Below are 61487 nucleotides of genomic sequence, written 5' to 3' on the forward strand. Positions count from 1 at the left end.
GCGTAATGCCATCATGTCAATATAGACCAAAATCTCTGAGGAATGTTTCCAACACCTTGTTGAATCTATGCCACGAAGAATGAAGGCAAAAGGGGGTCCAACCAGTACTAGCAAGGTGTACCTAATAAAGTGTCCGGTGAGTGTATATGTCGCATACTTTCTTTTTAATGATGTTTTAAATTTTATGAATGAAGTTCTTGTATATCTTTATGTATATGTCCTCTGTAGGACATTTATGCCCCGTACACACGGTCGGACATTGATCGGACATTCCGACAACAAAATCCATGGATTTTTTCCGACGGATGTTGGCTCAAACTTGTCTTGCATACACACGGTCACACAAAGTTGTCGGAAAATCCGATCATTCTGAACGCGGTGACGTAAAACACGTACGTCGGGACTATAAACGGGGCAGTAGCCAATAGCTTTCATCTATTTATTTATTCTGAGCATGCGTGGCACTTTGTCCGTCGGATTTGTGTACACACGATCGGAATTTCCGACAACGGATTTTGTTGTCAGAAAATTTTATATCCTGCTCTCAAACTTTGTGTGTCGGAAATTCCTATGGAAAATGTGTGATGGAGCCTACACACGGTCGGAATTTCCGACCACAAGCTCCGATCACACATTTTCCATCGGAAAATCCGACCGTGTGTACAGGGCATACAGTCCCGTTGTTTTTTCCCTCTCTTATTACCCGTCTTTGGGATGGAAGAAACCTTTCTTGTTGTCAGTGATGGTGCCGTGGTTGGGATTCGAACCAACAACCCTTCTAGGTGGAAGCGCTAACCACTTAGCTACTGTGCTACCCAATTATTAGAAAAAAATATTATTTGGAACTATTATATGATATGATAATACATATAAAACAAGTCCATAAAAAAAAAAAATCTCCAAAAGGAAATGCTTAATATGTAATTCCACATTTTTTAACCACTTCAGCCCTGGAAGGATTTACCCCCTTAACCACTTCCCTACCCGCCCATAGTCATATGACGTCCACAGATGGGATCTCCCATCCTGGGTGGACGTCATATGACGTCCTGGGATTCCCGGGCGTCTAGGGGGCGCGCGCCCGCCGCGTTCCTCGGGACCCGGTGCGTGTGCCCGGCGGCCGCGATGTCCGCCGGGCACCCGCGATTGCCCGTTAACCGGGCCGGCATGTGGATCTGTGTGTGTAAACACACAGATCCACAGCCTGTCAGCTCTGAGGAGAGTGATCTGTGTTCCCAGAACGGAGGAACACTGATCGGTCTCCTCCCCTTGAGCGTCCCCTCCCCCTTCAGTTAGTAATCACTCCCTAGGAAACATATTAACCCCTCCCCGCCCCCTAGTGGTTAACCCCTTCACTGCCTGTCAGATTTACACAGTAATCAATGCAATTTTATAGCATTGATCGCTGTATAAATGTGATTGGTCCCAAAAATGTGTCAAAAGTGTCCGATGTGTCCGCCATAATGTCGCAGTCACCAAAAAAAATCGTGATCGCCGCTAAAAAAATAAAAATTTTTTTTTTTTTTTTTAAATGCCATAAATCTATCCCATATTTTGTAGACGCTATAACTTTTGCGCAAACCAATCAATATACGCTTATTGCGATTTTTTTAACCAAAAATATGTAGAAGAATACGTATCGGCCAAAACTGAGGAAAAAATGTGTTTTTAAAAAAAAAAATTGGGATATTTATTATAGCAAAAAGTAAAAAATATTGTGTTTTTTTCAAAATTGTCGCTCTTCCTTTGTTTATAGCGCAAAAAATAAAAACCGCAGAGGCGATCAAATACCACCGAAAAAAAGCTCCATTTGTGGTGAAAAAAGGACGTCAATTTTTTTTGGGTACAACGTCGCACGACCGCGCAATTGACGTTTAAAGTGCGACAGCGCTGAAAACTAAAAATTGGCCTGGGAAGGAAGGGGGTGAAATTGCCTGGTATTGAACCAGTTAATGACCAGGACATTTTTTTGTAATACGGCACTGTGTCGCTTTAAATTGGCATCCTTTTTTTTCTCCACAAATAGAGCTCTCTTTTGGTGGTATTTGATCACCTCTGTGGTTTTTATTTTTTGCACTATAAACAAAAAAAGACCGAAAATTTTGAAGAAAAAAACAATATTTTTAACTTTCTACTATAATAAATATCCCAAAAAAATATATAAGAAAACTAATTTCTTCGTCAGTTTAGGCCAATATGTATTCTCCTACATATTTTTGGTAAAAAAATTGCAATAAGCGTATATTGATTGGTTTGCACAAAAGTTATAGCATCTACAAAATAGGGGATAGTTTTATGGACTTTTATTTTGTTTGTTTTTATTGGTAATGGCGGCGATCTGCGATTTTTAGCGGGACAGCGACATTGCGGCAGACAGATCTGACACCAAGTGACGCTTTTTGGGAACCAGTGACATTATTACATTGATCAGTGCTAAAAAAAATGCACTGATCAATGTATAAATAACACTGGAAGGGAAGGGGTTAACACTAGGGGGCGATCAAGGGGTTAACTGTGTTCCCTGGGTGTGTTCTAACTGTGTGGGGGGATGGGCTCACTGGGACAACACAGAGATCGCTGTTCCTGATCACTAGGAACAGCAGATCTCCATGTCCCCTGTCAGAATGGGAATCTGCCTTGTTTACATAGGCAGATCCCCGCTCTGCCTCTCTGTGGAGTGATCACGGGTCGCCAGCAGTCATCGAGTCCACCGGAACCCGCGCGCATGCTCCCGCGGTGCGCATCGGGGGCACGTGCACCCAAAGTATCTATTTTATGAAAACGACATACAGGTACGTCGTTTTGCGCAATAGAGCCGACCTGCCACAGTATATGTACTGTTGCTGGTCGGCAAGTGGTTAAAGAAGAAACACTTCTCTTTGGGTGATCAATTGCAGAGCTTTTAACAAACTTTGTAGCAGATTCAACGTTTTGCTGCTCTGAAGAAATAGCTGTTTGTTTCACTGTGTCCTGTGCAGCCTGATTCTGAATGGGAGGGTCCATTATAATCAGCTGGTACGCTCTCATTGTCCTAATGAGAAAAGTTGCAGGGTCTGCATCCCTTTAAAAGTATTTAACCCGTGGGGAGTACTGCACCAAAATTCCCTTGCATCTTAGTGCAGTGGCAGTGAGCCAAACAGGAAATAACATTTCTTGGGACGTTCCGTACGGAACGTCTCCAGGTTGCCATATTGTATTGAATTTTACAGAAAATGACAGCGCTGCAATTTGAAATGGAAGGTAATATTTAATAATATTAAAATGATTGCAAAGCTTTTTTTTTTTTTTTTAGTAAAATAATAAACATGGTATACTTAACTGCTCTATGCAATGGTATTACACAGAGCGGCTCCAGATCCTCCTCTCCTCTGGTCCCCCGCCAGTTCTCTGGACTCCCCCACTTCTTGGTGTGCCACCAAAGGAAGCTGCTTCTTATGGGTGGGGGTGCACCTGCAGGCTCGCTCCTGAGCCAGACCACATATAGCACAAATCAGACCCAATCAGAGCCATCTTTAAGGCAGGGCAAAAGGGGCAGCTACCCTGGGCCCTGTCATTGTTGTGGGGCCCAAAGCAGCTGCCTCATACTTGCCAACTATCCTGGTTTAAATTCCCTTGTCCTTTGAAGTTTTAGTCCTGTGCTGTGTCCCAATATCAGTGTGAAGTGCTGCTACTAATGCTGCCCAGCTCTGCCCTTTTGTTGTGTACAGATGACTCACTTGCAGACCCTGTGTTTACATGTAAATAACCAGAATTCATATATAAATAGCGGCTGCATTCATAAGCAAATAGCTGTGGCCGGCGGCATTGATATGTAAATAAAGGCGGCATTCATATGTATATCATGCCCCCCTGCAGCGAGGAGATGATGTGCTGTAACCTCTAGCAACCAATCAGTGAGCAGTATTACTGTACAGTAATCTCTAGCAACCAGTTAACAAGCAGAAATCATTTGCTGTAACCTCTAGCAACTAATCAGTGAGCCGTAATGTGTGCTGTAACCTCTTGCAACCAGTCAGTAAGTAGTAATGATATGCTGTAACTGCTGGCAACCAATCGCAATTGCTACCTGATCTGATACAGTAAACTGATTTTAAGTCTAGCTGCTATTTATTGTATGTCTCAGAGCAGGTGGAGAGTGAAATTGCATGGGGGGAAGGGGGTGCCCAAGAAAATTTTTGCCCATGGTCCAATCAATATTAAAGACAGTCCTGGACCCAATGGCTCCTGCCTCTCTGAACAGCGTGAGCTGCAGACAGACACAGTACTGGATAGAGATCGGGTTCAGGTAAGTATGTGGGGGAGGTGAAAAAACACCTGGCAGTCACTGACCCCCCCATTTCATTTACCTGGACCCCTGTATTCAGTCGGCGGGGACGCGCTGGCTCCTTCTCCATGGGGTCCCAGCTCTTGATTGGATAGATTGATAGCAGCGCAGCCATTGGCTCCCTCTGCCATCAATCAAATCCAATGACGTGGGCGCTGGGGGGGCGGGGCCGAGTCCGGCATTCTGTGTCAATAGACCCCCCCCGGGAGAGCGTTTCTCCGAAGGGGGTTATCAGATGTGGGAAGGAGCCGAGAGAGCCGCCCGGGGACCCCAGAAGACAAGGTTCGGGGCCACTCTGTGCAAATCGAGCTGCACAGTGGAGGTAAGTATGATATGTTTGTTATTTAAAAAAGAAAAATAATAATTACCCTTAGGCCCCTTTCACACGAGGCGGGCTCCGTTTCTACGGAGCCCGCCTCGGTCCGCCGGCTCAGCGGGAGATCTGTCCGTTGATCTCCGCTGAGCCGGCGGATGACAGGTCCCTCTCTGCTCACTGAGCGGGGAGGGGCTTGTCAGGCGCCGCTGCCGCCTATGGAGGGATCAGACGAAAACGGACAGCGTGTCCGTTTTCGTCAGATCTCACCCGATCCGATCCGCCAGCGACGGATCTGGACGTAGAGCCATACGTCTGCTTTTAGCGGATCGGACGGGGTCGGATGTCAGCGGACATGTCTCCGCTGACATCCGACGCTCCATAGACTAACATGGAGCGCCCGTTCAGGTCCGCCGTCAAAACTGACAGGCGGACCTGAACGGTCCGATCGTGTGAAAGGGGCCTTACAATCACTTTAAGGTAAAACATTATCAGCATTCAGAGCCACTATAACCACTTCAGCCCCGGAAGGATTTACCCCCTTCCTAACCAGAGCATTTTTTGCGATACGGCACTGCGTCGCTTTAGCTGACAATTGCACGGTCGTGCGACGTTGCTCCCAAACAAAATTTACATCCTTTTTTTCCCACAAATAGAGCTTTCTTTTTGTGGTATTTGATCACCTCTGCGGTTTTTATTTTTTGCGCTATAAACAAAAAAAGAGCGACAATTTTGAAAAAAGCAATATTTTTTACTTTTTGCTATAATAAATATCCCCAAAAAATATATAAAAAGACAAATTTCTTCCTCAGTTTAGGCTAATACGTATTCTTCTACATAGTTTTGGTAAAAAAAAAATCGCAGGAAGTGTTTATTGATTGGTTTGCACAAAAGTTATAGCATCTACAAAAGAGGGGATAGATTTATGGCATTTTTATTATTAAGTTGTTTTCTTTTACTAGTAATGGCGGCGATCTGCGATTTTTATCGGGACTGTGACATTATGGCGGACAGATTGGACACTTTTGACACAATTTTGGGACCATTTACATTTATACAGCGATCAGAGCTACAAATAGCCACTGATTACTGTGTAAATGACACTGTCAGGGAAAGGGTTAAACACTAGGGGGGCGATCAAGGGGCTAAGTGTGTTCCCTCAGTGTGTTCTAACTGTGGGGGGGGGGGTGGGCTCACTAGATCATGACAGAGATCACTGCTCCCGATGACATGGAGCAGTGATCTCTGTCTTGTCACTAGGCAGAACAGGGTAATGCCTTGTTTACATAGGCATCTCCCTGTTCTGCCTCTTCTCGCCGCAATCGCGGGCCGCCGGGGAGTTCGCAGGACCCGCGGGCATGCTAGGCAGCAAATTCAAAGGGACGTACAGGTACACCCTTTTGCCTGCCCGTGCCATTCTGCCGACGTAAATCGGCGTGCGGTGGTCGGCAAGCGGTTAAATTACAACATGGCTTGTGTAGTAATTGTATATGCAATTTTTTTACCCACAAAAGTGGAGTTATCCTTTAAATCTAAGAAAGCCTACGTTAAAGAGGGTATTAAAAATACTCTTAAGGCTTGTGCTGTCTGTGAAAAGCGATCCGTGGTGGATCACTTGTTCACAGAGCGGCAAGGGACAGCTGACAGTAGTTCAGGTGGTGATACTTCCCCCTCCTAAATGCCTTTTTTTTTTGTTGGACAGACAAATAGGCATTTTCAAGTAAACACCTTGGCTCACGGTTGCAATTATTTGAATAGGTGACGCTCAGCAGCAGTATTGCCTGCCAAACACAACAGAGGGAATAATTTTTGCTGGCCACTGCATGTGTATACCCCTGTTTGGCTACCTTTTTTTTTTTTTAAATAACAAACATATCATACTTACCTCCACTGTGCAGCTCATTTTGCACAGAGTGGCCCCGAACATCCTCTTCTGGGGTCCTCCGGTGGCTCTCTCGGCTCCTCCCCGCATGGGATAACCCCCTAGGAGTAGCACTCTCCAGTGGGGGTTACCTTGCGGCCGCACTCCCAAGTCCATCATTCGGCATCCATAGCCGCCGAATGTATGACTTGGCCCGCCCCCCGGCACCCGCATCATTGGATTTGATTGACAGCATTGGGAGCCAATGGCTGCGCTGCTATCAATCTATCCATTCAAGAGCCGAGAACCCCGGGCAGAGGGACAGCGCGTCGACGTCGGGTCAAGTTCCAGGGCTCAGGTAAGTAAAACGGGGGGGGGGGGGGGGGGCGAAGGGCCTACTGTCTTTTTATACACTGGCACTAAGGCACTTATCCTCTTCCCTTTTTTATTTGTGTGTATGTCTTTTGCACTTTTTACACAGCACGTTTGCACTTTAATCACCCTGACTAGTAGGATGTAGGTCTTCAGACATGCCCTGAAAGTCTTGGGGGGGAAGGCACATGGCCTTTTGATCAGGTTCTCCCATTCCGATGGGGTCTCCCTTTCCTGGGTTTCTCTCTCCTCATTGACTCACACAGCACCCAGTGAGCCAATGAAGAGAGAATGGGGGGCGGGGCCAGGCATGCTCTGTGTGTGAATAGACACACAGAGCGCAGCTCGGGAGCAAAATTGCTCGAGTGCCCCCATAGCAAGAGGCTTGCCATGGGGACACTCGGCGGGGGGAGGAGCCAGCACCGCCGGCAGGGGACCCAAATAGAAGAGCAGGTAAGTATAAAATGTTTGTTATTTTTTTAAATTCTTTCCTTTATAATCTCTTTTATGTAACCAGTGTAGCCCCTGAATTTGACCTGACATCAGCCATTTATAATTACCTGTACAGCAGTACTTGGACCCAAAAAAGGAGGGTCCGGACTTGGGGCCAATTAGGCGTCCTACATTTATGGAGGAGAAGAGAACAAGAGGCATGACATCATCAGTAGACAGCCTTCTCTACCAATCACAGGCTGGGGCAGGGAGAAAACCTAGCTATGCTGCGTGATTGCTGCATAGAAGATTTAGGTCACCCGTGTGACAAAAATACAAATCCTTTAACAGGCAAGCTGCTGCCATATACACTATATTGCCAAAAGTATTGGGACACCTGCCTTTACACGCACATGAACTTTAATGGCATCCCAGTCTTATGCCCCGTACACACAGTCGGATTTTCCGACGGAAAATGTGCGATCGGAGTGTGTTGTCGGAAATTCCGACCGTGTGTGGGCTCCATCTGACTTTTTCCATCGGATTTTCCGACACACAAAGTTTGAGAGCAGGCTATAAAATTTTCCGACAACAAAATCCGTTGTCGGAATTTCCGATCGTGTGTACACAAATCTGACACACAAAGTGCCACGCATGCTCAGAATAAATAAAGAGATGAAAGCTATTGGCTACTGCCCCGTTTATAGTCCCGACGTACGTGTTTTACGTCACCGCGTTCAGAATGATCGGATTTTCCGACAACTTTGTGTGACCATGTGTATGCAAGACAAGTTTGAGCCAACATCCGTCGGAAAAAATCCATGGATTTTGTTGTCGGAATGTCCGAACAAAGTCCGACCATGTGTACGGGGCATAAGTCTGTAGGGTTCAATATTGAGTTGGCCCACCCTTTGCAGCTATAACAGCTTCAACTCTTCTGGGAAGGCTGTCCAACAGGTTTAGGAGTGTGTCTATGGGAATGTTTGACCATTCTTCCAGAATTTGTGAGGTCTAATTCATCCCAAAGGTGTTCTATTGGGTTGAGGTCATGACTCTGTGCAGGCCAGTCAAATTCCTCCACCCCAAACTCACTCATCCATGTCTTTATGGACCTTGCTTTGTGCACTGGTGCGCAAGTTATGTTGGAACAGGAAGGGGCCATCCCCAAACTGTTCCCACAAAGTTGGGAGCATGAAATTGTCCAAAATATCTTGGTATGCTGACGCCTTAAGAGTTCCCTTCACTGGAACTAAGGGGCCAAGCCCAACCCCTGAAAAACAACCCCACACCATAATCCCCCCTCCACCAAATGATTGGACCAGTGCACAAAGCAAGGTCCATAAAGACATGGATGAGCGAGTTTGGGGCGGAGGAACTTGTCTGGCCTGCACACCTGACCTCAACCTAACAGAACACCTTTGGGGTTAATTAGAGCGGAGACTGCAAGTCAGGCCTTCTTGTCCACATCAGTGCCTGACCTCACAAATGCGCTTCTGGAAGAATGGTCAAACATTCCCATAGACACACCCCTAAACCTTGTGGACAGCCTGCCCAGAAGAGTTGAAGCTGTTATAGCTGCAAAGGGTGGGCCAACTCAATATTGAACCCTACAGACGAAGACTGGGATGCCATTAAAGTTAATACGCGTGTAAAGGCAGGTGTCCCAATACTTTTGGCATATAGTGTATGTATTCCAACAGGGTCTGACGTTCAGCTTTAAACTAGCATATGTGTTACAGCATGGTGTTTGCCTTACTCATTGACAACACAGCACATAAACAAATTGCAATAGGTGCTCCGTTCCCCGAAAACTCTCAACTCCATACTTCAAATTATTTTCCAGCGAGAGGAAATTTGACAAATTACCACCCAGACAACCCTGTCAGTGTCCGTTTCCTTTGGAAAATGAATGAAAACACCTCTCCTCCAGCGCCCCCCCCCCCCCCCTTTTTTTTCCCCCCGTCCCAACGTTCTTTTTTTGCTTCGTTACATTTTTTTTATGTATTATTTTTACTTAATGGCCCCTATCTAAGCTTTCCTAAACCTGGCAGTGTCTACCCCCTTGCTACCCCAAGAGGGGAGGCGGCGAGGGCCAAGCCAAACTCCTACGTTAACCAGGGAGCCCTTAAACTAAACGGCGAGAAAAGAAACAAAATAAACATCTCGAGCAGACCACGAAACTAATCTGCAAACACTAAATAAATGTTAGCGTTGGGGGAATTTATTGTGCAAAAGTGCAGTCAAACAAAAAATATATACATTTTATAGACTTGTAGCTTTTAGTGCTTCCAGATTCAGAAATGTTTTGGATGATTTTTTTTTCAGGGGGGGAGTCGAGTCAAACCGAATGCACATCCAAACACACATGAATCCGATTATATAGTCAAGTCTTAAAGTAACTGCGGTCTTCTGCTTTCCGACGGCAGACCGCATCCAACGCTAATTGAACATGTTAATCAAATGTTCGGTTATTAGATTTCATAAGTCTAACTTCAGGAGGTCACTGTAGGCCCATGTCATGTCTGTAGGAACACACGTGATGTATATGATTAGGTCCGTACAAACATATGGCGCTCGCATTCCACGGCTATCATCTGGATCCAAAGGAACAGGCTGGCTATATTTAAACACTTTCCCTCTGTAACTCTACACCGCGGCCTTGTATATGCATTCCAAATCTTTAATTTCATCAGTATAGGCTGTAATACAAACAAGACTGCCATTAAACATTTATTATGGACAGCAAATTAACGCAACGGGGCTGCGGAGCATAAAAAAAAAAAACGTGTGCGATGGGGCCACCTAGTGGCTTGGAGAAAACATGAAACATTGTTTCGAAGTGCATGGATGGACCTGAGTTTTTTTTTTAGTTTTTGGATACACTAGATAAGGGGACTATAAACTTTTTAACCACTTCAGCCCCGGAAGATTTTACCCCCTTCCTGACCAGAGCACTTTTTGCGATTCGGCACTGCGCCGCTTTAACTAACAATTGCGCGGTCGTGCGATGTTGCACCCAAACAAAATTGATGGCCTTTTTTCCCCCACAAATAGAGCTTTCTTTTGGTGGTATTTGATCACCTCTGCGGTTTTTATTTTTTGCGCTATAAACAAAAAAAGAGCGTCAATTTTGAAAAAACAAAACAATATTTTTTACTTTTTGCTATAATAAATATCCCCAAAAAATATATAAAAAACTATTTTTATCCTCAGTTTAGACCGATATGTATTCTTCTACATATTTTTGGTAAAAAAAAATTCACAATAAACGTATATTGATTGGTTTGCGCAAAAGTTATAGCCTCTACAAAATAGGGGATAGTTTTATGGCATTTTTATTATTATTTTTTTTTCTATTAGTAATGGTGGCAATCTGCGATTTTTATGGTGACTGCGACATTATGGCGGACACATCGGACACTTTTGACACTATTTTGGGACCGTTGTCATTTATACAGCGATCATTGCTATAAAAATGCATTGATTACTGTGTAAATGACACTGGCAGGGAAGGGGTTAAACACTAGGGGGCGATCAAAGGGTAAAGTGTGTCCTAGGGCAGTGATGGCGAACCTTGGCACCCCAGATGTTTTGGAACTACATTTCCCATGATGCCCAACTACACTCCAGAGTGCATGAGCATCATGGGAAATGTAGTTCCAAAACATCTGGGGTGCCAAGGTTCACCATCACTGTCCTAGGGAGTGATTCTAACTGTGGGGGGGTGGGCTACCTAGGACATGACAGCGATCACTGCTCCCGATGACAGGGAGCGGTGATCTCCGTCATGTCACTAGGCAGAACGGGGAAAATGGAAAATTTATATCAAATACTTACCGTAATTTTCCTTTCCTGATGGACTCCATGGCAGCCTACGTATGGGTTAATCCCGCCTCTCATACCTCATAGGACCCCACTCCCATAAATCTTTGCTTCTAGCCATAGACCGTGTTCCGTAATATAGCCTACTCCAGCAAATGGGAGGGAACTCCTGCTGCCATGGAGTCCATCAGGAAAGGAAAATTACGGTAAGTATTTGATATAAATTTTCCATTTTCCTGACAGACTCCATGGCAGCCTACGTATGGGAAATGACTAGCCATACACTCCCGGGTGGGAAATTGCTGGTTCAAAGAAAAAAAGGTTTATTTGGCACCGTCAACAGACAAGACATGCAAACCAAAATTAACCGAAGACAAAGAAGCCGGTTCTACACAATAGTGTGTCATAAAAGTGTTGATCGACGACCAAGAGGCCGCCTTGCAGATTACTTCCGGGGATACATGACGGGAAGCTGCCCATGACGTAGAAACGCTCCTAGTAGAATGAGCGGTCACCGCTTCTGGAGGAGCCAGACCCTTGGCTGCATAAGCCCCTTGTATAGCCTGAACGATCCAAGCTGCAATGACTCTGGAGGAAGCACGCAAACCCTTGTTCTTTCCTTGAAAATAAACAAACAAATGATCGGATCTTCGGAAAGAGGCAGTGACTTCAAGGTATTGCCTTAAAACTTCTCCCACATCCAAAGGGTGAATGCTAGAGTCCTCAGTTGCCCGGAAAATTGGAAGAACAATCTCCTGATTCTCATGAAAAACCGATGTTACCTTAGGATTTGATCCGAGCATAGGAATCAGGACTACCCGGTCAGGGAAGAAGGTAAGGAATGGTCCTTTACATCCTAGGGAACTGATTTCGGAGACCCTTTTGGCTGATGTTATAGCCACTAGGAATACAGCTTTAAGAGAGAGATCTTTAATAGCTGCTTGATCCACACGTATTTCCTTTTCCGAAAAGAAATTTAGGACAAGGGGAAGATCCCACTTGGAAAACCTCGGCTTTCTTTGAGGCCTGAGTCTTATCGCTCCTCTGAAGAATTGCCTTGTAAGGGGATGTCTGGCCCAGGATATACCTGTGAAGGCAGAGATTGCGGAAACCTGAACCCGTAGAGAACTTACTGATAAGGATAGATCCAGGCCTGTCTGTAAGAAACCAAGAATATCCTGAATCCTTGGGTCAGTACAGGAACCATCAGTGGTGGAAATGTAATCCGCAAATTTTGACCAAATTCTTTGGTAAACTCTATTGGTACCTGGTCTTCTGGCATTCAGTAGAGTCGAAATAGCCGCACTTGGACATCCTAGGGCTTCCAACCTTCCCCTCTCAAGAACCAAGCCGTCAGATGGAGCTGGGACGGACATGGGTGAAGAGAAGTTCCTTGTAATAGGAGATCTGATCTGGCTGGGAGAGGAATTGGATTCCGGTAGCTGAGTTGTAGTAAGAGGGGGAACCACGGTCTGTTGGGCCAAAATGGAACAACTGCCACTATTTCGACCTCTTCCCACCTGAGCCTCGATAGGAAGCGAAGAATGACCGGAACTGGTGGAAAGGCATAAGCCCTGTGGAATCTCCACTGGTCCGTCAGAGCATCCACTCCGAAAGCCTGGGGACACGACATCTCGTGTAGTACTTCTCCATTTTGTGGTTGCAAGGGGACGCAAACAAGTCCACTTCTGGTGACACTCCCAGAGACAGGATCCAATTGAAAACTTCCGTGTGGAGAGACCACTCGTTGTTGTCCAGGACAAACCTCGAGAGGAAGTCCGCCTGGACATTTTGGACTCCTGGAAGATAGACAGCTGTCAGATTTGATAGGTTCGTCTGAGCCAAAGACATGATAGGACTCACTTCCTTCAGTAGGGAGAGACTGCGTGTGCCCCCTTGTCTCTTGATATAAGAGACCGCTGTCGTGTTGTCTAGCCTCAGGAGGACTGAGGCCCCTGATGTTAAGTGGAGAAAGGCTCGAAGTGCACAGAGGGCAGCTCGGAGTTCCAGGACATTTGAAACTACGCCCCGGGATGGGAAATCCCACTGACCCTGGGCTATCTCCGTCAGACAGAGAGCGCCCCAGCCTCTGCTGCTGGCATCCGTTGTCACCGTGATCCAGGAAACGGGTGCTATGGAATGGCAATTGAGGAGATTCCTCCGCTGCAGCCACCAGGGGAGACTCTCCCGCATGGACGGGGTTATCCGAACCAGATGGTCTCGAGAACCCGGATCCCACTGCTGTAGAAAACCCTTCTGAAAAGGGCGCATCCTCCATTGAGCCCATTTCACCATGGGGGCTGTTGCTACCATGGTGCCGATTATCCTGAGACACTGAGAAGCTCTGAGCAGGGAAGATGACATTGCCAGGTGAATTCTGTCCCGAATCAAAGGGATTTTCTCCAGAGGCAGAGAGATGGTACTCTTCAACGTGTTGAACTGGGCTCCGAGGAATATCAGAGACTGTGTCGGATCTAGATGACTTTTTTCCCTGTTCAACAGCCAACCGAACTCCGTCAGAGTCTCGGTGTGACACTAGTTGATCCCTGTTCTGCGAAAGCAAGAGAAGGTCGTCCAGGTAGTGGTGTAAACGGATACCCTTGACTCTGATCAATGCCACGACAGCCAGTAAGAGCTTCGAAAACACTCGAGGCGATGTTGTAAGCCCGAATGGGAGACATGTAAATTGGAGGTGTCTCTGACCCACTGCAAAACGTAGGTACTTCTGGAAGTCCCTCGTAATCGGTACGTGAAAGTAGGCATCTTTCAGGTCTATGGAGACTAGCCAATCGCCTGGCTGTATTATCTGACGAATTGTTAGCAGTGTCTCCATCTTGAATTTTTCCTTCTTGATGAAGGAGTTCAGGTATGTCAGGTCGATGACTGGCCTCCAGGAACCACTCTTTTTGAGGACCATGAAAAGGGGGGAATACACCCCTTGAAATTTCTCTTCCGAAGACACCGGGACGGCAGCCCCTTGAGCTATCAGAGAATCCGTGTACGACAGAAGAATTTGTTTCTTTTCTTCCTGGTGAGGAAGGACTGTGGGAACAAACCGGTGTAAAGGTGGATTGGAGAACACCCACGAATGGCCTGATGAGACTGTTTTGACCGTCCAGTAGTCCCTGATCGAGGCTGCCCAGACGTGCTGAAAAAGGAGTAACCGAGCCCCAACTTGCTCCGCCTGGACAGGCTTCATATCAAAAGGACTTAGAAGCCTCCCGTCCACCAGAAGAGGATGTCTTTGAGGACTTCTGGCCAGAGGGTTGATTTCTCTTCCAGTTTCTCCTGAAATCACGGGCCGGTCTATAGCGGTGGACATCTCTAGCGCGTTCTTGGTCTTGCCTGGGTTGGGGTCTCCTCTGACCCAAAAGGCGATGATCCTGGGGTAAGAACCCTGACCTACCCCCTGTAGCATGGGTAATGGCGGAATCAAGTTTGTTCCCAAAGAGGGAGGAACCCTCAAAGGGAATTCTACACCAAGCCTGTTTAGAGGCAGGATCCGCAACCCACGGGCGCAGCCACAAAGCACGCTTGGCTGTGACTGAGGAAAGCATGACGCGTGCCACTAGGTGGATAATATCCAGGGATGCTTCCCCCAGGAAGACTGACGCCAGTTTTAGTTCATGGATTGGTGAACTCTTGACCAAATCTTCGGACACACTCGCTAATGCCGCATCCACATCATCCGACCAGGACTCCATAGCTTTCGACAGAGCTGCGAGAGCCAAGGCTGGTTTACACGCCATACCTGCCGTAATATAGATGCGTTTCAGATCAGTGTCGATCTTCCTTTCCAGACCATCCTTAAATGAAACGGTATCCTCTAGAGGGAGGGTGACATGCCTCACCAACCTCATCAAAGCAGCATCAATGAGCGGAGCTGACTCCAGATGCTTTACCTCTTCACTCTTAAACGGATACATCTTGGCCACTTTGGAGATTAGTGAGTTCTTCCTCTCAACTTTACTCCACTCATCTGAAATGATTTCGCCAAGCTCTCCCAAGAAGGGAAAATTCGGTTGATCCTTTTTGAGATGTTTAAAGTATTTCCTCTGTTTAGAGGGTGCTTCAACTGGCTCTTCCCATCTCAATGCGTCTTTAACCGCCTTGACCAACCGTGGCACCAGGGAGAAATCAAAACCCACACCAGGATCATTCAGATCAGTCTCGCTTTCGGAGGATCCGCTTAAGGAGGGACTGCGCCTAGAGGGACCAGGAGCCCCAAGGTCGACTCCGCCAGGAGCTAGCACTGGAGCAGAGGGAGAGATAGCTGAACGATTGGGATCCGATCTGATCAGGGATTCCTGAACCACCTTTCGGACCATAGCTTCCACCTGCTGGTCTCTGGCTCCTCTTTCTTTTGCGGCTCGGGCATAACATAGCTCACAGAGGGATTTACCTTCTGGGACCTGAGCTTTACATCCCCAGCAAGCCCTTTTATCAGAGCGGCTAGAATGGCGGTGGGAGTGACGCCCAGATGTAGACGTGGGCTCTTCACTATGGCGCCTAGAAGCTGATCTAGAACGCCTTGAACTTGATGACTGTTTTTGATGATGCGTTCTGGAACGATCGGTATCTTCACGTGCTGAGGGTCTATGATCAGACCTAGGAGGGCTGTGGAAAATAAAAGGAAATAAACAGGATCCAGAAAGAAACAAACCCAAAACAATCAAGCAGAAGGAATAAACAATTCCTACCTGCAGCGCAAGGGTTGGCCACTGGGGGGCGGTGACACGTCCATAGCAGAAAACCAGGTATCTGAAATGAACAATTCCTTGTCAAACACAGGGATCAGAGAGAGAGAGAGGCTTGGACAGCCAGCAGCGAAGTCTCCTACCTTGCCAGGGAATAAGCACTGCACCGGGAAGCCGCCGTTTTCACCCACAGACAACCCAAGTAATAGCTGTATTCTGACAGCTATTTAAACTCGGCGCCGCCGATGACGTCACCGCGCCCCCAGCGTCGACAAGCGGGGCTCGTGCGCATGCGCGACCGCCGCCATTTTCCCGGAACTGCGCATGCGCGAACCAAGCCTCGCTTTCAGACGAGGCTCGCAATGTGCAGGGACCCGGAAGACGCGGCGGAGTGGGACGCAAATGCGTTCCAGCCGCCATAGAGGCCAGAAAGAGAGATACAGGAACAAACAAAACACACAAAAACAGCTGCCATATATGGAATGAAACAAAGAAATATACGATACCACCGCACGATCCTGGTCCAGTCTGATTTGGGGATGATTATCCACTGCACGGCCGGGCTTTCAGTAAGGGGGGGCCTCCTGCTAATAGCAAGGACGTTTGGCCCAGTTGCCGCTTGCCTGCCAATGGCAAGGCTAGTAAGCTCTTCATGGCATCGCAAAGCTGCCCGTATCCACCCTGCTAATAGCTGGGACTGCTGGACTCCAGAACCGCCATCAGAACCACCGTGCAACCAGAACCGGACCGTAGAAAACTTCATAAGGTAAGATACACCTTGGTCCGAGGAGGAGGACAAAAAAGGAACACGGTCTATGGCTAGAAGCAAAGATTTATGGGAGTGGGGTCCTATGAGGTATGAGAGGCGGGATTAACCCATACGTAGGCTGCCATGGAGTCTGTCAGGAAATGCCTTGTTTACATAGGCATCTCCCCATTCTTCTGCTCCGTGACATGATCGCGGGCACCCCGCGGACATCAAGTCCGCTGGACCCTCGGTCATGGTCACGAGCATGCGGCGCGTGCGTGCGCCCACAATGCCACATCTTAAAGGGGACGTACCTGTATGCCCATTTGCCCAGCCGTGCCATTGTGCGGACGTATATCATCGTCCGCTGATCGGCAAGGGGGTAAACAAAGGGCCAGTTTACTGTCCTTCAGACTTTATGGGGGGGGGGGCAAAACTGTGGCCAGCGATAGTGGAAAATGTCCTGGCATTAGTGGAAGTAAACAATGCTCCATCATTATGTAGCGCACCCCACGTAGGAGCCGCCGGTGAACTGGGATCCCCCACCCTGCACAACCAGGAACACCGAGTTTTGACAGGCACTCCGAGTCAAGAAACAGTCCAGTGCTTGTTTTTGTATTTTTATTGAGGGATAAAACTTGGATAGGGAGTAGGGGTATTATGGGATGCCCACTTGACTTTTAAACATCTTCAGGGACAACTCGTAGTATATACAATCCTATATACAGCTCCTTTTCTTCTTTCAGCACTTCACTTGCTTGCAGAATCACCAGTGGTGTCACTTTTTATAAATCTGTAGCACTGGCCCACTACAGGTAGGAACTTGCAGCCCCTATAATTGTAGGATGTAGAGTGAGTGACACCACTAACAAATTTACTGCATATCCTCCTGTGGTCACTGGTCCCCGCACCACCTCTTCAGGCCCTGCCAGCCCTCCTGGCTGCAGTAGCCTCTTTCACTAGCTCTCCTAGCTACTTCACCACAGTCCTCCTGACTGATATTCCCCAGTCCTCCAGACTGACTCTCAGGAGATACCCCGGACGTGCTGACTCTCTCTCCTGCTGTCCTCGCACCTGATCCCGTGCATCCAGGCAAGGATTCCTCTGTGTGTTGTAGAGGGTCCCTCCAGTACCTGAGCCCTAGGCCCAAGGTCACCCCCCCCCCAGACTAGGGGGCACCCTCAAGGGCCACCAACAGTCTCCTCAGAACCATCTTCCACCCGTTCGCCTCTGCTGGCATGACCCAAGAGTATTTAAGAGGTGCCCACCCCCTGACAGCCCATTTGGCTTGGGGCCCTTCTCAATACTCCAAGCAGCTCCTCCTAGACTCCTCTACTTCTGGAAGGTTCTCCAAGGTTCCAGAGAGCAGAGGGAGTTACCAGAGGTGCTGCTTAATGAGTCATCTAGCCTCCCTGAGTCACTCAGCCCTGACCCAGATTCAGCCCAGATCTGGCTCTCAGCCAGGCCAATTTACCTGCACTAATAACTATGTACACTAGCACAGTGGTCCCCAACATTTTTGGCACCGGGGCCTGGCTGCGTGCGCGCGGGAGGTAAGCGATTTTTCGCGGGCAATTTATCGAGGCAATAGCTGGTGTTCTGGTGTTGGCGCTTCAATCATCACAGCACCATGGTTGGTATGGTGTCAGAATAATTGAAGCGTATTATTTCTTATATTACATTGTAAAATAAATCAAATAGGTCAACTCACCATAATGCAGAATCAGTGGGAGCCTCAAGTGTGTCACTTACCACGTCGCCTGCCACCAGATGCAGCTTGTCACTTTCCACGTTGCCTGCCACCAGATGCAGCTTGTCACTTTCCACGTCGCCTGCCACCAGATGAGGAATGCCACTTGCCACGCCACCTGCCAGTGCCACCAGATGTGGATTGTCACTGCATTGGTGGCACTGGTTCATTTAGCACAGAGGCAGGCCCCCAAAAAAGGGCCACAGTTTGGAAATCACTGCATTTAAAAATGATTAGAACCCCTGTTAACATTTATTGCTTTCTTCACTCACTCTATCTGTCCGGCTGACCATTGTCACTGGGACCTAAAGTGATGGGAAATCCAAAATGTTATTATTGTCACCAAAACAACCAAAGTGAAGGGAAACCTTCCAATGGGGACACTGGTTTTAATGACAACTGTAAATTTCTGTCACTTTGGAGAGATTTCCTCCCAACTCCAGTTGCATCTCCAGAACTGGAATTAATGGAAATCACCCCAGTGGGCAGGAGATACGGTTCTTTAGCATCCAAGGCAAAAAGGCCGACGTGTGCTCCTTCCCCTCCGTGAACTACTTCAGCAGCATAGGTTGCAGATCCAGCCCTGTTTTTGCCACCTCCTGCTGAGGAACCCAAAGCCGTCGCTTACTGCAAAGCATGCAGGGAATCCAGGAAGTTGTGGAAAGAGACGGCCAGCAGACAGGCAGAGGGCACAACATGAATGGAGATTTTTCCAGTAAACTTACATTGGATTTGTATTGTTATTACAATGTAATGTTACAAAATTAAAGTGTATGCTGTAACCATAGATTTCCTTTACTGTCTGTTCACACTGAATGTGGCTTTGAAATCACGCTACTTCAGCGCAATTTCAAAGCCACCAGTCAGTGCGACTTCATGTACAGATGTCTATGCAAGTCGCACATAAAATTGGCAAAAATAGTGCAGGAACCCAGATTTGCACTCATCTGAGCGGTTTCATAGGCACAAATTCGGGTGCGACTTGTCATGTGATTTTAAATTGTCAAATCGCATGACAAGTCGCACCGGTGTGAAGGAGGGGCTTAAAGCTGAACTTTGGGGAAAGTAAAAATCCACCCTTGCAGTTTGCGGCACCTGTACTGCAAGGGCTAAATGCAGTGGCGGCTGGTGGTATATTTTTCGGAGAGGGGGGGGGCAAACAATCCACCCCCAGTCGGTCAGGTCCCAGGCACCCTCCCCCCCTGGTCGGTCCGACGGCCAGCCCCGCACTTACCCCATCTAGGTCACGGGCAGCACTTCCTCCAATGGCGGCTTCACCCTGCGTCTCCTCCTTCTGGGCTTCACGGCGGCTTCCACTGCGTCTCCTCCCTCCTCCTCCTTCGGCGGCCTATAGGATCGCTTCTCCTCTCGGCCAATCAGGTGACGGGTCTCCGGACCTGCTTCCTGATTGGCCGGGAGGAGAATTAGGAAGACAATGGTGAATATTAATTGCGTCCAACACCCTGCATCTAGATTAGGGTCTGGAGGCATAGATTAGGGGGGCAGTGCCCCTGTGCCCCATTTGGACGGGCCGCAATGCTTGTTTCGGTCTTGTGTTGGAAAAGCACTTTTACCTACCTGATCCTTCCCTCCTGCTCCAGACTGCTACATCGATCCCTGCAGCCTCTTCCCCTCTATGCTGTAGAGGTCGGATGCCTTCTGCCACCATCAAGTACAATGCAGAGCCCGCAGCCCTGCATTAGATGTGAGGATGCCAAGGAACAGGCCACTGATGGTGCATGATGGAGAAGAGGAGAGCGCCATCTGCTGGGGGAGCGTGTAAGCAAAGCTGCTTTTCCAGCCCCCTAGACCTAAATTTAATCCCTGCAGTAGTGGTGGTGGTGGTGTGGGGGGGGGGGGTTGGAGGATTAGGGAATCCAATGGGGGGGGATGTGGCGGATTAGGGAATCCAACGGGCAGGGGGGAAACACGCTGCAAGGGAAAAATTTTACTTTCCATGGAGTTCAGCTTTAAAGTAGACCTGTTGTGAAATTACCATTGCTGTTGTCCCCCACCAGAAAATGCTAGTTGCCTGGCTTTTTTGCAGGCCCTTTTGTTTAGTGCTTTGCGTCTGTATCTGGAACAAGAATGCAGATAAGGAGCTTTGATATCAACTTCCTGGAATACTTTTTTTTTGGGGTCATTGACTCAGAACCAAAGCTGCAGATAACATTTACTGTATTACAGATTATTTTATATCACAAAAAAAAAAAAATACTGGTTCTATAAATGTTATTTTCCATGACAGGTCTGAGTTCAATCAGACAGAAGGCAAAGGATGAAAACTACAAGAATGCAACCAGAGAACTAGGGGGCCCCCTACTGGATTGTGGAGTAAAGTACAGTATTTATTGGAATGGAATAATTTTGGAGCAGATTACAGCAAGCATTTTATTTTTTTCTTTTGAAAAATCTGTGGGGGGGAAAAAAAAATCTGTAGATAAATAAATAAAGTAGCTAAACCAGAGGTTGATCTAGGTTAGCCACATCAGCCCCCCGCAAGGATTTAACCCCTTAATGACCAGGCCATTTTTTGCGATACGGCACTGAGTTGCTTTAACTGAAAATTGCGCGGTCGTGCGACTTTTGTACCCAAACAAAATTGATGTCCTTTTTTTCCCCACAAATAGAGCTTTCTTTTGGAGGTATTTGATCACCTCTGTGGGTTTTATTTTGTTCTATAAACAAAAAAAGAGCTACAATTTTGAAAAAAAAAAACAACAATATTTTTTACTTTCTGCTATAATACATATCCAAAAAAAAAAAAATGTAAAAAAAAAAAATGTATTCATCAGTTTAGCCCAATTCTTCTACATATTTTTGGTAAAAAAAATCCCAATAAGCGTATATTGATTGGTTTGCGCAAAAGTTATTGTGTCTACAAAATAGGGGATAGATTTAAGGCATTTTTATTTATTTATTCATTTTTTTTCTAGTAATGGCGGCGATCAGTGATCTTTAGCGGGACTGCGACATTGCGGAGGACAGATCGGAGACCTAACTGACATTTTTGACACTTTTTTATGAACCAGTGACATTATTACAGTGATCAGTGCTAAAAATATGCACTGTATTGTACTAATGACACTGGCAGGGAAGTGGTTAACATCAGGGGGGATCAAAGGGTTAAATGTGTTCCCTGTTTGTGTGTTCTAACTGTATGGGGAACTGTGTGACTGGGGAAACACACAGATCCGTCTTCTTGCTTAGCAGAAAGACAGATCTCAGTGTCATCCCCTGACAGAACAGAAATTTGCCTTGTTTGCTTCGGCAGATCCCCGTTCTGTCACTGCGGGGAACAATCGTGGGCAGCCGGCGGACATCGAGTCCACTGGACCCGCTGATTGGCTCCCCACCGCTGGCCAATAGGAGCTCACATGAAAGCTATTGCACGAATCACCGTACCAGTTACTCCGATTTGCGCAGCCGAGCCACCTTGCCGCAGCACATCTTCGGTGGGTGGTCGGCAAGTGGTTGGCGTCAGTGTGTTTTAGGCTAGGTTCACACCTGTGTGTGTGTGTGTGTGTCAGGAACGCGCACAAAATTGCACACTTTCCCCATCTGCACAGACACACACTGCCCTTTAGATGATGCACAGCAGTGCCATTAATTGTTAATAACACCCTCCATGCATCTGCTGACCATGTGGTTTAGTGAGGTGCGTTTTTGGAAAAGGATCAGAGACTTCTTTTCTTCACTTCTTGTGTGTTCTCTACACATGCATAGCTCCCAACTGTTCCTGATTTCGAGGGACTGTCCCTGATTTGGAGCAACGTCCCTCTGTCCCTCATTCCTCCTCATTTGTCCCTCATTTTGGTCTGATATATATAATTGCATATAAAATGCACTTTTTATCTTTCAAAAAGTGTTTCCCAGTGCTAAACCTTTCATCCAAATTCTAAATTCCTGCATTTGTAAATTTTAAAAGACAATATAAAGGAAAAGTAGAGGTAAAAAAAAGCCCTTGTGGATTTAATGAACCTTTTTTTTGGTTATTTCTCCTTTAAGGGGGTGTGACAAGGGGCGTGTCCTATGCCTACCTATGTTTGCTGGTAGGTGTCCCTCATTCCCATCTCAAAATGTTGGGAGGTATGCACATGACACACCTGTACGTGTGAACCTAGCCTTGGGTAGGATTAAAAAAAAAAAAAGTTATTTTTTATTTAGTATCAGAGCCCATTAGGTCAGTCATAGACAGATCTAAATTTTGAGTGGGCAGGCTGGTTGTGCTAAGTTTGGTGCCTATGATCACCCATCAGTCTGATATACCAGCTGCAGGTCTTTCAACAAAATATTGAAGTAAAGTCCTCTGGTTGATTTGCCCAAATCAAAGATGGTGGTCCCTGTGCTCACTGGTCACATGATGTTGACATCCCCCCCCCCCCCATGTATGCTAATGACAGGCAGATGGAATGTTACAGAGCTGGGATTAATGTCACCCCCCTGCATCTGCCATGTGGTTCAGTTCGGTGCATTTTTGGATGTGATGGCACCCCAGATGTTTTGGAACTACACTTCCCATGATGCTCAACCACACTGCAGAATGCATGGGCATCATGGGAAATGTAGTTCCAAAACATCTGGGGTGCCAAGGTTCACTATCACTGAATCAGGGACTTAACTTCTCGTGTGTTCTCTACATGTGATGTACGGGAAAGCTTGGAAAATGCACAGAAGCACGCATGGCCTTGGTCGCACCTGTAGGTGTAAACTCAGTCTTTGGTAGGATTTTAAAAAAAAAAGTTTTTTATTTAGTGTCAGCACCCATTAGGCTGGCCATAGGCAGATCCAAATTTTGATCTGTCTATAGGCAGGCTGGTTATGCTGATGTTGATTCTTTAATTGGCTTCAGTTCAACCAACCTTTCAAGTTTTTTTTTTTGCCCAATCACTGCTGGCGGCTATAGTGCACCTAATGCACTAAAATCAATGTCCTAAAGTAGAACTATATAAAAAATAAATAAATAAAATAAAGTAGAACTATAAGCAAAGCTTTTTCTTTTTTCTTTTGGATAGAGTAAGGGAGGGTTATAGCCCCTGTCCGTTTATTTTTTACCATCCCTGTCCCATTGAGGAGATTTCCCTTCACTTCCTGTCCCATAGCCAAAACAGGAAGTGGGAGGAAATCCCTCTAAAGTGGGAAATCCCTGGTGGTCATCAGATCTTGTGTCCCTACTGGAAGATTTCCCCTCAACTCCTGTTCTGGTGACATCCCATGTTGTAAAGTGCTGCACAAACTGTTGGCGCTATATAAATCCTGTATAATAATAATAATAAAAAACAAAAATTGAGATTTTTTTTTTATCTTGATTCTTGGTGATAATGGTCAAGAAGAGAGGGGTGAACCTTCATTAACGGGGGGAACACACTGCATTAAAACCTTACAGGTGATTGAATCCCTCTCCACTCTACCCAAATCTAAAAAAAAAAAAAGTTGCCTTCAGGTATACTTTGAGCAGAGAGGGTGAGGGGTCGGCTGTCAGGGGAGAAATGTCTGCCGTGATATTTTTATATTCATGGTATGGGGTACTGAATCATTTCAGTGTTATTACTATACTTTTAGGCTCGGTTCCCACCTATGCAGTTTGCATTTGGAAATTTCTGCAGTGATTTTTTTTGCTGTGCATTTTGCATTTTTGTACACACGATTTCACTGCTATTTTGCTGTGATTTGCGATTTTATGGGTTTTTTTATTGGCCAATTTGTTGTTGGGTAGATAAAAAAATGCAAATCGCTGCAAAATCGAAGCAAAAACGCACTACATGCTTTTCTGCAGCTTCTCCATTAAAGTCTATTGAATCAAAAAAGCAAAAACAGCACAGTTTTGCGTTTTTAAAAAGAACCCTTTTCAAAAACACAGCGGCTGAAAAAAGCATAGATGTGAACCTGTCTCAATGGGGCTTTGGGACAGGTTCACATCTATGCTTTTTTCAGCCGCTGTGTACACTCCGCTATCGGTTCGCATGAATGGGTTGCGATTTTCATGCGGTGCAGAATCTGCTCTGAATTCGCACCGCATCTAGTCTGAACCGGGCCTAAGGCTCGCTTCACACCTATGCATTGTTTGGTGCATTTTGTAGAAAAGCACTACAGTTAATTCCACATGGTTTCGTATGGGAGCGAATTCCCAGCGAGCTTGCTGCGGATTCTGCACTGCATCAAAATTGCAATCCATTCAACCGACAGTGGAGTGCATACCTCCCAACTTTTTGAGATGGGAATGAGGGACACCTATCAGCAAAAGCATGCAGGCGTAGGACACACCCCTTGCCACACCCCCTTAAAGGAGAATTGTACACAAAAAGCAAGATTGGTTAAACCCACAAGTGCTTTTTTTTTTTCCACTACTATTCTTTATATTGGCTTTTGGAATTTACAAATGCAGCAATTTAGAAATCAGATGAAAGGTTAAGGGTCGGTTCACACTGAGGCAGCATGACTTGCAGCGCGACTGCCTCAGGCGACCCAGGACACGACTCAGCTGCGACTTGCAAAACGACTTCTGTATAGAAGTCAATGCAAGTCACCCCCAAAGTCGTACAGGAACCTTTTTCTAAGTCGAAGCGACTTGCGTCGCTCCGATTAGAACGGTTCCATTGCACAGAACGACAAGTCGTCCCAGTGTGAACTGAGGCTTAGAGCTGGAAAACACTTTTTGACAGATAAAAAGATTTTTATATACAACTATATAGATCAGACCAAAATGAGGGACAAATAAGGAAGAAAGAGGGACAGAGGGGGCATTGCTCCAAATCAGGGACAGTTGAGAGGTATGGCGGAGTGTATGTTAAGTTAACGACACCCCAAAATCAGTTTGGAAAACGCAGTTTGGTTTGCAGAATCGGATCGCACCCATGCGATCCGATTCTGCTGCAGACAAAAAAAAAGGGTCCTGCAGGAGTCTGGTGCGGTGCGATGAGGTGTGATTTGAGCCATACAGAATGAAGGGCTCAAATCGCACTGCTGCAGAATTGCATGTGATTTGAACTGGGATTGCGGTGCGATTTCTGTTAAAATAGCATGTGGTTTCCGTACCGCACCAGTGAGTACCGGGCCTTAAAGTTTAAGTAACAATCAACTATTGAATTTTTATACATGTGACATGTAGTAGATGTCTTTTGGCACTGACATTGTAGTGTTCAGATTACAAGGGATGTGGTGCCTATGATCCCCTATCTCTCCGATATAATACCAGCTGCAGCTCTTTCAACATAATATTCAAGTAAAGCCCTCAGGTCAATTTGCCCACATCAAAGATGGTGGTTCCTGTGCTCACCAGTCACATGATGCTGACACACCCCCCAGTATGGTAATGATAGGCAGAAGGAATGTTACAGAGCTGGGATCCGTCCGCCGTATATGAAGGTGATGTAGTCTGTCCTTGTATCCTATCACTATACAGATCACACTGGGGATAGATGAGGATTTTGTTGTAGATTTTAGAGTCTTCTGGATTTTTGTGGAACAACAAGAACCAGCATGACCTAGAACCTGGACCTTGTGGGTTTATATGCACCAGCATTAGCTATTCACCTTTGGACTGAATTGCAGCTGCAGAAACTTAACATGCACAGCATGAGGTCTATATATGGGGGCTGCCATTGCTGATCCTCTGGTTTCCATACTCTGCCAGTCCTCCACCTGGAAGTATACAGATCAGGGGTGTCAGACTTCCTTATCTCTGAGCATGTCTGGGTCGGTGACACAGTGCTGAAGCCAGAGGATCAACATAACAGCCAGTTGCGTCCTCTTACCCCATACCTCCTAACTTTCTGAAATGGGAACGAGGGACACTTATTATCAAACGTATGTAGTCGTAGGACACACCCCCTTGTCACGTCCCCCTTAAAGGAGAATTATACAAAAAAAACGATTCAAGTGCTTTTTTTTTTACCACTACTATTCCTTTATATTGGCTTTTGGTATTTACAAATGCAGCAATTTAGAAAATTGATGAAAGGTTTAGCACTGAGAAACACTATTTAGAAGATAAAAAGTGCATTTTATATACAATATATAGATCATTCCAAAATGAGGTACAGAGGGACATTGTTCCAATTTAGGGACAGTCCCTCGAAATCCGGGACAGTTGGGAGCCTTTCCTTATATCCTGATCTACATCTACTGTCAGCCAATGATCGTCATTTATTTTTGTGTTTCAGAGGGCGCCTGGCATGGCGTCGGTGGGGAGATTGATGCGCGCCATTCGGGTCCAGGAATTCGGGAAGCCAGAAGTGCTGAAACTTTTCAAGGATGTTCCTGTGCCGTCACCAAGCAAGGACCAGGTACACACATCTTACCTCTGCATTTCCACCCATGCAGTCGCTGCTGTCTGACTTTGACATGCGATTGTGTCTGTGACAACGCTGTGTGTACATTCACGTCTATGGGCTGCCCGCACAGAGCTGCAAGGTGAGTGCACACTAGGGATGGCCTCAGGCATTTTCGAATCCTAGTCCCAACCCTCCTGAGTAATCCCATGCCTCCCAACTTTCTGAGATGGTAATGAGGGACACCTATCAGCAAAAGTATGCAGGCATAGGACACACCCCTTGCTACGCCCCCTTAAAGGAGAATTGCACAAAAAAACGAGATTAGTTAAGCCCAAGTGCTTTTTTTTACCACTACTATTCCTTTATATTGGCTTTTGGAATTTACAAATGCAACAATTTAGAAATCGGATGAAAGGTTTAGCACTGGGGAACACTTTTTGATATATAAAAAGTGCATTTTATATACAACTATAGAGATCAGACCAAAATGAGGGACAAATGAGGAGGAATGAGGGACAGAGGGACATTGCTCCAAATCAAGGACTGTCCCTCAAAATCAGGGACAGTTGGGACCTATGTAATCCTGCCAGAAAACCATCACTGCAAACCGCCAATCATAGGCAGCGAGGCATTTCCCGACCCACACATACACATACCTCCCAACTTTCCCTGATTTGGAGGGACTGTCCCTGATTTGGAGCAATGTCCCTCTGTTCCTCTTTCCTCCTCATTTGTCCCTCATTTTGGTCTGATCTATATAGATGTATATAAAATGCACTATTTATCTATCAAAAAGTGTTTTGCACCTAAACCTTTCATCGAATTTCTAAATTGCTGCATTTGTAAATTTTAAAAGCCAATATAAAGGAACAGTAGTGGTAAAAAATAAAAATAAAAGCACCAGTGGGTTTTACCAATCATTTATTTGTGCAACTCCCCTTTAATGGGGGTGTGACAGGGGGCGTGTCCTATGCCTGCATACGTTTGCTAATAGGTGTCCCTCATTCCCATCTCACAGAGTTGGGAGGTATGTATAGACACACCCTGACTAGGCTGCTCATGATTGGCGGTGTGCAGTGACGGCTTCCTGGCGGGATTGTTCAAGTGGGTTGGGACTAGGATCTGAACACGCCTGAGTCCATCCCTAGTGCACACGCATCTGCCAGCGGTCCTGCACGTAGGATGGGCTTAGACCCGGTTCCATAGGTGTGTGCACCCCAAAGCTCAAACACACACATTTCTCTGCAGCCTCAGCTGCACTGGACAGTGCATAAATGGGAAGTGCTCTGTGCTGAGCGGCTTCCTATTCTTTCACAAATTGAAGCGTAGTAAACAAAGATTACTATGCTTCAGTTGTTAATGGACACAGTGAGTGAGCGTGTTCATTTAGGAAAGAAAGGGGATGGTAAATGACATATTTACTAGGCCTTCCCCTGCTCTGGATCCTGAAACATCCACCACAGCGGACAGGGAAGAGGAGGGAAGCCAGCAGCACTGCTGGATAGGGGGGACCAACACGGGGGGACCCTGGTAGTAGGGGGGATCTGCACCGGACATAGTGATTAGGGTGTGCCCAGGCACACCCGGCACACCCCCTGCTTTCAATGGAGCCACTTCACATATGTGCGGGTCCTGGCCAGTGCGTTTTTTTTTTTTTTTGGGTCTGGTTCAGGTAAAAATTGGCACCTGAATCACACCTGAACTGGTGAACAGAACCACAGTAGACTCCCGCACTGAAACCATGGCTGAATATACGTGAATGGAGCCCACCTGAATGAACCCTTCAAAAAAAAATCGCAATTTGGAAGCTTACAGTTTGAGAATGTATTGAATTCCTTCAAGTTTAAAATAATTTATTCCAAAAAAGTTGGGACGCTGTGCAAAATCTACTTAAAAACAGAATGCAACGATTAGCAAATCTCAAACGCATATTTTATTCACAATAGGAAATGTATCAATTGTTTAAACTGAGAAAAATTAAAATTTTTAAGAAAAAAAATAAGGTCATTTTGATATTGATGGCAACAACATGTCTCAAAAAAGTTGGAACAGGGCAACAAAATAGGCCAAAGTAAGTTATACTAACAAGAAAGAGCTGGAAGAATATTTTGCAACTAATTAGGTTAATTGGCAACAGGTCAGTATTATGTTTGGGTATAAAAAAAGAGCATCTTAGAGAGTCAGACGGGGTTATTTACTAAAGGCAAATCCACTTTGCACTACAAGTGCACTTGGAAGTGCAGTCGCTTTAGATCTGAGGGGTAGATCTGAAATGAGGGGAAGCTCTGCTGATTTTATCATACAATCATGTACAAGCTAAAATGCTGTTTTTTATTTTCCTTGCATGTCCCCCTCAGATTTACAGAGACTGCACTTCCAAGTGCACTTGTAGTGCAAAGTGGATTTGCCTTTAGTAAATAACCCCCTGAGTGTCTCAGAAGTAAAGATGGGCAGAGGTTCACCAATCTTTTAAAAAAACGTTGAACAATTTTTACACCATGCTAAACATGGCCCTGTCCCAAATTAATTTTAAAATTGGTCAATTATTTTCCCCAGTTGTCTTCCAGGACAGCCCTTGAGAGATGGAGTCCCTCCCATCGACCCAGGAAACACATTGCCAAACAGTTCAAAAGGCGGTCCCTCAGGTCCCTGGTCAGTCATTTGTGTTTCCTCCGTCGGAGGAACATGTTGCCAGGAACTAGGAGAAGGACTCTATCTCTCAGGGGCTGCCTGAGGCTAGCGGAGCCGCACAGAGGGACCGGGTCCTATCCAGCGGCTCCAATTTAGCCCTACCTTAAATGCTTGGGGCTCGGGTCAGGGGCGGATCCAGAGTCTAGTCTCGGGAGGGGCACTGCCAGAAAATATATTTTTTTGGGGTACATTTATCGGGGAAATGGCTGGTGTTGGCGCTTCAATCATCACGGCACCATGGTTGTTATGGTGTCAGGATGATTGAAGCGCATTATTACTATTATTACATTGTTATAAAAAATTAAATAGTTTAACTCACCATAATGCAGAATCAGTGGGAGCCCCGAGTGTGTCACTTGCCACGTCACCTGTCACTAGATGCAGATTGTCACTTGCCACGTCGCCTGTCACCAGATGCAGATTGTCACTTGCCACGTCGCCTGCCACGTTGCGGATTGTCACTTGCCATGTCACTTGCCACGTCGCCTGCCACATGTTGCGGATTGTCACTTGCCACGTCACCTGTCACCAGATGCAGATTGTCACTTGCCACGTCGCCTGTCACCAGATGCAGATTGTCACTTGCCACGTCGCCTGTCACCAGATGCAGATTGTCACTTGCCACGTTGCGGATTGTCACTTGCCATGTCACTTGCCACGTCGCCTGCCACATGTTGCGGATTGTCACTTGCCACGTCGCCTGTCACTTGCCACCTGCTAAGGTGGTCTCTTGTGTCCCAGAGACAGGCAGCAGAGAGATGATGTAATCTCTCTGCTGCCGCAGCTGCCTGCATGGAGGGGGGGAAGTTGAACTGCAGGGATGCAGGGCGGGCGCCGGGCGGTGAGAGATGATGTCATCTCTCTGCTCCCCCGCCCGCCGGCTCCCTGATTGGCCAGCAGGCAGCAGCCCGCCCACAAACACATTGAGCAGCGGCTCTCTCTCGCCTATGGAGCCGCCCGGCGGCTCCCTCACTTACGGAGTCGCCCAGCGGCTCCCTCAGTCACGGAGCCGCCCAGCGGCTCCCTCAGTCACCGAGCCGCCCAGCGGCTCTCTCAGTCACGGAGCCGCCCAGCGGCTCCCTCAGTCACCGAGCCGCCCAGCGGCTCTCTCAGTCACGGAGCCGCCCGGCTCCTCTTTCACTCACGGAGCCGCCCGGCGGCTCTCTCACACACCCTGCTCTCACAGTCACCTGCATTTCTCGGAGGGGGCAATTGCCCCGTTGCCCCCCCCCCTGGATCCGCCCCTGGCTCAGGTACCATCCAGCTGACAGGAGCAGACCCGTTACCCCCCTCTTTCCAGTGCCGAGGTGTGCCAGAGGCAGGTTGGTGCAGGTTCCCCCCAGGAGCAGTGCAGATGGATTCTTCCATCACAGCTCCTTGCTGCAATAGCGGTGGGGGTCGGAGACGCCGAGCGTCATTTCCGGTGGAACCGCGTCATCCTGTGTGCCGAGACTTCCGGTTCCGGGTCTCTAGAGGCACAAGGAGGAGGGGAAAGCCCGCGCTGGGCCTACAAATCCCAACCAGCGTCCAGCTATACCGGACTAGCGGCGGGATCCGGAGCTTGTGAGGGGGACCATGGAGGCTACTTCCCAGGACACTCCGGTGGATGCAGGCACCAGCCAAACCCAGGTAGGCTGCTGGGCAAGCCCTTACTGTGTTTTTTTTCTGGGGTTTTGTTGTAAGGCTGGGATTTGTAGTACCCCTTGGTGGTGGTTACCTCACAGTCCCGGGTGTATGCAGTGGTGGTTGCAGCACAGGTGTTTTTAATGAGAGTAAAAAGGTTCTCTGATGCTAAGATAGTTTATTCTTTATTTCAGGGTAAGGAAGCTCCAAGGGAAGACAAGTCAGGCCGCAAAAAATGCCCTAATTGTGGAAATAAGTTGTCCTCAGGCTTTAACAAAGCCTTATGCAGACGGTGTATTGCAGGCTTACTTAAAACAGAGGCAGACTCTCCCTTGGCAAAATTCCTTGGCTCCTTTAAAGATGAAATGGCATCAACCTTTAAATCTCTCCGGGAGTCAGGGAGCATAGCCCCGTGTTAGTTAGCCCTGAATCCTCTGACGCAGACTCAGATCAGGATGAGGATCAGGCTGTAGCTAACAAAGCAGCAAAATACAAGCTGTCTCTGGAGGATGTAGACGAGCTGTTGAGCGCTATTTATGATACGCTGGAAATTGATGAGGAAGAAACTCAATTGACCAGACATGATAAAATGTATGAGGCTCTGGGGAAAAAGAAAGCTAGGGTATTTCCTATACATAATGTGCTTTCTGACCTTGTCAGCAAGGAGTGGGCCGAGCCGGACAAAAAAGTCTTCTTTCCTAATTCCCTCAAAAGAAGATTCCCCTTTGATGAGAGCCCAGAGGCGGTCTGGAATAAAAATCCTAAACTAGACGCCCCCCTGTCCAAGGTCTCAAAACAGTCTGACCTTGCTTTTGAGGATATGGGTCATTTAAAGGACCCAATGGACAGGAAAACAGACATAGTCTTAAAGAGGGCCTGGGATGCTTCTATGGCAGGCCTAAAACCAGCTCTAGACACTTCTTGTGTTGCTAGGAATCTGGAGTTCTGGTTGTCTCAACTAGAAGAACACTTAAAGGCAGGCACGCCTAGGGGGGAGCTTTCGAAAACCTTCCCTATGCTTTTCAAGGCGACAAGTTTCATCTCTGACGCCTCCACTGATTCCGTAAGATTTACGGCTAAAACTGCGGCGCTGTCTGTCGCAGCAAGGAGGTCAGTATGGATGAAAACTTGGGGGGGAGACACGGCGTCCAAAACACGCCTGTGCAGTGTCCTCTTTACAGGAGATCTAGTCTTCGGGCCTGAATTAGATACCGCCTTAGAAAGAACGGCAGATAAAAAGAAAACCTTTCCCATTAAAAAGAAAAATTTTCAAAGAACATTTTTTCGTCCCTCTAAGGAACCCTCCAAGTCAGAGAAGGAGTTCAAGCCCAAAAAGCACTGGACAGGACAAAAAGGGAAAGGGGGCATACTTTTTAATCTCCCCAATTCAAACCCCAAACCCCAGTGACATCAGGGTTCCCGTGGGAGGAAGGTTAGTGAATTTTCTCCCACAGTGGGAAAAGATAACCTCAAACGAGTTTGTCTTAAACATTATAAAAAGAGGGTATGCGCTGGAGTTTGACAGCGATCCACCCTCAAACTTTCTTGTGACAAGGCTTCCGAGACACTCAGAGAAGGCCAAGGCCTTACCTCTGTTAATAGGGGAAATGGTGGATCAAGAGGTATTGACACCAGTCCCTATTCAGGAACAGGGGGACGGTTTTTACTCGCACATTTTTGTGGTAAAAAAGCCGTCTGGGAAGTTCAGACTAATCATGAACCTCCGACCTCTGAACCGCTCCATCTGATACAAAAAATTCCGGATGGAGTCCATCTACTCGATAAGGAATCTTCTCCAAAAAGAGGTGTTCATGGCTACCCTGGATTTAAGGGACGCCTATCTGCATATCCCGATAAGGAAGGAATGCCAGAAATTTCTTCGGATGGCGATCCAGATAGACACCAAGATTTATCATTTCCAGTGCAGAGCACTTGCCTTCGGACTGTCATCCTCCCCGAGAATCTTTACCAAGGTTCTCGGGGAGGCATTAGTTCAGTCAGTCACGATTATTCCATATCTAGACGACTTACTCCTCACGGCCCATTCGGAGAAGCAACTTCGTCGGGACCTAGAGTTGACACAGCTCAGCCTGAGGCAGTTGGGGTGGATAGTCAGTCTGGAAAAGTCCAAGACTACCCCAACACAGGAAATTTTGTACTTGGGGTACAAGATCCTGTCAGTAGAGCAGAGGATAGTCCTGCCGGAAGAGAAGATATTGAATCTGCGCCAGAGAATGTCTTTTCTTCAGAGCAGTGCCAAGTGTACAGTGAGGGAGGTGATGTCGGTCTTAGGACTGATGACAGCAGCCATTCCAGCTGTACAATGGGCCAGGTTCCACCAAAGAGACCTTCAGAGGTTTCTGTTGGAACAATTAAAAGACATCTGGGATCTGGAAGAAGAGATTTCAATCCCCACCAGAGTAAAGCGCTCCCTCTGGTGGTGGAAAGAGTCAGAGAATTTGAACAAAGGGGTTCTCTGGATCTCTCCCGTCACATCCATACTAACTACGGATGCGAGCAGCTGGGGCTGGGGAGCCCACCTCATCTCAGACTGGGCACAAGGCAGGTGGACGACAGAGGAGAATCTCCTCTCGTCCAATTGGAAGGAGCTAACAGCTGTCCTCAGGGCTCTGTTATTCTTTCAGAATACAATACAAGGTCATCATCTACAGGTCCGTTCAGACAATATGATGGCTGTAGCTTATATAAACAAGCAAGGGGGCACCAGAAGTCATCGACTAATGCTGGTGGCCAGTCGCATGTTTCAATGGGCAAAATCCAATCTGGCATCCATCTCTGCAGTTCACCTGAAAGGGGAGCTCAACAACACTGCCATTTCTTGAGTCGACAACGAGTGTCGAATCAAGAATGGTCTCTACACCTGGAAGTGTTCAACTACATAGTAGCTTACTGGGGAAAACCAGTAGTGGACCTGTTTGCAAACAAGGAGAATGCAAAAGTTCCAAATTTTTGCTCACTACACCCAGGAGATCAGCCCTGGGCAGTAGACGCCTTACAGACCCCATGGACCTTCAGCTTAGTGTATGCGTTTCCTCCGCTTCACCTCATCCCGAGGGTTTTAGCGAAGTTTCTAGTAGAGGAAACGTGTTTAATCTTAGTGGCACCGTTTTGGCCCAAGAGACCATGGTTCACAACGTTGCTACGGTTGACAGACCAACCTCCTCTGAGGCTTCCCTGCAGACCAGACCTTCTGTCGCAGGGACCTCTCTTTCATCCAGAAGTATCCATGCTGAAGCTCTCAGCGTGGTTACTGAGGAGGAAATATTGAGGAGCAAGGGCCTGACTGATAGAGTGATTCAGACTCTGCTACAGAGTAGAAAACCTGTCACTCAAGCCATTTACAGGAAGGTATGGAGAAAATTTAACAGCTGGTTGAACAGCCGAGGTGAGTTAAACATGGATACAGCAAATATCCTACAGTTTCTCCAGGAGGGGATAGACAAAGAGCTAACTCCTAGTACTATTAAGGTCCAGATAGCGGCCTTAAGTGTGTACTTGGAGAAAAGGTTGCAAGAAGATCCTTTCATTGCTAGGTTCTGTAAAGCAATCTCCAGACGCAAACCAGTTAGAGTTAACATCGCCCCATCCTGGGATCTATCAGTCGTTCTAAAGGCATTTTTGGGGTCACCTTTTGAACCTATCTCAGAGGCCTCTCTAAGACTGGTCACTTTCAAGACAGTACTACTTGTGGCAATCACTTCAGCACGCAGAGTTAGTGAGATCCAAGCTCTCTCTGTCAGAGAGCCATTCCTCCAAATTCTAGAAGACAGAGTCATCCTAAAGACAGACCCTGGGTTCCTACCAAAGGTGGCATCTAATTTCCATAGGTCACAAGATATTGTCCTCCCTTCTTTCTGTCAGAAAGCTTCAAACGAGAAAGAAAAGCGTTTTAATTTATTAGATGTGAGGAGGTGTATCCTAGAGTATCTTAGGGTAACCAATCCATTCAGAATCTCAGATTCTCTTTTTGTTCTTTTTTCCGGACAACGCAAGGGGCAAAAAGCTTCTAAAGTCACCATAGCTAGGTGGATTAGGCTAGCTATAGCAGAGGGTTATAAGACCGTTAACAAAGATCCTCCTGGGGGTATTAAAGCCCACTCCACAAGGGCATTATCAGCATCTTGGGCAGAAAGAGCTGGTGCCACCCCGGAGCAAATATGTAAAGCAGCCACGTGGTCAAGCTTTTCCACCTTTTACAAGGCATTATCGACTAGACTTAATGTCCAGTCAGGATCAGGCTTTTGGGAGAAAAGTTCTCCAAGCCGTGGTCCCCCCCTAATCTGGTGAGTACTTGGGATCCTCTCAAGGGCTGTCCTGGAAGACAACTGGGGAAAACTGGAGTTAGACTTACCGGTAACTCCTTTTCCAGTGGTCTTCCAGGACAGCACGATCCCACCCTTTTTTATTTATGTTACTGTACTAATATTATTACCTGTTATGGTTATGTTTTTACAGTTCCATCCTTCGGTTCTTGGTGAATGACTGACCAGGGACCTGAGGGACCGCCTTTTGAACTGTTTGGCAATGTGTTTCCTGGGTCGATGGGAGGGACTCCATCTCTCAAGGGCTCTCCTGGAAGACCACTGGAAAAGGAGTTACCGGTAAGTCTAACTCCAGTTTTTTAACAGATTGGTCAACCTCTGTCCATCATTACTGCTAAGACACTCTGACTCTCTAAGATGCTCCCCTTTTTTTTTTTTTTTTTTTTTTTTTACATTTGGTCTGTTTTTCTATGTTCTTTTGTGAATAAAATATGGCTGTATGAGATTTGGAAAATCATTGCATTGTGTTTTTTATGTAGATTTTACACAGTGTCCCAACTTTTTTGGAATTGGTTGTTGTATTTTGTTTTGCTGTTATCGTTTGTTGTTTTTATCTTTCAAAGATTTTGATCCGTGTTCACGCGTGTGGAATTAATCCCATTGAGACTTATATTCGAGCTGGTGTTCACTCCCTGAAACCTCAACTACCGTACACCCCGGGCACTGATGCTGCTGGGGTGGTGGAAGACGTAGGGAAGAATGTAGACTCGTTTAAGGTAAGTGACTTATCTGATAAGAAGGCATTCTTTACTAGCAAGGGCTGATGGCATGACGGCAGGGGATTTGAGACATGAAGAATACGATTTACCGGTATTGTCCATGCTGTCCTTTAAATGTGCTCTCAATTATTGTTGTAGGAGCAAGGCATAGGAGGGTGCTTTGGTTTTCTCCCTAAAGTGGACCAGAACTCCAAAATTGAAGGTTTGCTATGTTAGACTGAACATCAGTGGCCATAGAGGGCCCAGGGGCGCCGCCTCCCCTATCCAGGCGTCCGGCCCCCTGATTTACTTATCAGGGTGCCGGACCATGGATTCCAATGCGGGGCGGGTGGTTTTCTTGAAGCACCTAAATAGAACCAGAGGCTCTTATAGGCTTCAAAAAAAGGGTGGCCGTTAAGCTTGAGGAGCATTGCACTCCGATCCCACCCTGTTGTGACGATAGCGAATTAATTTTCGCTATTTTTCACACTAAAGTTCCTCCCCGCCAATCGGAAAGCAGGTCGTGAAACCTGTTTCCCGAGTGGCCAAAGCATCAGGTGATCCTATTGGACTGCACCTTGGCGGAAGAGGAGCCACAAGCCTGAGGAGCCACCGCTGCCCGCACTCCAGGAGAGGACAACACAGCCCCGCCACATGAGCGGGAATATATATATATATTCTCTTGACAGATTTGCTGACTTGCTAATAATAATTCCTTTTTGCAGTATCCGTACAACATAGAACTGCTGCACTTGCACTGTGGTTTCTGCAATTTGTAATCCATTGATTTATGAGATCATAATGTGGGCTGTGGCAATGCTATAATATGGGAGTTGATTTACTAAAGGTGAATAGGCTCTTCGCTTTGCAAAAAAAGTTGGAAAGGAATATTCCCCAGAGTTTAGTGAATTAGGTGAAGCTCTGATGACTTCCATCCTCCAATCCTATGCAAGGAAAAATGTTGTGTTCCTTATGTCCCTTGCATGTTGTTGGGTACTCTTTGCAAAATGATACTTCTCTTAATTCACTAAGCTCTGGAGTAAATGTCCTCGCACAATGTAACCTCTCTTGCAAAGTAAACAGTCTTATTGCCTTTAGTAAATCAACCTCTCTGGTGCAGTGGTCAGGCCTGAGAGGCCCTTCACCAGGCTTTAACACTGGTGGCATGCTATGGCGCTGACCTCATCAACCCTGTGTAAGCTTCAACACCATCCAACTCAGAGCTTACACAGGGTTCAGGACTGCTTAGGAACAGAGCTGCTGGGAATGTGAGTGTAATTGGGTTAGTGGGGGCTCTTTAAGTCTTTAAAGATCATTAATCTAATAGACCAAAGCAGAGTGAATAAACACCCTAATATGGTTTGCTTATTGGCTTAGGGGGAGTCGTGTTTGTGGGGCTGTCTTTCCTTTATAAGTAAATTTATCCTTTAAAATTTGAATATAAATGCACATAATTATAGGTCTTTTTCTATACCTGAAACATTTTATAGAAAAATGATTATACTTCCAAATAAACAACTTTTTAGATTGCTTGTATCACATATAATATTATTATTATTATTATTATTTTTTTTCAGAAAGGTGATCGTGTGTTTACCAGGGCCACCATTACAGGGAGTTACGCAGAGTACACACTGGCCTCTGAAGATACTGTTTATCCCCTTTCCGAAAAGCTTAGCTTTAAGCAAGGAGCCGCCATATCCATCCCCTACTTCACCGCCTACAGAGCACTCTTCCAGAAGTAAGTGATGTGAAGGGGACAGTTTTTAATTGGTTAATTTTTAAAACTCAAAGGTGTAGTCACACTTTAAAGCGGTTGTATACCCATTCTGAGCATCTTCCTTTAACTTACTTTTTTGCAAGCTATAGTATTGTTTTCAATTTTTTTTCCTCTCTTCTTACCAGCTTGCTTTCCACGTAATCTTTAGTTTTCTTTCACATGATGTCACCGGCGCATGCGCTGTTAGCCCTAATTTACCGGCAAGCTTATGCTGTCGGAAAAATGCTGGGTCTATGCAGGGGCTGCGTCATTTCCTACTGCCGGCGTCCGCCCCGAGATCCCGCGATACTCCCTGCTACTCCTGGAGTAAGGGAGCAACAGGGCCGTCTCCGATTTGCTCCACAAGGTTTCCGTAGTAACTGAAAACGAAAACAAAGCTTGGATACGGAGTGTAATGCGCATGCGCAGGATTATGGCCAGGGAAACGTAGGGAGGGCGGAAATAAACCGCTGGACAGATGCGGAAGACCAGAGTTGAAATGGGGGCGGCTAAGAACAAGCAGGGGACATTCACAAACTCTTTCTTTATGACAGTAAGAAATATTTTGGCGCATACTATTTTTATGGCTTTTTGATTGAAAACTATTGTAAAACCTTGGTTTAACAGTAACTTGGTTTGAGAGCGTTTTGCAGGACGAGCAACATTTTTTTAAAAGAAATTTTGACTTGATATACAAGTAGCGTCATGTAACTGAGTATAAAAGAGAAGAGAGGCGCCTCTAAGTGTAGCAATATGGTTACATTTAATGAAGGTACAACATTTAGCAACATATTGCTATACTTAGAGGCTCCTCTCTTCTCTTTTATACTCTGGAGCTCCTGCTGGATTTTGCTTCTAATCCCCTTGTGGAGGCTTCCATTTGTGGATGGACATTTTATGGTTACACAACCTGTCACATTGCTATAATCTTTTTAGATGGACTATAAACTGAAGGACCTATGAATAAATGGCTGTGGAATGAATAATCTGAGTTTCCATTATTTCTTATGGGAAATTCGCTTAGATATACAAGTGCTTTGGATTACAAGCATGTTTCTGGAACTAATTATGCTCGCAATCCAAGGTTTTACTGTAGTTTGATTGATATTGATCTGCCATTTAAGCAATATATCAGTTTACTACCGCTTCAAATCTCCTGTACTTGTCCTGGGTTGACTGCCAGGAACTTCAGTGCTACTTGTTTTATTCAATGTCTTCAGTGACAGAAACCATAAATGATGATTTTTATACAGAGCTGCACTCATGTGGTCACTGGAGATCACAGACTGCTGGAAGAATATGGCTCCTGTATACGCTTTGTCTAAACCCTGCCTATTCCTCCTATCATATTTGAAGCTAGGATCTGCCTAGATTTAGTAAAATTTAAATACATTTTAGTATGTGATTTATTTGTTTTTCTTGTATAGAGCACATGGCAAACCTGGAGAGCTGGTCCTTGTACATGGCGCAAGTGGAGGGGTAAGTAGCACATGCACTGATTATGACTGTAAACATAGGAATACACATTAAGATGGAGCTCCAGATAAATCTGACTCAAGTTTTGTATTGCTGTCCATGCCTCATACATCAGAACAGTAAGTATGCCAACAATGTAAAAAAAAAAAAAAAAACCCTGCCCTTAATTCTTCCTCCACTAATTTAAAACTAAAATAAGCATTTTTATTGTATGTCCCCATAGGAATGGTTTCTCCTCGCTCCCTGTCCACATGACACTCAGGGCATCTATGTGACCTGAAGTGAGGGGAAATCTGACCAATGGAACGACCCACAGCCAATAAAATCTAGTGGAACTTTTGGAAGTTTTCCAATTCATTCTAAAACAAAGTTTTGGCTGGCAATGTGCTTTAAGACTGCTATTCCAATTTCACGTCTAGACAAACTCATGGACATACAACCTATAGGCTTTTTGTTAGAATGAACAACTATATAGGACACTTAGTTTTAGTTTTTTTTCTAATTACTGAACTGTTACATGAGCTAAAGAAACACTGTCACCTGTCCATTCAGGGCAAAGAGACAATGGGGTTGATTTACTAAAACTGGAGAGTGCAAAATCTAGTGCAGCTCTGCATAGAAACCAAACGGCTTCCATTTTTTTTTTTTTTTAACCTCCCTGGCGGTTTTCCCGAGTGTGGCTCGGGGTTAAAAATCAGGACCATTAGCGGTAACCCTGAGCCACACTCGGAATTACATCGCAGGATCCTGGTGTGGCGTTACTTACCTTGTCCCCGGGATCTTGCGATGTCCCCTGCAGTGTCCGCGGGCTGTGTCCTCTGCCCGAAGCCTCTCTGTGCCAGGCTCCGTTCCCTGCGAGCGTCGCGACGCACGGGGGCGGAGCCTGGCGGCAAATTCAAAAAAATGTCAAAATCATAACACATACAGTACTGTAATCTTATAGATTACAGTACTGTATGAAATTATTTCACATCCCTTTTGTCCCCAGTGCTTTGGCCAATGCCCTGCATGCAGTTTTATGTGATATATACTGTTCTTTCTGCCTGGAAACTGGAGATTGTCCATAGCAACCAAAAAGTGTCCCTTTACGTCAAAAATGGCTTTAGACCAGCTAGAAAACAGCGATAGTAAATTAGAACACTTGCAGAATTGAGCGATAGTGAATCGTGGGGAAATTTATTTTATTACTATTTATTTTTATTTTTTTTAATTATTTATTTTTATTTATTATATTATAATTTATGTTTTTGTGTTTCAAACTTTATCATACCCGGGATATCTACTAGACTCTGGTTTGGACAGATTTAAGTGTGTTATTATTAAGAATTACAGACCTACAATATAAAATGCCAAATTTCCATGCAAAATAATGGTACCGCTTTCAGCACCTAAAATCCGAAATAATCACACCGCCAGGGAGGTTAATCAAAGCCTAATTGAGCAAGCTGAAGCTCATTGGCTACCAAGCAGAGCTGCGTCAGATTTTGCACTCTCCAGTTTTAGTAAATAAACCCCGGTGTCTCCTGATAGCATAGCTCCCGACTGTCCCTGATTACGAGGGACTGTCTCTGATTTGGAACAAAGTCCCTCGGTCCCTCTTTCCTCCCCATTTGTCCCTCATTTTGGTCTGATCTATATATTTATAAAAACCCACAAGCAGGAGCGAGCGAGTGGGGGAAAGGAAGTGGGACTTTGAATGAAGCCAATGGTTTGCAAACCGACACATAACGGTGGGTCAATAGAATCTTTATTACTAATTCATACAGACAATGGTATCAAACAATGTCAAGTTAACACTTGGTAAAATGTTAGCAGTGATAACCAAAGATCAACGTAAAGATCATTAGCATAGTTATCAAGGATAAACAGGTAACATGAGTAATGACATAGGTATGAGCGATGTTACTAAATAAAAACAAGGGATCACCAGGTGTCAGAATACGTAAATAGTTAAAACAAAGTAATGCCTGCCAGATAGCTGGCCTCAAAATCCTGTTGAAGGGTAATAGCCTGTATAGCATAGGTTGGAACAAAGGAGGGGAACTGGTAGCTCGACGCGTTTCGTGGTTCGGGACCACTCATCAGGAGCAGACATGTCATGTTTCTAGAATGTAAAGATAATAATATCATGGGTAAGAATTTAGAATGGGTACATGAGGGCTGGTAATCCCCCAAAAATAATAATAGTACTCACAGCAGGCAAGGGTAGACAGTGAATGGCCAGGCACGGCAAGCCGTCCAGAACTAATGCCAAACCGGGAGCTGAGGCGGGCATCCCCGCCGCGGCGACCAAAACAGGCACCCCCCAGGGGGCGATGCAGAGCCACGGGGCACCCTAGAGTAGAAAGTGGCAGATAGGTGATAATATAGGGGGGGGTTGTGAGTGCAGGAAGGTAAGGAAGGTGGAAGTGGGGGGAGGGGAGAGTGTGAGGGGTGGTGGAGATGTGGAGAACCATAATGGAGGAGGTGAAGTGAGGGTAGGAGTAAAAGGGAGAGAAGTGAGTGAGCGGGGAGATAAAGCAAGTGAACCAACAGGTCAAGAGAGGGAATAGGAAATTGTGAGTGAAGTGGCATTACCTGTGTGACATAGGTGGTGTGGAGAGAGAACCACCACCACACTATAGTATACCTCGAGTGCCGCACCGCCCCAGGTAACCAAGAACGCCCATATATAGGCGCCGCCGCGGGGAAGCCCGCCAACGTCACGCACGCAGGGCCAGGAGTGGGAGGAGCTCCGGCGGGGAGCCGACCAATGATCGGCGGCCGCCGGGACCAGCCCATTCAGACCGCGAGCATAGAAACAACAACGCAGAGGGCGCGGCGGCACCATAGGCGCGGTACACGTCCGCCGCGGGTGGCGTGACGTCGATGGGCAGTGGCGGCAAGCCCCGCCCCCACACACGCCCACCACCATGGGCGGGCGGGGGGGGGGAAGGAGGGGGCCGACAGTGCCCATCGCAGCTCCCGGGTAGGCAAGGGTCGGACGGCCCCCCGGCCGGCCAAAGCCGTCAGCCCAGGATAAGGCTTAACTATCAATTGGGAGAAAGGTTAAACATAGAAATTGAAGAATAACAGCCTAAACCGTAGGATTGGAGACATGACAAGTCATAATGAAACTGGTAAAAGTAAGACAAGGATAAACACAGGTGAGGCTATCAAGGAATCCATAGAGGCAGAATAACAACAATAGTTGATAAAGCAAGATTTGAACAGTAGAGCAAACCATGGGCTTCCATCCCTATTAATATAAACAACAAAGGGGGGAGGGGGAATTGGGACTTTGAATGAAATTGCACCGGGTAGGGGCGCACATTTCCATCCCTATGACTACAATTTATAAAAACCCACAAGCAGGAGCGAGCGAGTGGGGGAAAGGAAGTGGGACTTTGAATGAAGCCAATGGTTTGCAAACCGACACATAACGGTGGGTCAATAGAATCTTTATTACTAATTCATACAGACAATGGTATCAAACAATGTCAAGTTAACACTTGGTAAAATGTTAGCAGTGATAACCAAAGATCAACGTAAAGATCATTAGCATAGTTATCAAGGATAAACAGGTAACATGAGTAATGACATAGGTATGAGCGATGTTACTAAATAAAAACAAGGGATCACCAGGTGTCAGAATACGTAAATAGTTAAAACAAAGTAATGCCTGCCAGATAGCTGGCCTCAAAATCCTGTTGAAGGGTAATAGCCTGTATAGCATAGGTTGGAACAAAGGAGGGGAACTGGTAGCTCGACGCGTTTCGTGGTTCGGGACCACTCATCAGGAGCAGACATGTCATGTTTCTAGAATGTAAAGATAATAATATCATGGGTAAGAATTTAGAATGGGTACATGAGGGCTGGTAATCCCCCAAAAATAATAATAGTACTCACAGCAGGCAAGGGTAGACAGTGAATGGCCAGGCACGGCAAGCCGTCCAGAACTAATGCCAAACCGGGAGCTGACCTGTTGGTTCACTTGCTTTATCTCCCCGCTCACTCACTTCTCTCCCTTTTACTCCTACCCTCACTTCACCTCCTCCATTATGGTTCTCCACATCTCCACCACCCCTCACACTCTCCCCTCCCCCCACTTCCACCTTCCTTACCTTCCTGCACTCACAACCCCCCCCTATATTATCACCTATCTGCCACTTTCTACTCTAGGGTGCCCCGTGGCTCTGCATCGCCCCCTGGGGGGTGCCTGTTTTGGTCGCCGCGGCGGGGATGCCCGCCTCAGCTCCCGGTTTGGCATTAGTTCTGGACGGCTTGCCGTGCCTGGCCATTCACTGTCTACCCTTGCCTGCTGTGAGTACTATTATTATTTTTGGGGGATTACCAGCCCTCATGTACCCATTCTAAATTCTTACCCATGATATTATTATCTTTACATTCTAGAAACATGACATGTCTGCTCCTGATGAGTGGTCCCGAACCATGAAACGCGTCGAGCTACCAGTTCCCCTCCTTTGTTCCAACCTATGCTATACAGGCTATTACCCTTCAACAGGATTTTGAGGCCAGCTATCTGGCAGGCATTACTTTGTTTTAACTATTTACGTATTCTGACACCTGGTGATCCCTTGTTTTTATTTAGTAACATCGCTCATACCTATGTCATTACTCATGTTACCTGTTTATCCTTGATAACTATGCTAATGATCTTTACGTTGATCTTTGGTTATCACTGCTAACATTTTACCAAGTGTTAACTTGACATTGTTTGATACCATTGTCTGTATGAATTAGTAATAAAGATTCTATTGACCCACCGTTATGTGTCGGTTTGCAAACCATTGGCTTCATTCAAAGTCCCACTTCCTTTCCCCCACTCGCTCGCTCCTGCTTGTGGGTTTTTATAAATTGTAGTCATAGGGATGGAAATGTGCGCCCCTACCCGGTGCAATTTCATTCAAAGTCCCAATTCCCCCTCCCCCCTTTGTTGTCTGATCTATATAGTTGTATATAAAATGCACTTTATATCTATCAAAAAGTGTTTCCCAGTGCTAAACCTTTCATCCATCTTCTAAATTGCTGCATTTGTAAGTTCCAAAAACCAGAATAAAGGAATAGTAGTGGTAAAAAAAAGAGCATTTGTGGGTTTAACAAATCCTTTTCCTTTTTCTTTTTTATTTATTTATTTATTTTCTTTTAAAGGGGGTGTGGCAGGGGGCGTGTCCTATGCCTACATACTTTTGCTAATAGATGTCCCTCATTCCCATCTCAAAAAGTTGGGAGGTATGCTGATAGCCCACCTCCTCACAGCAAGGCATGCTTGCCTATCCACGTTCCCTTGCCAACTTCTAACTGTAGAAGTGCACTTGGAGTAAACTCCAGTGTCCTGAGTCAATGATGTCATTGCTCCATTGCATAGCATACACTTCAGTGGTACTTGTTGTATTCAATGTCTTCGGTGACAGAAGTCATAAATGGTGATTTTTTTTTTTCATACTGCACTGCAGGCTAGTCACTGGAGATCACAAACTGCTGGAAGAATACAGCCCCAAGTCTGAGTTTCTCTCGGTGAATGATGTCACTGCTCCCCCCCCCATGTGATAATGTTAGGGGCTGCCAATTATCCACTCCAGCCCAAGCTCTGTCGTATTGGAAAGGTCTCGTGCTCCTTCATACCCAGAGCCTCACTCCATCAGAGCAAAGCTGTGAAGGCTTTGTTTGAGCAGGGATCGTGGAGGGTTGAGTCCACCTTGCTAGGGAGGTAGGCTACCAGAAGACACTGTCACTTTGCCCAAAAATGTAAGGCGTCTCCAACTAAGCTAACAGAACTGCTAAATGACTCTGTTCCCATTACAAGTGAACATGTTGGGCTCATCTTCTGTGTTTCATTATCTCACAGACAGGGATAGCTTGTTGCCAAATTGCCAGAGCCTATGGATTTCGAGTATTCGGGACTGCTGGAAGCCCAGAGGGATTAAACTTGGTTCTACAAAATGGTGCTCACCAAGTTTTCAACCATAGAGAACATGACTATATAGAGAAGATTCAGGTGGGAATATTTTAACCTTTTTGGTTTGTGTATTTTTGAAAAAATCTGTCTGATATTAATAGGGTGGATAGGTAGATTACTTATTAATAATAGGTATTGGTATAGTGCCATCAATTTACACAGCGCTTTACATATTTATTATACATTCACATCAGTCCCTGCCCTCAGGGAGCTTACAGTCTAAGGTCCCTAACTCACATTCAGCCCAGGTTCACACTGACAGCGGGACTGAAATCGTGCGAGTTCAGCTGATTTCATTCCTGCATGTCAGTCTGACTTCGGGGGTGATTCCAGAGACATCTGTGCGGGTTCCTGCACAAATGTCTATACAAATCGCACCCCGAAGTCTCCAAAAGAAGTACAGAAACTACTTTTGGGAATCGTGCAGCACCACAAATGCGTCGTCGCAGCGATTTGGACGGTGCCATTGCCGGCAATAACCGCTGATTTGGCATGCGATTTGACATGTCTTCGCATCAGTGTGAACCTAGGCTTAGGCACAATTTTTAGACAGGAGCCAATTAACCTACCAACATGTCTTTGGAGTGTAGGAGGAAACACACGCAGGCACGGCGAGATCGTGCAAACTCCATGCAGGTAATGCCATGGCTGGATTTAAACTGGCGACCCCTAGTGCTGCTAGGTGGATGAACTAAGAAACTTGCTTGTTTAATGCATGGGTTCACTCACAGTCTAATCCCAGAAAAAGGAACAATTCAAGCATTCATCAAACAACCAACCAACACATCTCAGGGATAAAGTACCCCTTCCATCAGGCCTAGAAGGATAATAAAGAGTATTTCACAGTAAACTTATAAATACTTTCTCATACAAGAATATGAAGTTTTAGTCCCTATAAAGACCCCATTTGTATCTTCTTTTTTTTTGTTAACTTTTTTATGTACAGGAATCTAAAGTCTGGCAAAGAGTTTGTATCTATCCACTCTGTTTTTCCTTCAGATTCCACTAATATGAAGTTGATAATAAATATAAATTGCGTCAAAAAGAGAAAAAAAATATATTTTTGGGATGCAAAATTTACATATACAAATCAGATTTCTGATAAAATGATTTTATCATATTATTGTCTTCTGTTTTCCTTTTTATATAGAACAGAGTGTGTGTATATATGTATGTGTATGTATATATATATATATATATATATATATATATATATATATATATATATATATATATATATAATATTTATTTTTTATTAGATCTATTCATTTATAAATCCTACAGGGGGGGGGGGGTAATTTTTAGGAGCAGGATATGGCATCAGAAAAAATTAAATATTAATAATATAAGTAGACAATGCCTCTTCTTATTCTCTGTCTTGTTACACAGGAAGCGGCTGGAGGAGAAGGAATTAATATCATATTGGAAATGTTCGCCAACAATAACCTGAGTAATGATCTTAAACTTTTATCGGTTGGCGGAAGAGTTATAGTAAGTACTACAACTGCATCTCCCACACTTAATTCAATATTTTTATTTTTATTTTTTTCAGGAAGGGGGGGGAGCTAAAACTTTACTCACCGCAGCCCCAAAATATAGCCCAACTCCTAAAAAAAAAAAAATTGTCCCTCAGCTTGCCTCCCAGTTTTATATTCACTTGTCCAGCTATAGATATTTCCTGTGCAGCTTGTCAATGCCACAAAACCACTTGCCAAAATTCTGCCACCTGGACCCGCCAGGGCACTGTTCGTTCTCCATGTTGGAGTATTTCAGTTTTGTCACGTTTCACAAACAAACAAAAATCCGATATATTTCAATGATAGAATGCCCTTTCATCAGGCCTGGGAGTAATATAAAGGTACGGGTATTCTGATTGTATTCTGTTCCTTCACAACAGGTTATTGGCTGCAGAGGACCTATTGAAATAAACCCCAGAGATACAATGTTCAAGGAGTCCAGCATCACCGGAGTGTACTTCTTTAACTCATCCAAGGTAACTAAGAACAAGGAAGGAGCTTAAACCAGACTTTATAGGAAAATACTAAATCTACGCCCCATTCTATATATATTAACAAAAAAAAAAAAAATAGTGTGTATACTTATTTGCTTTAACCAAGCATTATTTCTTTTCTCGGACATCACGGGACACAGAGCCACAGTAATTACTGATGGGTTATAGGGTATCACTAGGTATTGGACACTGGTCACACCCTAATCAGGAAGTTCAACCCCCTATATAACCCCTCCCCTTCCAGGGATACCTCAGTTTTTACACCAGTGTCTTAGGTGTTGGACGTGTAAAGATGTCCTGTGCTGAAGCTCCAAAAGGAATATTCTAAGATCCTATACTGGGGCAAGCCAGGCGACCGGATCCATTCAAAGTGTCTTTTCATGGCCGAATTGGATGGTACCCGGGCCTCGTGTCCGAAGAAACGAGGTTTTACCTGTAACGCTTCTCTTTTTAGAGAGCTGGACCCGCGGATCAGAAAATGGCTTTAAACTTCCTAATTTCTGGCGAGGTGCTTTACAGGCCCAGAACTGAAGGATCCCCCTACTGATGGGGGCCCCAGTCTCTGACGGTTTTTCCACAAACGGAGCCCACCGTGAGAGGCGAAGGCTGGGTCTGTGTAAACTGAACCCTGCGGCCTGGATAAGGTAAGAGGAGATTCCACAGAATTTTAATTCTAGTGGCTTTTCTCCTTTAAGGTGAATGCATGCTGTGCCTATTGTGACCACCGGGGGCTGCCAAGAGCACAAACCTTCTCATGTTTGATCTGTCTCAGCGTCCGCTGCATTAGCTCTTCCTCCAGCTCCAAAGGTAGATGGTGGGGGGTTTTCTCTGCTGGGATGGTCCCCCCAGGCTAGGGAAAGGCTCAGGTATGCTGTAAGGCGGGTGAGACCGCACTGTCACAGCCGCTGCCGCCGCCGCCACCGAAGCCGCATTGCGATGCAGGGCCCATCACTGCCGGCCTCCTCCTTATTCCCCCAACCCCAGCCTCCCTTCAGGCTTGTCAGAAAGGGTCGGCTCGCGCGGGAAGCGCTCGTTTTTCAAAAACGAGGGGGGGGAAGGGGGGGCGGGGCGTCAGCACAGCGTCAGCGTGCCCAGACGCCCACAGTGCCAGAAAGCATGGCCATTTAAAGCACACTGTACAGGTGCTCTGAGCTTTGGAGAGACACAGAGCTGACAGTCGCATGTAAGGTGGGACACAGGCATTCCCCTAGGCTGCATTTACTAAAGAACACCGGACTGGGCATTTGGTAGCAAGGCTTTTAGCCAGACTACATCGCTCAGCAGTCAGTGTTCGCTTTTGATACCTTACACCTTGTTGCTTTGCACTATGGGTAGAAGAGGTTCAAGCACCCCAAGAACCAGAGGCACTAGGGGGTCTCGTTCAGGTTCTGAGGACCCCCTGTCTGCTACACCATCCCCTCCTGAGGGACCCGGGGCAGCTGGACAGGGAGAGCCATTGGGGTTAGGGGCTACATCTGCTGCCGGCACTTCAGCCCCTGTGTATATTACACAAGAAGTTTTTTCCTCAACCATTTCTGGATTAGAGAAAAAGCTAATGGCCGCGATTACATCTTCACGCAGTGAAAGAAAACGCACAAGGCCTTCCTCTGCTTCCCAAGACCCTCAGTCAGAGGAGCTCTGGGATAAAGGAGATGAATCCCTTTCAGAGGATCGGGATGGGACAGATGATTCCTCTTCGGAGGATTCAGGTGGAGAGCGACCCTCTGCGACTTCCCAAGAGGAGAAAGTCTTAGTGCAGATCCTCACTGGTTTGGTCCGCTCCACATTTAAGTTGTCCCTACCTGAAACTACTACAGAAACCTCTTCTGCTTTGGGGTCACTGAAACCTTTCCAAGCAGCACATGCTTTTCCTGTTCATAATTTACTTGAAAAGCTGCTTTATTCTGAGTGGGATCACCCAGATAAGCGATTTCTTCCGCCGAAAAAGTTTTCTACACTTTATCCTATGGAAGAAAAGTTTATTAAGAGGTGGGGAATACCGGCCATTGATGCGGCCATTTCCTCTGTAAATAGTAATCTGACTTGTCCTGTAGACAACGCTCAGATGCTCAAAGATCCTGTGGATAAAAAGATGGACTTCTTATTGAAAGATGTGTTCTCTTTAGCAGGATCAGTGGCCCAACCTGCAGTAGCAGCGATTGGAGTCTGTCAATACTTAAGAGACCATGTTAAACAGGTCATCAAAGTATTACCTGAACAGCAGGCCCAGGGGTTTGCTAACCTTCCTGCGGCTTTATGTTATGCTGTTGATGCCATTAGAGATTCTATCGTGCAAACCTCTCGCCTCTTGCTTGGGTTGGTGCATATACGTAGAATCTTATGGTTGAAAAACTGGTCAGCCGAAGCACCATGTAAGAAGCTACTGGCTGGGTTTCTCTTCCGTGGTGAAAGGTTGTTTGGAGAGGACTTGGATAATTATATCAAGATGATCTCCTGTGGGAAAAGCACTCTCTTACCTGATAAGAAGAAGAGTAAGCGTCCCTCTTTTAAACGGACTCTTTCCCCAGCGCCAGGGGCATCAGCCTCCAGGCAGTCACGAGGGTCTCCTCCATATGGGGCAAGAAACAAGAGTCAACCCCAGGGACACAAGAAATCCTGGGGGAAAAGGTCTTCTAAGCAAGACACTAAGACCTCTTCATGAAGGGGCGCCCCGCTTGCTCGAGTGGGGGGAAAGACTGCTGCAGCTCTCAGGGCCCTGGCAGAAGGACTTCCAGGACAGATGGGTGATCTCCACGGTAACCTTAGGGTACAGACTGGAGTTCCAAGAATGTCCCTCTCCTCGTTTCCTCAGATCAGGTGTTCCCAGAAAGCCAGAAGAGAAGCAGTCGCTCCTTCTAGCGATAAAGCGACTTTTGTCGCAAGAGGTCATTGTGGGGGTTCCCACAAAGGATCAAGGATTGAGACTTTGTTCCAATCTTTCTATGGTCCGAAAACCAAATGGGGACGACAGACCCATTTTGGATTTGAGAGATCTGAAACGATTCCCAAGGATGCAGTCCTTTCGTTTGGAATCAATTCAGACAGTAATCTCCGTCCTGCAGGGAGGAGAATTTCTGATATCAAAAGGCATCAGAGATGCAGGCCTATATGTGCCCAGTTTTCCTGCTTAACTGAAGTGTCTGCAGGCAAAGATCACTGCTCTAAGGGAGCTGATTCTGACAGTCAGGGCCAAGAAGGGTCTTTCTGTCCGCCTTTGTATAAGGCTGCAGGGGAAGATGGTGGCTTCATTCGAAGCAGTTCCCTATGCGCAGTTCCAAGCAGAACTGTTGTAACACAGTATTCTGTTGACCTGGAACAGGAAGGTGCAGGCATTAAACTTTCCAATGCACCTATCGCATGCGATGCGTCAGAGCCTCAGTTGATGGCTCATACCCGAAAACCTACAGAAGGGGAAATCCTTCCTACCGGTTGCCTGGGATCCTCTTGCAGGCAGGACGGATGCGTTGGTGATTCCGTGGCATCGGCTCTCACCGATTTATGCATTCCCTCCCATTCTGCTACTGCCACGGCTCCTTCGCAGACTCAGGCAAGAAGGGAAGTCGGCACTTCTGGTGGCCCCCGTTTGGTCCAGAAGAACCTGATAAGCAGAAATAGCAGGGATGATGGTGGGTTCCCGGTGGACCCTACCGATACACCCAGACCTGTTAGCTCAAGGTCCGGTGTTCCAGCCTGCCTCACAAATGCTAGATTTGACGGGTGGGCTATTGAATCCCACGTTCTGAAAAATCGTGGGCTTTCAGGTCCTGTCATATCTACCTTGATCAAGGCAAGGAAGCCAGCTTCCAGAATGATTCATCATAGTGTCTGGAAAGCTTATGTATCCTGGTGTGAATCCAGGGGTTGGCATCCCAGGAAATATGTCATAGGTAGAATTCTGGATTTTCTACAATTAGGATTAGAGATGAAGCTGGCCTTGAGTACCATCAAGGGCCAGGTGTCGGCCTTATCAGTGTTGTTTCAACGGCCGCTTGCTTCGCATTCTCTGATCCGAAACTTTATACAGGGGGTGATGCGTCTTAATCCTCCGGTTAAGGCGCCCCTAAACCCCTGGGACTTGAACTTGGTTCTATCGGTGTTACAAAAACAACCTTTTGAACCAATACGTCAGATTCCTTTGGTCTTACTGACGAGGAAACTAATTTTCCTGGTAGCTATCTCTTCTGCTAGAAGAGTATCAGAAATAGCAGCTCTTCCCTGTAAAGAGCCTTACTTGACTATACACAAGGATAGAGTGGTACTGCGCCCTCATCCTAGTTTTTTTTTTTACCGAAGGTGGTTTCAGATTTTCATCTAAACCAAGACATTGTACTACCTTCCTTTTTTCCAGAACCTTGTTCTTCGGAAGAAAGGTCATTACATTCTTTGGATGTAGTAAGAGCAGTCAAGACCTATCTGGAGGCAACTGCTCAGATTCGCAAGACGGATGTCTTGTTCGTGCTGCCGGAGGGTCCCAATAGAGGACAGGCAGCGTCAAAAGCGACCATTTCTAAATGGATTCGACAGTTGATTATTCAAGCTTACGGTTTGAAACGGAAGGTTCCCCCGTTTCAGATCAAGGCACATTCCACAAGGGCTATTGGTGCTTCTTGGGCAGTGCATCACCGGGCCTCTATGGCTCAGATCTGCAAGGCCGCAACCTGGTCTTCAGTTCATACATTCACCAGATTCTATCAGGTGGATGTGAGAAGGCATGAGGATATCGCCTTTGGGCGTAGTGTGCTGCAGACAGCGGTACAAGGTCCTCAGGTCTGATAGCACCCTACTTGGTTGTGATCCCCCCCCCCTCAGTTGGCATTGCTTTGGGACATCCCATCAGTAATTACTGTGGCTCTGTGTCCCGTGATGTCCGAGAAAAGAAAATAGGATTTTTTATTACAGCTTACCTGTAAAATCCTTTTCTTTCAACGGACATCACGGGACACAGAGGTCCCGCCCCTCTTCTAATACACCTATACTGCTTTGCTACAAAACTGAGGTATCCCTGGAAGGGGAGGGGTTATATAGGGGGTTGAACTTCCTGATTAGGGTGTGACCAGTGTCCAATACCTAGTGATACCCTATAACCCATCAGTAATTACTGTGGCTCTATGTCCCGTGATGTCCGTCGAAAGAAAAGGATTTTACAGGTAAGCTGTAATAAAAAATCCTATTTTTTATGCAAGGGGTGAGGGCTGCAATATAGCGATGTAGGAGATCTTGGATAAACTACCTTACACCCTGGATTTTGGCATGCTCTGTTAGGCAAGAGTGAGTGGGGATTCTTGTGATTAGTTGGAGTCGCTGTCATTGCCGGCATCTGACAAGAAACCCCTGCGGAGTCAACCAACCTCTGTTCACACGTACCTAAAGCCCTGAAGAAGGAGACAATTCCCCAGAAACACATTAGCTCAACTTCTATATCCATTATCTTCAATAAAAGATTGTTGACCCTTCCATCAAATGTGATATTACTGGGTGTTCCTCCCTCTCCATCCAAATGGGCCTTCTTGTGGGATCTTGGGAAGACTGAGGAACTCATATTTCACAAGAATAGGCTCCTGTACTGGTACTGATCCAGAGACATCCAGGGAACTAGCATACTCTGAAGGAAAGATCAGCAGAAGCCGCCTCTATGAATTTCACATGACTGGGTCCTTTTAATATATAAGGACAAGGAAGGGCACAGATCTGCTTATCATCCATGGGCACCACAATGGGGTAAATGAGCCCCTATGTGAACAAATGTTCCGGGGACTGTGAGAGCCGGTGATCACAGCAGCATAGCTGAGCTGAGCAATGACTGCGCACTGTGGTAGGAGCACATGCATCACAGGAGGGGGTAAAATGTGATTAGAAATATTTGGGTAGGAGAAACAAGTCACATCTGTGTGTCCACTTTAACCTCCCTGGCGGTATGATGATGTCAGGTTTTTGCGTCTCAAAGCGGTACAATTGTTTTGCATAGAAATTTGGCGTTTTATATTGTAGGCCTGAAATTCTTAGTAATGACACACTTAAATCTGTCCAAACAAGTGTCTAGTAGATATCCCGGGTATGATAAAGTTTGAAACACAAAATCATAAATTATAATATAATAAATAATTTATTTAAAAAAATAATATAATAATAAAATTTCCCCACGATTCACTATTGCTCAATTCTGTAAGTGTTCTAATTTACGATCGTTGTTTTCTAGCTGGTCTAAAACCACTTTTGACGTAAAGGGACACTTTTTGGTTGCTATGGACAATCTCCAGTTTCCAGGCAGAAAGAACAGTATATATATATTATATAAAACTACATTCAGGGCACTGGACAAAGCACCAGGGACAAAAGGGAAGTGAAATGATTGGATACAGTAATGTAATCTTACGGTTTACACTGTACTGTATGTGTTATGAATTTTGTAGTTTTTGAATTGGCCGCTGGGAACGGAGCCCAGCACACAGAGGCATTGGGCGGAGGACAGAGCCCGCAAACACAGTGGAGGGACATCGCAGGATCCTCGGGACAAGGTAAGTAACCTGGACCAGGATCCTGAGATCCTGTGGCTCGGGGTTATCGCTAATGGTACTAAATTTAACCCCGAGCCACACTTGGGAATACCGCCAGGGGGGTTAAAGGATAAGTTCAACTTTTGACAAAAAAAATAAGAAATGCATTTTTTTTTTGTTTGCAGGTAAAAAATGTGCATTTTTAATTTTTTGTTTTGGGAGCCTCTACAGCATTGCACACGTGATCAGCAGATCCCTCAGTGTATCTGCTTGCTCATACCACTTACATAAGGAAGAATCAATGAACTACTACCATGGTAATTCAGTGACAACTACAAGCCAACAGCCGCTAAGGCTGTTGGAACTTGTAGTTTTCCATTCACAGAACATCCCCCCCCCCCGCTAGCTGCCAAAGCCGAGGGGGTGGTCCTTTCATAACATGACACACCCTGAATATAGGTGTAACACGTTATGAAAGGTGAACTTATCCATTAGCCTCCCTAGCGGTAATCCCGAGTGTGGCTCGGGGTTAATTTTCAGTACCAAAAGCTGTAACCCCAAGCCACACTCAGGATTACACTGCAGTATCCGGGTACAGGTACGTACCTTGTCCCCAGGATCCTGCGATGTCCTCCGCCTGATGTATCAGTGTTCCCGACTCTGTTCCCTGCAAGCGTCGCAATGCATGGGGGTGGAGCCCGGCGGCAAATTAAAAAAATTACAAAAAACATAACGCACACAATACATTGTAATCTTACAGATTATATTACTGTATCAAACCATTTAACCTCAGTTTTGTCCCTAGTGCTTTGTCCAGTGCTCTGCATGCACTTTCACCGTTATTTTTTTCTGCCTGGAAACTTGGGAACATCCATGGCATCAAAAAAGCGTCCCTCTATGTCAAAAACTGTTTTCAACCAGCTAGAAAACAGCGATAGTAAATTAGAACACTTGCAGAATCGAGCGATAGTGATTCGTGGGGAAATTCGCCATCAAACGCTGAGAGTGACGATTCTGCGACTGAGCTCAGTGATGTGCGAACTTAGTGCTCTATTGATTGTGGTACGGATAACGCAGCGCTGAGCTCAGGCGCAGAATCGTCGCTGTCGTCACTTTCAGTGTTTGATGACGAATTTCCCCACAAATCACTATCGCTCAATTCTGCAAGTGATTCTAATTCAGGATCGCTGTTTTCTAGCTGGTCTAAAACCGCTTTTTAATGTAGAGGGACGCTTTCCATTGTCCTGATTGTGACGTCGTACTTTGTGCAGTCCCATGTTTCAAAATTTTTCATACCCGGGATATTTACTAAACCAATATGAAATGTCTAGTATTATAGTGACTATTAATATTGCACCCTTGTTTGGACAAATTTCAGTGTTTTTCATTTATATTATTGAATAAAATGTATTATTACTATAATAAATAACTATAAATAATTATAAAAAATATTATTTATGATTTTGTGTTTCAAACTTTATCATACCCGGGATGTCTACTAGACTCTTGTTTGGGCAGATTTAAGTAAGTTATTCCTAAGAATTACAGGCCTACAATAAAAAAACAACAAATTTCCATGCAAAACAATTGTACCGCTTTGACATTCAAAAATCAGACATAATCATACTGCCAGGGAGGATAAAGGGGTTGTAAACCCTCGTTTTACTTATCTGAGCCCTAGAATTTCACACGCCGGAGACACGCTCTTCCTTTAGCCGGGGTTCTCGGCTCTTGATTGGATAGACTGATAGCAGCGCAGCCATTGGCTCCCGCTGCTGTCAATCAAATCCAATGACGCGGACTCTGGCGGGGGTGAGACCGAGTCATACATTCAGCGGCTATGGACGCCAAATGCTGGACTTGGGAGCACGCCCACAAGGTAACCCCCTGGGGGAGCGCTTCTCCTAGGGTGTTATCTGATGTGGGGAGGAGCCGCAAGAGCCGCCGGGGGATCCCAGAAGACGAAGTTTGGGGTCACTCTGTGCAAAACGAACTGCACAGTGGAGGTAAGTATGACATGTTTGTTATTTAAAAAAAAAAAGAAGATATTTGAAGCTTTACAATCACTTTAAAGGAAAGCTATTCTGAGAGGAATACATAGGCTGCTATTGTTTGAAGTACAAAGGCTTTTCAAAATACGAGTTGTCAAAGCTGTTATGGTGATCTGGTGTTACAGATTAGAATTAGAAAAAGCTTCTTTCAATATTAACCTCTAAAAATGTACCTCTCTATTGGGCGGTAAGTCAAAACTTTGCTGTCTTCAAGCACTGCATCCTTGCAAAGTCTTCAGGATTTGATGCTTCTAGGAGTGGTGCAAGGCCCTCCACCTGTCTGTAATGAGGTGGAGATCAGCAGGACATACCAGTAAGAGCTGCGGGGAACCCAGAATATTGACACTCTTAAGCCAGTGTCAGACTTTTAATAGGAGAATGGCGCTGTTCACAGACAATAGAAAAATAAAAAAAAAACACAAAAAAATGTAAATGAAAAAATATTAAAAATATTGGGAAAGAAGATTGACAATAAGTGTAAGGTGTGCACCAAAGTCCACAACAGACTAGGTGAGAGATTCCTGCTAAAATCCTGCAAACTATTCCATTGCGTGTTTTACATAGGATGTGGGTGTGCAAATCACTACCATTGGTGAAAGAATTTTAAAATCGTATAAAATGAGAGAAATAGATAAAAGTGAATTGAAAATTATATCAACATTTGAAGATCCCACTAGCGTGCCCAGTGACATAAAAAATACATGTAAATAGGCCAAATTATTAAATGAAAGATATAAACATCTGTAATTCCTCTGACATAAACCGTGAGAATCAAAAAAATATATAGGTGCAAACAGAATATGTGTATATAATAGATGGGTTAATCAAAAAATTGTAATGGTGAATATGTGCGATCAAAAAAATAAAATAATATATGTGCTCCAATCAAAATCGTCCAATGTGAATTGTCCAATAAATGTGAAGGAGATCCCTATACACAGATGGTAGGCATATCCAACAGATGTGTAATCCCCAGCAAATTTTCAATACTGATGTGTCCGTGTTTAGCAGGCCCCCACTTGTGCCCTCACTCACCAGAAAGCCCAACCCCTGCAGGGGTGAAGGGCATGAATAGATCCTGTGGCCGGAATCCTGGACGCCCGGAATCCCCCTCTCAGGTTCAGCGAGCTCCTTCCCTCTTGATCCACAGTGTTCCTTATATTAGTATCCACCGGAATAAATCCATATGTATGGAGAAACAAGGAATCCTCATAGTGTAAGTCCGTAAAACTCAAAGTTTATTTACCAAAAAGTTAGTGTTAAAAAATGGAAGCTGACACTGCTTGATGACTCTTGATGACGAAACGCGTAAGGTGTGGCCATACGGTACGCAGACGTCGCTCCTACGTTTGACCCTGCACTTCCGGTTTCGGTAGCTAGGTTGGTGGAACGCACGCCGCCACCTCGCTACCTCAGATACCATCCGCTTCTGTTTGTCAGGGGAGCAGTGTCCGCTCCCATTTTTTAACACTAACTTTTTGGTAAATAAACTTTGAGTACTTACTTAATATTTTTTCATTTACATTTTTTTGTGTTTTTTTTTTTTTTATTTTTCTATTGTCTGTGAACCGCGCTATTCTCCTATTAGAATACATTGTAGTACGTGGATTTCACTTCGGTGTTTCCAGTTTGCCTGGGGGACTGCAGTTCCTTGTTGATTTTGATCCTAAGCGCGGAATATTTGATTTCCATCCAGTGTCAGACTTTTGTCGGAAGGGCGTGTGCCAGGAACTTGTCTTGCATACTAACAGCACACAATTGTCGGCCAACAAACACGAACATAGTGACTTATTACGAGGAATTTCAGCTCTTGAGCGCAACCCTTTGGGCACCTTCTGCTAATTTGGTGTTTGGTGAGCATTGATTCTGAGCATGCGTGTTTGTACTTTCAACTTTTGTGTGACGGACTTGTGTACAGACGATACGAAAATCTGACGACAGACCATTGTCCGGCGAAAATTTACTAGCCTGCCATCCAACATTTGTTGGCCGAAAGTTGGACAACAATTGTCTGAAGGAGCGTACTAACAGTCAGATTTTAGGACAACAGTCTGTCAACAGACAGTCCCCTGCCAAGAATCGGATCGTGTGTACGAGGCTTTAGAAGTGCTGCTTTTCCAGCAGACTTCAAGGGATGATTCCCCAGCAGTTGTGTTCAGCGGTGTGAGCCCAAGGAAAGGTAGGTATGTTTTCTTCTTTTGCAGGTACATCGCATTTGCCATTTTAAATTTCGTAACAGAATTGCTTTATGGAGACTTGCTGGGGTTGATTTACTAAAACTGGAGCACTCAAAATCTGGTGCAGCTCTGCATGATAGCCAATCGGCTTCTAATTTCAGCATGTTCAATTAAAGGTTAAGTTCACGTTTGGGAACACGTTACATGTTCCACCCGATTTTTAGAATGGAACATGTTCCCGGTGCTGCAGCCGCCGCACACTGCCCCCCCTCGTGGTGGCAGCAGTACGAGAAGTCCCCCTGTCCCCCCCCCCCCCCCCCTCGTACCTGCTGTCGCTGTTTAAACAAAGGCCCGGTAGTGCGGGGCTCCGCCCACACAGCCGCGTCGTTCATACACAGAGCTCTGGGTGTCTGAATGAACTACAAGCCCCAGCATCCTTGGTTGATGTCGGCTTGTAGTTCTCAATAAACTACCATGACGCTATGGAGTGCTGTAGTAGTTCATTGTCTTCCTGTCAGCGAGCAACGCCTTACCAGTACGAGATGTACAGATACACTGACAAGGTGCAGGAGACCTGCATGGCATCGGCGATCTGCTGATCTCTGGTGCAATGCTTTACAGGCTCCTGATACAAAAAATTATAAATGCACATTTTTTTTTTTTTTTACCTGCTAAAAAAGTGCATTTATTATTATTTCTTTTAACCACTTCCGGACCAGCCGCCGCAGTTTTACTGCAGCAGGTTGGCTCAGCTGGGCAAATCGACCTTACCTCACGTCGCTTTTCCTTTTTGGACACTAGGGGGCGTGCCGATGCGATGACCGCCGAGCACCCGCGATTGCTCATGACAGAGCGAGAACCAGGATCTGTATGTGTAAACACACAAATCCCGGTTCTTTCAGGGGAGTAGAGACAGATCATGTGTTCATACTAAGTATGAACACCGATCGATCTCCCTCTTCCTAGACAGTCCCATCCCTCCCACACTTAGAACACGCCTAGGGAACACAGTTAACCCCTTGATTGCCCCCTAGTGTTAACCCCTTCCCTGCCAGTGACATTTACACAGTAATCGGTGCATTTTTATAGCACTGATCGCTGTATAATTATCAGTGGTCCTAAAAATGTGTTTAAAAGTGTCCAATTTGTCCGCCGCAACATTGCAGTCCCAATAAAAAAAATCGCAGATCGCTGCCATTACTAGTAAAAAAAAATAAAATAATAAAAAAAAATGCCATAAATCCTATCCCCTATTTTGTAGACGCTATGACTTTTGCGCAAACCAATCAATATACACTTATTGCGATTTTTATCATTTTTTTTTTTTATTAACAAAAATATGTAGAGGAATACATATCGGCCTAAACTGAGGGAAAAAAAATGTGGGATATTTATTATAGTGGTTTTTTTTTTTTTTTTCAAAATTGTCGCTATTCTTTTGTTTATAGCGCAAAAAATAAAAACCGCAGAGGTGATCAAATACCACCAAAAGAAGCTCTATTTGTGGAGAAAAAAAGGATGTCAATTTTGTTTGGGCACAACGTCGCACGACCGTGCAATTGTCAGTTAAAGCGACGCAGTGCCGTATCGCAAAAAAATGGCCTGGTCATTGAGCAGCCAAAACTTCTGTGGCTGAAGTGGTTAGACAAGTGAACTCATCCTTTTTAGGCTGGGATCACACTATTGCAAATTGGATGTTGTTTTTTTTTTTCGCATCAAATTCACGTCAGGAGCTTGTGACCGGCTCTTTATGGAGCGAATTGCACAGGAGTCCTGTGCGTCTTTTGGTCTGTTTCAGGTCCGAATTCGGGCTGAAATCGGACCTGAACCGGTTAATGGAAAAGCACTGGCTGCCTGCTCTGAGCTCCTCCATGCTCTAGTGTGCACATAGCTTAAAGCTCTAACAAAAAAAACAAAAAAAACCTGGAAGCTGATTGGTTTTTATGCAGAGCTGTACCAGATTTTACACTCTCCAGTTTTAGTAAATCAACCTCACAATGTCAATTTTCCTGTGTGGAATAGTGACAGAGGCTCTTGCAAGCTCACCTTCCCAACCAAACTGCCTTCTTTGCATTCTGGTGCCCTGTCAGGACCATTTACATAATACTTTGTGCTCCTGGATATGTGGGAGCAGGTCACCTCCACCCAGTATACGTTGCTCGGGCCACAGCGACCACCTGTCAGACCTGAACATTGTCACCTGAGGAGGTGATCACCCCTATGTAAGGTCTGACATTGAGCTAACAAACAGATTAGAGCAGTATCCCTTTTCAACCGACAGCAAATGATCCAAGATTCTGTAGAATAAACACATTTTAATACAAAGATATTTATTTTGGATTTAGGAAGAGTGGAAGGAGATTGGAGCAGCCCTTGTTGGAGGGATGGAAGCCGGCTGGGTGAAGCCCCTCATCGGACCTGAATACCCCCTGGAGAAAGCCCCCCAAGCTCATGAAGACCTCATACAGAGCAGAGGAGCCACCGGAAAGATGGTCCTTATCATCTAAGTGGAACTTTATTATTGCACCTTCATAACAATAAATGTCAATCATTTTATAAACCAATTTACCTCTAAAGTAATGCAAATTTGGATATTTTTGATGAAGAAAGAAAATCAAGCACTTAATTTTATTAAAAAAGCACATTAAATACCTTTTTTAAAATGGTCAACCATGGCTTTTTAATTGGGATTTTAGTAAGAATGGTTTACAGCCAAGATGACATTGCAATGGGGGTGCTCAGGAGGCAAATGCCAGCCAATCGAAATTTACCAAGTCTGGAGCAAAATCCCTGAGAATAGGCAAGTACAGACATCTCCCTTCTACAGGGTAGTTACCGTATATACTCGAGTATAAGTCAAATTTTTCAGCACTTTTTTTTGTGCTGAAAGTGCCCCCCTCGAATTCATTTTCCGAACCGAATTTGGGGCCCCGTATCTCAGGGCCACTTAGTGCTAGGAACCCCAAATTTGGTGTGCAAACCTAGTGGAACTGGTACCACAACATATCCAAAGCTGAAGTTCCTAGCACGAGCCCCAAAATCGGTTTGGAAAATGTCATTCTCTGCTGCAGAAAAGTGCTTGACATTTTCTGAACTGACTTTGGGGCTCCATATCTCAGGGCCACTTGGTGCTAGGAACCCCAAATTTGGTGTGCAAACCCACTGGAACTGGTGTCCAAAGCTGGGGTTCCTAGCACCAAGTGGCCCCGAGATACGGGGCCCCAAATCCAGTTCGGAAAATGTCATTCTCTGCTGCAGAAACGTGCTTGACATTTTCTGAACTGATTTTTGGGGCCCTGTATTTCGGGGCCACTTGGTACTAGAAACCCCAGCTTTGGAAATTTTATGGTGCTAGTTCCACTGGGTCTGCACACCAAATTTAGGGTTCTTAGCACTAAGTGGCCCCGAGATACAAGGCCCCAAAGTCGGTCAACCGTGTCAATCTGCAGCAATGTCATTTCGGGACCCTTTAGGTTCAGAGACCCCAAATTTTAGCTGCAGCTAGGGGGGCATCTAAGAACCCTTAACTACTGAGTTTGAAGTTCGGGGGATCTATGGCTGCAAATGGGCACAGTGAGACATGCAAAAGGGCACAGTGAGGCTGCAAATGGGC

At 45.7% G+C, this 61487-nt stretch overlaps 1 protein-coding gene across 2 annotated transcripts; it reads left to right on the forward strand.

The window, feature by feature from the left end:
* Nucleotides 1-25595: 25595 nt before the first annotated feature.
* LOC141103759 (quinone oxidoreductase-like) lies at nucleotides 25596-60537 on the forward strand. 2 transcript variants are annotated; one of them, XM_073593729.1, is made up of 9 exons: nucleotides 25596-25684; nucleotides 26482-26604; nucleotides 35813-35965; nucleotides 37525-37688; nucleotides 39134-39185; nucleotides 45031-45180; nucleotides 46531-46632; nucleotides 47039-47134; nucleotides 60220-60537. In XM_073593729.1, exons 1-9 carry the CDS (start codon nucleotides 25679-25681, stop codon nucleotides 60379-60381), a joined length of 1008 nt encoding a protein of 335 aa, XP_073449830.1. In that variant the 5' UTR covers nucleotides 25596-25678; the 3' UTR covers nucleotides 60382-60537. The 2 variants fall into 2 exon arrangements, with proteins under 2 accessions (XP_073449830.1, XP_073449829.1); XM_073593728.1 differs by lacking the exon at nucleotides 60220-60537 and adding an exon at nucleotides 57394-57576.
* The last annotated feature ends 950 nt before the right edge of the window (nucleotides 60538-61487 follow it).

This window comes from Aquarana catesbeiana, linkage group LG07 (genome assembly GCF_042186555.1).
Source record: "Aquarana catesbeiana isolate 2022-GZ linkage group LG07, ASM4218655v1, whole genome shotgun sequence".
NCBI classification, from domain to species: Eukaryota; Metazoa; Chordata; class Amphibia; order Anura; family Ranidae; genus Aquarana; species Aquarana catesbeiana.

What these genes read in the sequence shown, in the direction of transcription:
- LOC141103759 (XM_073593728.1), top strand. An exon ending in ACTATATAGAGAAGATTCAG is followed by an intron (nt 45,181 to 46,530) that starts GTGGGAATATTT and finishes CTTGTTACACAG; the next exon opens with GAAGCGGCTGGAGGAGAAGG. An exon ending in CGGTTGGCGGAAGAGTTATA is followed by an intron (nt 46,633 to 47,038) that starts GTAAGTACTACA and finishes CCTTCACAACAG; the next exon opens with GTTATTGGCTGCAGAGGACC.